Raw genomic sequence first — 72,089 nt, 5'->3', positions numbered from 1 at the left:
TGTGGTGAAACAACTAGGAACTCAGTGAGCAAACCTTTGCCTCAAGCATTGGTCTTACATATCAGTTTATATGGTGTAGATCTCACACCTATAACATTTTATTTTTTAATATATATTTCATTGACCTATATTATTATTTCACTCAAATATATGTAGGAGAATAATTTATATTTTAAAGCAACACCAAAGAGTTTTTTGTACCTTTAAATATTGTTTCCAAAATCGTTTCAGTGGTTCATCAACTCGTAACAGGGTGAACGGCACTTCTGCATTCTCTATCGGCTATAACCGCACTATGCAAGTTTGGCAGATCGGGTAGCGGATCTGTAGTTCGATGGAATGAGACATAAGAAACTACAAATTTGACTTGCTTCTGATGTCGCAATACATCATACTTTCATAAAATCATGCAACCTACTCTACCTTGTCTGTAGACCTCGTTATTTCCAAAGCCAGTGCTGGATAAACAAATAGCGTGCGTGCGACAGGAAAAGTGCTTTGGTGTTGCTTTAAATCACATATTCAAAATAATAAAGGATACTTGATACAGAAGCAAAAAAAACTAAAAGCCCTACGTATATAAAAAACAACTTAGATGAAAATTGCAGAATTGAAAGACTGCAATCTCATAAGAATTGTGTATGAATATTTCCCTCTCTTGTGATCCATTGTAGGATGTGTTCAATTTTAATTAGAGCTAAATAATAATAATAATAATAATAATAATAATAATAATAGTGTATTATAGTATCGTGATACAAACAAAAAATATCAGCACTTAGAATGTCTGTTGGTTGGACATGAATATTAATAATATGTGAGACATTAGCTTAAGTTATTGATAGATCCTTCCCTTATAATGTTCAAGTTACCTCTGAGGTTTAAAAGGGAAGAACCAATAGCACTTAGAGGATGAGTGTCATATCAAATAAGTCTCTTTCGAAAGGTGTGCTGTCACTTGGTTGTAAAACTCACATCTTGAGGAAATTCACTTCAGTCGATAAGGTCCTAAACCACTAAAGTCTGACTGTAATCCCTCTCCATCCCTCTTTGTAGTGATCCAGGAAGGCTCAGTGCACACATACGGGCAAGATCTCTTTCTAAGCCATCCACATGGTCTTTTTGGTTAAGAAGAGCAATGCCAAATCCCTACCTCCAGTAAAGTGGAGAACATACTGACCCAGCAGACAGGTCTAATACAATTACTCTTCCACATATATATCCAAGTCACTAAACTCTTTCATTACGGCTCAACACACCAAGAGGATGAATTGTACCTTCACGTCAAGAACAGTACATTAAATATAGCTAAAACAACACCAATTTTGTGGGGAAGAAAGAGGCTTGTGCCCTTTATTGCATTGACCTCTCACTGTGTATTTTTCATCTTGAAATAATTCCCATAAATATGTCTCCTTGTTGTTTTCAAACAGTTTGCTGTTCATTCATTTTAAACGAATTAATACCTACACTGAAATGTACATTAAAGAAAACTTTAGAAAGAAGAAGAAAACATTTTTGACTATTCTTTAGTATACACACCAGTAGAATTATGTCACAGCTGCCTTTGAACTTCATAGCATGTTAACTGACCTAGAGAAAAACCTGACATCTCCATGTAATTTAATAAAGTGTCTAAACCTAAACTGCCTATGATATACACACAGATGCGAATGATTTAAAATTATATTATTACACCATTTCCGTATTTGTTTGTTGCATGAGATGTGAACATATTAGGCTTAAGATACTCATGACGTCCAACATAATGTCTACTCTTTGCCACTTGTGAGTGTCCCACAGTGTGTGGTATGCTGCCTGCACAGAGTGTTGGGGTATTTTGAAGATGAGGAAGAGGTTGAGTAAGATATGAGAAATGAGTGAATAATATAGGTGCAGCAAAAGTCTTGTAGGCTAGGCCATATGTTTGATACTCCCTTTTTTGATTTAATTTAAGTCTTTAACATAGCCAATTATGTCTGTTTTAATCTATGATTATGACTATAAAATATAGCTAATCTTTTTTCAACTAAAAACTGATTCACTGCATTTAAGTGTAGTAAAGGATGGGAATGTAACATTGATAAGTGTTGAACATAGTTGTAATTTCCCTGTATGCCCTGCTCGTGACTTTAGTGGGACATTCCTGTTAAGAAGCTCGTATCAGTGTAGTATTACTTTGGAGCATCCAAAAATGTTTTCATAACATTCTTAAGATACAATATTTTTGGGAAACCCGGCCCAGATCTCATAGTGTTTATCAAGTTGTCATCAAGATTTTACTTTTTTTTTCTTTTTACCGGCATTTTTGCTAAATGTTATCCTACGTTCCACATGAAACAGACTTTTTGATATTGCTTGGCAGCCATTGTGGCAAAATGTAAGAATTGTTGATATGTTAAAGGTGACGCCAAAGTTTAGAACTCCATTACTTTGAACAGAGCAAAGCCCACTGGTGGCATCTGACGCGCGTTGATGCCAAAGTTTAGAAAATCTCAAAATCCATAGACACGAATGTCGTCGCTAGTGGGTGTTGGCCTTAAGAGATTTATCAGTCCAGCCCATCCGACTCATATGTGGTGTAGCACCACCTAATGACAGCAAAAATATAGTGATTCACTGGCCAAAGTCTTGTCATGAGAAGTTCACGAAATGTAACAACAGCAACATTCTCTGGATGCACACCATATTTGTGACATTTCATCAGTCAGCAAAATGGCCACCAATGGTCAATCAAAGCTCACTAGCCAAAACATGCCTGTGTAATCTTGTGATCTAAAAGTACAAACATCATGAAATTTGACATAATGCATCACTATCATACTGAAAATGACACACACACACAGACACACAGGCAAACACACACACACACACACACACACACACACACACACACACACACACACACACACACACACACACACATCATACATCATGCAGCAGTCATTACGTGCACTGTGGACATTATGTGTGTGTGAAAGGCATGGAAAACCTTGCCAACACCATTGTGCTGCAAAATGTTTGTGTTGGTGTAGCCACTCCCCTACAAGACGGCAATGCTATAGCCACTGAATAGCATACTACAGTTGTTCAAAACTGCATCCATTCTCTCTTTTTTAAATTTTTACCGAATGTTGGTACCTAAAAATATCTACATGTACAAACAGTGCCCATGTTATAAATTCATTCTTAAATTAATATATTTAGCTTTCAAAGAAAGGTTTTGTTTTCCTTCTAAAAAATACCTATGAAATGGAAGCTTTAGTGTATTGTGCCAGGAATACTCTAATTCTATGCCATTAATGCATTACTCCCATGCAGTATCTGGCCCCACCTGCCTTTAAAATGACTTGGCTCATGCCAAAGATATAGAACTTTGCCAGACTCTTAAGTTATCTGTATTACTGTCATCCTTCACTCATGTTCCCAGTAGAAATATATCTGTTTTGTTTATGTTGGTATTAATATGCCAGTTTGATGTGGTTGTTTTCAACTTTGAATATAAACACCATTATGATGTAGGGCAATTCCATGCAAAGGTCATCCTTAACATGGAAAAAAAAAGTTGTGCATACGCAAATAGAACTGTTGTTAAAATCTTCATTTAGGTCTATATTTTATTGTTTGTAACTGATCTGATTGAATTTGATGGAGAATTACACTCTTTTTACATCATAAATATGGTGTGCAACCACACAGAAACAACATTTTTTCACATGGTAATATTATACATATTTAAAAAGTGGATAAATGGACCCAAGGTTCAAACAAATTGTGTCATTTGACAAATTCCAGATTGACAAGGGAATGGTAGAGTAATGTCTATGCTCAGCTTGCCTTTAAGAGCACAACTCCTTACATTTGTAAGGCTTTTGTTTTTAAGTCAGCAAGTTCCATGGCCATGTCACATCCATAACGTTTTATAGGAAAAGTTTATGCTACACATACAGTGTTGATGCGACAATGTCCATAGTGTCTGTGCAAAGCTGATTTATATCAATGTAAAGTGTGATGACCAAATTGTGCCCCTTTCTTACTTTTAAAACCTTTAATGGTGCGTTATGGATGTGACGTTATGGATGTTACATAATGTGAATTTACAAGACTGGAGACTTTGTTATACCTCAAAGCCGATAAAACGTCTGTTCTAGTGGCATGTCAGTTTCAACGCATTTCACCTTAGTGTTTAGGCCTACAATTGACATTTCAAAGATTATTAGGTTGATCAAAACTACAAGGAGGCCTTGCCTAACTATTAGCAAAACAAACATAATATTAAAATACCTCCAGTGATTAGCCTAGCCATAGCCTATTTTCAAGTGGCCTAATAACGAAAATCTGAGCGATTATCTTCCTGTAACTGTCATACTGTTGTTGTACAGTAACTGGATTATCGTGTTAGCTGGTGAAGATGGCTGACTTTGCAGCTGGAGTTAACATAGCAACCTCCTTCTGTTGCAGATCTGTTCAGCCTGCCGTTCACGTCTGCTTAACACAGTTTAATTTTAAATGTGACGCGATATGCCAGCATTTGAAGTGTCAGGTCCTCTGTAGCTAATACCCACAGAGTAACATTAGTAACGGCAGCAATAAACTAGATGTACCGCATAGCGGTACAAAATAGGACCGCCTCTCAGTCCTGCATATTCTCTTCGCAAAAATAAATCACGCTTGTCAATTTGTCTCCATCTCCTTCTCCTGCAACTCATGTGCATGTAAATGAGTGTGTGCATATGTGAGTTTGCTTTTGTTTATAAGAGTGTGTGTGTGTGTGTGTCTGTGTGTGTGCATGTGCGTATGCGTGCCTGTGTTTGTGTGTTTATGTGTGTGTGTGCGTGTGTGTGTTTCCATGCACACATGCGTATGCGTGCCTGTGTGTGTGTGTTTATGTGTCTGCATTCATGTGGGTGGGTGTTTGTGCATGTGTGTGTGTGTGTGTGTGTGTGCTTGCCTGTCTGAATGTGTTTATGTGTGTGTGTGCTTGCCTGTCTGTATGTGTGCGACTGTGCGTGTGTGTGTGTGTGTGTGTGTGTGTGTGTGTGTGTGTGTGTGCGTGTGCGTGTGTGCACATGCGCGTGCATGTACTTTATGTGTGCAAATCACAAATGAGTTGGTATGGGTTAGGTTGATGTGGGCTCTTGAGACTAACATACCATAAATATTTTGTCATCTTGGGTGCAACGTTTCAGGTAGGGCTAGTTATAGGGCTAGGTACATGTTCCCTGGTGTTTTCAGTTGATGACGGTAAAAATATATATGTATATATATTTTATATTTTAAATGACTTGTTGTCCTGATTCTTCCTGTGGATCTTAGTGGGCACTGAGGAAGCAATAATTTCATCGCTAGTTTTTCATGATTACTATTTCAATTGTTTCATATCAAAATTCACTACTTAATTATGTGTTTTATGTAGTTTGTCGAGGACTGGTTCAGACACGTCACATCCATAACGTGAAACCGTCACACCCATAACGCCAGTTTTTCCTACATAATGCATTACGAAAATGACGCAGAGTGTCAAAAACACACTTTTTGTGTTCATTCAATTTCCTTCATGCTACATATATCATAGTTTCGGCAGTTACCTTCAAAATTCACAGAGTTTGTAGAAAACCTGTAATCTCTCACAAAAGTGTGTCCATTTCATGTCACATCCATAACGCTGATAAAATGCCTTGTATTCTTAGGATGAAATTGATTATATGAAATTTGAGGATTTCTCAGTATTCAGAGGACAGAGGTTACATTAAAAGTTATGCAAATTAATTCACTGATACTAATTTTGCCCCCACTCTAAGGCATTTTGTTTACCAATATGAGTCCAATTGTCACATCCATAACGCTGGAACTGCCCTGTAGTCTATTTTTTTACTTTATATATGCTTTCTAGTGACATCAGTGTATATTTATAGTGCATGTTAAAGTGCTAGCACATAATGCCAGTAGCAGTATGGTCACTTTTTAGTATAGGCCTGTTAGTTTAGTTAGTTTATTAACATCACTTAGTTCATACTTCATTGTGTGAATAGAAATATCATTAAAAAATATCTTCCATCTCTAAATGAATGATCTATTAAAAATATAAGTATGATTACAAAAATGTATTCATATGCACCATGTGCACATCAATATTAATAATAACAAATACTATATTTCAACACTAAAACACACACACGCACGCGCACACACACGCACATCATTGAATGATATGTTTCAAAAGTATGTAAATTATGAATATTTTAGAATTTGTGAGTCATCATGTGAATACCAAACCCTTAAAGAAAATACATTTCAAAGAGCTGTCATCTTGCACTGCAATGAAAATGTTGGATGTATATAATCTGATATGTATTATATTCTCATGATGTTGCCTAACTGAAATGGGGTGTCCATTGCACTGCACAAGCATCTAAGACAAAGTGCTGCCATTATGACACTAGTGCTCAGTTTCTCTGGAGGCAGTTCCTAAAATAATTTTAACAATGTAACAGGTTGAATGTCACCATTCAGTAATTATGTTTATGCTAATTGTTAATTAGAGACTTAATGGCCGTGGTCTTAATTAACAATAGCTATGAAAATGAATGTAGCCTAAGTGAGTATGACCATAAATGAAGCCAGTCATAACAGTAATTGCCAGTTTCTGGTGATTAACATAGATTTATTACATCTTGTACTGCATTTGCTTAATTCAATGACAAATGAATGTGTTGAATGTGAAAATGAATGAATGTGAAAATATTTTATTCAAATGTATTAAAATATGAAGAAGAGACAGAGGCATAAAGTAGTTTATCCTTTTTTTATTCACTTATATCACAACTAGACAGAGGTGCCACTAGAAATGGTGCCCCCCCCCCCCCCTCCCCCATAATAATGATGTTGGTAATTATGTTCTATGTGGGACCCTTGTCAGTGCAGGGACCTTGGATAACTTTTCCCTGCCTCACAGTGCCACCACTACAGCTAGATACATATTATGGATATGTGTGACGAGACATTTTTGACTATGAAGACAAAACACTTCCTTCTCAAAGAAAATCCAAAACTACATTTTAATGTGTAATGCTTAATGTAGTATGGAACCAATCTTGACTGACTATGATGTGTGCAAGAGATCTTATGCAGAGTAGTTTTTTAATTATTTTCTACGGGACTGTCTTGTCTTAATTGGCTGTGCTAAGGCACATTTCCACTGGCTTGATTGAATTTGACGTGAACAAGAGGAGCTATTTGTGAAGAGAGACACTAACTATGATGTACCAGTGCCTCCATTACATGCTCAAAATTAATTATTCATCATTACTTTATCTACTCATGGACTGAAGTGTTAGAAGCACATTGCAATTACGATTATATGATGTTTAGATGAGATAACATATCCTGACACTTACTTAGTCCCCTGCCCTTTCAGCATTTTAATAATTGAACATTGTTGCTACCCGCAAGGAGAATGACAAGTCATCACCAGTACCTGAGTATGAAGTTGGATGACCGATGCTATTTACTACGGTGCTTTCTTTTTTCATTATTTGATCTACCATGGCATTGCATAGCATCAGCTATCGCAACATTGTCTCTTTATCCATGACATGACCACGGGTTCCACCTGATGAGACCAGTGCTATATAAGTGTAGCCTTTGGTTTAACCTTTAAAGTATACTATTGCTATGACAATAATACTGCATTAAAGAAAAGCTGGTCTTAAAGTAGTCTATTGTCATCATCTCTATCGGTAATCCCTTCCATATAGATCACAACATGGCTATTTTGCATACAATTTTGCCAGCATACACAAAGGTTAAAGATCTTAAAGGAGGGCTGGAAATTTAGAACATTCACTGACTAATTAGATGACTGTAATCTAGTGTGAATGTCACAGCATCCTATGTGTGCTACCACAAAGGAGTGCAGCGTCAGTAGATTTATATCCACTCCACTGTCTGTTAATGAACCTTATAAGGGCAGTCAGTTCCACAGTGTTTAAACTACCACTGTGTCTCTGGCAAGCTCCACAATTTAAAGGCTTATCTACAAGTGACACGATGGACATAAATCTGATCATCTGACAAAAATGAAGGTGAAGCAATGATGTTTCAGTGCAGGAGGAAAATGTCTTCCTGAGACCTATATGAATATCTATTTGATATGATGCCCTAATGGTGACCAAGTGTGGCCTGAACCCAAACTTTGATTCTGCAGGCAAACCTTGTAAAGCTCTGTACATGTGATCAGTGCATGATGAGAATGTGCCACTGTGAATGCTATTGTTGGCATTAGGTTAACCTAGAGGGACAAATTCTGTACAAATGTATTGATCAAAGAGTAAATGTTACATTGAACAGCCTCTGTTCCATTGAAAAGCTCAAATTTAAAATTTAGATGAGCCATCTGTCGCAGCTCTAAAGATTTAATAGTGACAATCAACAAAACAATACCTGGAAAATATACATCAAGGAATATTATTTAATATTTAGTATATTTATATTTTATACATGACCATGTATATTTCCATGTCAGCAATGTATGTAGGCCTATGTCTTTCTTTTTAAAAAATACATATAAATGTCTTCATAATATCTGTAATGATTATTCTTCTTTTAAACAGCACATCTATACTATAGTTTCCTTCTCCTATGTCCTTGCTCTCCTCCATTAGACTAAAGTGGTGGTGTATTTGAGGCCTCATCACAAAGACAGGATTTCTCTTATCCTATTACTAGCCTTAATAGATGCCTCCAACCTCGTCACTGCTGTAGATATAATCTAATCTGTATAATTAATTAATTATAACCAAAATATTATAGATGATTAAAAATACCATAACTAATAGTGTAATATCTCAAGCTGTCAAGTTTAATAGTCAACATTGTCTTGGCCTCTCTTATCAGAAGGAGACACCCGGTCAGAATATTGATCTATGGTCATTTGAAGCATCATCTGTGTTGGCAGTGAGACACGGTCAGCTTCCACCACTCTGAGGCTCATTTAAAGGCATTCAATTGCTACTGCCAATACTGCAGATGCCCAACCCCCCAGCCCTATCCTTAACCACAGAACATGCCATCCCAACCAACACATGGACATTAGTGTGTGTGTGTGTGTGTGTGTGTGTGTGTGTGTGTGTGTGTGTGTGTGTGTGTGTCCATATTTAATGGATGCTTTAAATATAACTAGATACAATACAAATGGGGAGGTTATGATTGTCTGTGTTTCATATAAATATTTACACATATAGAATTACACTAAAGTAATCATTTTTGTTTTCTTTTTTATTAGGCTTTTTGATTGATCACAAGGATGATTCAGACACAATTTCTAAAATATTATATAATGGCAAGTGATCTGTTTTTTAACACACACATACTTTGTGTGTGTGTGTGTGTGTGTGTGTGTGTGTGTGTGTGTGTGTGTGCATATGGTTGCAAATATGACCAAAAAGTAAAATAATATACTAAAGTAAATGTTGCCACTTTAACACATTACAAAGCCTGTTGTGTTCAAAAGGACCCTTTTACAAAAAAAGGTAATCCTATTTTTACTTTTGGGAACATTTCCCATGCTTTCATACTTAACATGATTCATTTGTGAATGACTGATGCATTGCTATATCAGACTGACACGTGATAGATACCTCAAGTTCAGTGTTGGTAAATAATCCAGTAGCTATGGGCTCGTAACTCGTGAAGAGACAGTGGCTCAAGCTGTTAGAGAAAGGGAGCGTTGAAAGAGACTATTTAAATGCAAATTGTAGGGCATTATGTGAATAAATTGGGATATCAGACTCAACGGGGGAATTATAATATCACTGGGCCTACCACCTCTCAATCTGTTGACTGGCCTTTGGAACCTAAAGTATTTTATTAGTTTATTAGGTTCCAGGCAACAGAGAGCATGAGATGAGACGAATCAAGTGAAAGTGGTGATGCCTTTTTGATTCAGACACAACGGCCTCTCTTTAAATTACATAAAATGCATTGCAAATAATAAGACAAAACATCTTGTACAAAGTCGTAATGTGATGGGACCAGAACATGGGTCAATTGATTTAAGCAATCATTGAATGGCCTGAATACATCTCATCAGAAAAACATACTCTAAGTTTAAATCACCTTAGTAATGTTTCATCTATTTAAAGATTCTATACTGTTTTGTGTTTCTTATCCTTCATTGTTGTAAGATCTGCTTACTTGAATAAGAAATGGTCTGCTGCCAAATGCTATACAAAAAAGCTTTAACCTTCTGGCAAAGAACTTACCGCAAGAACAATTTGACACTTTTTACATAAGGTTTGCCATGAGAGAAATGTGGAGAATGTGTCATTTCTACATTATAATAACATGTAGAATTGCTGAATACCTTCAGGGAATATGGGAAACCCAGCATCATGGGATACTGATCAAATCTGGTTGCAATAATAGCTCTTAAATTCTAAACAGGCCAGGACAGCCTCTGTTTCATTAGCTTCATTATGCATTAAGGGAACATCGGAATATTCATCCAGGTGCAGGTTATGTGATAATCTTCTTTTATTCCAGTGATAATTACATTTTTTTGTTGTTGTTTTGGCCAGCTTTTGATATCTAGGCCTACATTTCCAGAGATCACTATGAACTATAGATGCCTCTCAGTCTGTGGGGCTGTTCTCTTTCCACAGTATCTAAGTTGTGAAGTCCTCAACCTTAGCCTACACAGCTTAGGGCAGTCACTGCACAGAATTCAGGGGGCTAAACCTGAATTAATAGCTTTCATGGGGATAATTATTGCCTTTCTAAATAAATATGCCACGATCTCAAAGTCTAATTTTAAATCTATTATGTTCTTGGCTTAATAATGATATACCAGATTAGTAATCAATATTTCACTGGAAAGGCAATTATTGTATATCGAGTTTTTGAACTGAGTTAAGTGAAACGTAGTTTCCATTTAGAGAAAACGCAGCCTATCACTAAACCACATTTAATCAAGCAAACGGTAAGATTTATGTCAGATATTGAGACACCATTTGCAAGACAACTGTGAGGACCCAAATCACCTCATTATAATTGCAATGAAAATAGTCGTTAAATATTGCAGCCAATTTTAACGCGTTTTACCTGCCTGAATATGTATATTGTAAAGGACATCTCCGTTTTATCGAGTCCCTAGACCACCGCGTTTAATTGCTCTATCTTCTCCTGAATATATCATGAAACAATCATTATCATAAGCTCTTCCGCTATGAAGAAAGGAGGGAGGCAGAAAAATATGCCTATTTAGAGACTTTCCAGTCGGCTGGACTTGGCGTCGACTGTGAACTGACAGCTTAGTATATCATGGGCCACATCATCGCTCACTCCCGGCTCGATTCTGTTGCCTCTCACGCCCGCAGATGGAGATAATAGGCTATTAAAGGCATGGGATTAATTTGTAGCCAATTACAATCCACGGTGGAATATGAATACATAAGTAAGGCGTCGCTTATGTCTAAGTTTTGGCGACGGGGTAAGGGCAGGAAAAGCAAGGGGAGGGGTGACACACAGAGAGTGCAAGTGAGGCGCATGTGTGTCATGCACGTTGGAGGTCTTGGGGTGATGGTTAAACCCCAAAAAGGATTCAAGCAAAGGAGACCAACATCCAGCAGTGAACTGTCAACTCTCAGTGTTGAAGGAAGAGGTCACTGAATGGTTTTGATATTTCAGGACATTTTTACATTTTTGTAGCCTAAGTAAACAACCGAGTATCGTTGCTGTGCAAAACGCAGGGCAGCGGGGAAAGGGGGAGTGTTTTCCCCTGTAGAAATTATGAACAAGACTCAGGTTGGAGACACAGCAATCGCTCCACCTGCGTCCGAAGTGGTCGCACAGACAGCGGTTATTGTGGCGGTATCTCCGGAGAGCATGGACAACCTCAGCCCGAAGCGAGTGTCTGCCAACGATTTAGAAAGAGAAGTGCTACAAGGTGGGAGAGGAGACGGTTCACTGCGACAAGATCCCGCGCCAGCCGTCGCACCAACGGTCCATCGGACGACTTCATTTTCAGTTTTGGACATTTTGGATCCGAATAAGTTTACAAGTAAAAAACCAAGAACAGTCATCGATTTCACCTTAGGGGCAGAGAACAGAGGGGACGAGGAATCGTCACATGGATCCGACCAGAAAACATACACAGACTACGATACTTGTAAAAAATCTTCATCATTATCAAGTGAGTAGCCTACTTCGAATACTTTCACAGATTAGCAACATTGAAGAATAGCCTAGGCCTATCGCATGACCAGAAAACCAAACTAGTGTAGGAATCCCTCAATTTAAACAAATAGCCTAATCTCAGCATTTTATCATTATAACTAACGTTATGGACAGTAGGCTATAGCCTACTCAATATATCTGATAGTAGGCTACAGCCTAAATTGTCATGCCAAGTTTAATTTTCAAGAATTAGGTAAGATGCAAACTCTCCGCAGTGTTGCACTGAGGACTAGCCTATTTAAGTGACTAATAAGACACTGTCAAGGTGAAATTGTTAACCAACATTTACCGAAATTGACACTGCATTGCTGATTAATAGATGTCAACATGGCATTAGTTTCCCTAACAAATATAGGCGTACAGTCTGAGCAACTTAAACAAGTTTCAATTGACTTCAGATGATCACAACCTGTATAGCATCGGCGTTGTTGCAGAAGAGTTTAAATAAAGCTTGAGCTGTGCCTTGTTTTCAGTCCATTGGTTTTTCTGATGCGGCTGTCAAGGTAAGGTTAAACAGCCGAAGGACACACACAAAGAGCCAAGAAGTTAGTTTCGATCTTCATATTCTTTGGAAATACAAATCAGGGGCTCTACAGACAAAAAGTGTGCAAAAGGTTCAAAAGAAAGTGCAAGGTACTGTGCAAAAGTTTCAGTCCATGACTTTCCTCAGTGCAAAACTTTTACTGAAGGACCTACTCTGATATGGAATTTCTGAAAGGAAAACAGCGTTTAGCCGAGTTCATTAACCGGATCAATCAAACTCAAAAACTTCAGTAGCCTACCAACCAAGACTTTAACACTAATTGTCCAAAATGTAGACTAACTCTATATTCTTAATTGTTATATTGTGGGAACTGCAAGCTGCTTAAGAAATGTATGGTCTTACAATAATGATATATACTCGCTGATCATGCGTCTGTCGTTGACAGTAGGGTAGGCTACTTTCTGACAAGTCGGCCTAGACTTAGCGGTTTGCCATGCCAAACACCGAGTTAAACAATCGCATATGCCTACTGGTACAAGGGATTCAGAGCATTTTCTCAAGTTAACGAAGTTGAACAACATCTGTCTAAAAAAATGTAAAAAGTGGTTCACACGGTTTCCACGTTTGACACAGTTAGTCGAATCTGTCACACACGACTCTTATTCTAAAACAGTGCGCGCGTCTGTGCGATTGCAGATCTGCCAAAATTGTACAAAATACAACGTGTAATACGTTTCTTACACATTTGCAATGTAGTTTGTATATTTTTCCTGTGTTATCTTGTTAATATTATAGGGAATGTAATCTAATTATTTTAACCATCTTTGTGCGTAAAATATTCAATTTCGTTATTCAATATATTTGGGTAGATTTCAACAAGGGAATTCCCATATTGTTTGCTTTATTGGTATTCATGCGTGCTTTTTGGCCTGGTATCATAACTTATTGGCCTATGGCAAACCGCTAGAAATCTCTGGAGGGACCACGTTTTCTTCGAGTTCATTTACAGGTGTCTTGTGTTCACCTTCAGTTAATTTACATAGGCTAATTAAAATTCATCTTATAAGGTAAATGTAGGCTACTTGGATAGGTTACTTTTTAAGTAATTTTGTTTACATTTTTCTACAGAAGATAGCTATGTATACAGGTCTGACGACTGTGAACACGACTTCATCCAGGGGAACCACACAGACAGTGAGATGCAGGACGAGCTCTGTAGCGAGGAGAGTAGCAGCGCGCTTATGAGCAACGCGGACGGAGGATTAGATCCCCATGAAGAGGACAACGCGACAGAGAAAAGTCCGAGTCCTGCTTGCACACCAAATCAGCAGTCGTCATCAAACGGTCAAAGCAACCAGGTAAAACCTAAGAGAAAGCGCTCTGGTTCAGACTCCAAGTCGGGAAAGCCTCGGAGGGCTCGTACAGCATTTACCTACGAACAACTTGTTGCACTCGAGAACAAATTCAAGTCTACCAGGTACCTCTCCGTCTGTGAACGACTCAATTTGGCGTTGTCACTCAGCTTGACAGAGACACAAGTGAAAATCTGGTTTCAGAACCGGCGTACGAAGTGGAAAAAACAGAATCCTGGGGCAGATACGAGTGCCCCAACTGGCAGTGGCACGAACGGTCAGAGCAACGGATTGGGGGGCCTCAGCCCTCTGAGTCCGTCCCCTCCAATGGGCGGTCATCTGTCTATGCACACCAGCTACCCGGGCCATGCACCAGGGGGACTTGTCTGTACGACTCAATTACCGTTTCTGCCAAGTCATGCAGTTCTCTCACCTTTCATGTTAGGTTCACAGACATATGGAGCGCCCACATTTTACACTCCGCACTTATGAAAACTAATCAAAACAAAACATCTGAAGAAGAAAAACTGTAAATATGGAAATACGCTTTTCTACATATTCCATTGAAGTCATGTGTCGAATCACTTTGTAAAAGGTATAATATTTTAATAATATTTTAAACATTTCTAATGATCTTGAGAGAATGTCAATTGCAAATTTAGCTTGCGTTCAGGGATATTAAGAAACCCTTTTAATGCACTTAGAAACTTTCTTTATTGTCTTGACGGAGAATATTTATCCTGACTTTGCTCAGAGTTGTAAGATCTGCCTGGATTTTTGTTGAAGTTGTATTTAATAGAATTTTCTTGTTTTATAAACTTACTCTAGTTTTAATTGTAAATATTAAAGATGTCAACAGTCCTATTTGGAATGCAACGGAAGAAATAGCACATCAGACAATAAAAGTATATCGACAAAAAAAATGACATCGTCTATGCCACTTACATACATCTATTAGGGTTACCATAAAATTCTGAAGCATTAAGGTTTCTATCTAAACTTTCAATGGCAAAAGGTTTAGTCAGTGCTACAGTATGATATACTATCATAATATAGGCATACTAACATATAGCCTATGGCCCATGATGTCATTGTTCGTATGCATATGTATGTATGTTTGTATGTTTGTATGTATGTATGTATGTATGTATGTATGTATGTATGTATGTATGTATGTATGTATGTACATTATACAGTTTACATTCAATGTAAAATAATGTATATTAATTTTGTTTTGAAACCCCAAAATGATGAGAGATTAAATTAAATGGATGTCCAATGCCTCAAACTAATTAACATCATGGTATTCATAACACTAGACCCAACAGTAATATTAATATTATTATTAGAATTGATATAACAATAATTAGAAGAATAAGATTAAGCTCAAGACAAGCAATTTAATAGGCAGCTAATAGGTAGTCGGTGTGATGTGCTATGCTAAACATAGGTTAACAAAGAAGACAGCTATTGTTTTATAAACTATATGTTTTAAGGCCAAGGCTTAAATTGTAGACGTTCTATGGCGACACAATTACATGGCAAAACGATTCGTGGTGCCTGACATAAAAGGAAATATGTAATTCTCACGATACTATCCATGAAAGTCATGGAATAGAGGTGAGGCATTATGTCTGTCAAGTGCACATAATATAAAAACATAACGTTTTAAAAGGTCAAAATCTTAATGATCTCTACTACCTGCTTGCACAGCATGCTACTTTTTTGCAAAGTTTATTTTGGGGAGAAACCCCATCATGAAGGCCTATGAGCACAGAAATAACCCGACATTGAAAGCTAAAGGAAAGGATAAACCAGCGTCGTTCTAACCAGCCCTAAACATTTTATAATAATAATAATAATAATAATAATAATAATAATAATAATAGGCTAATAATAATGGGGGGTTGGGGCTGTAGGATAGTTACAATTTATTAATACAATCAACATTCTTTCACACACAGGTCAACCTTGTATATTATGATCTTTCGGAGACAGCTCGGTGTTCTAATATCTGAGATTTGAGTTTCAATTGCTGAATTGAAAGTGACAGAATCGAATCAGATATAACAGTTTGCTAAACTTTCAACCTCATTCAATCAATGTAGGCATCACTTTACTAAATAGACACCATTTAGCATGTTACCAATATTGTCTAACAACTTGGTTACAACGGGGCTGTTGGTATTTGTAAGTTTTTTCATGCCTTGTTGGTTTATTTCATGCCTAGTTAGGCTATTTGTAGAACAGAATTCCTTCTGCTTCTATTGATTTTGATTTAATTGGAAAAAGTTATGCGTAGTGCTGTAAGCTATTATGCACACTGATATCATTTTATTTTTAGAAATCGATTTATTAGCGCATGTAGAGCCACGCACATTCGAGGTTTTAGCCAATAACCTTGCCGCCTGCAGACATGCTAAAAAATTAAGAGGGAAAGTAAGTGAAGCCTTTTTCTATTGCAATTTTGAATTATGTTTAAATTGTTGCGTAAAATGTTGATGTGCCATTGATCCATCTCCTAGGCCTAATCATCGTGTGATCGGATCATATTAGATTGACATGTTTTTGTTCCCTGAAAACTTAAATCAACTATCTGTCTGTGCTGTACAAAAGCAAAGCAGTTGACTCGAAGGGACGCCTACATGTTTGGAGGTGTCATATACAACTGGACCATGTCAACATTTAAATCGAGCCTAGCAGAGTCGTCCCAGGAGGGAAAGTCGTTGAGGACACCTGCAGGACATGCCCCTCCGACGACAGGCTATTCAACTTTTAACGTGATTTCAGACCTGTTTGTAAAAAATGTAATGGCAGATGTGGAAGACATTGTGCATAATTGGTTGCCAATTTAAATAGTGCTAAGAAAGAAAGAAAGAAACGACAGTGACTGGAATCAAGAGGTTGTTAGCCGAGATGTAGGCCTATTTACTTTAACACCTACAAATTGCGCAAAATATATAGGAACGTAGTCAGAAGACCACACAAGCACACTGTGCGCAAGGATTGCGCCTCGTCAATCTCTATCCGTCTCTCTCCCATACATAGCCTAGGTCTACAATTTATGCATATGGCCTATTAGAAATAGCCTAGGTTATGTTCCAGTCTTACAGAACAAGCTTAGAAAAACCAAAAACTCCTTCAACATTTGGCTTAATAATCATGAAAGTCAAGGCTGGCAACACGAGGGGAATTGTACGAATGGTATAGTTTAGGACTGCTACTTTTAGAGAAGTTGGTTCTCAAGGACAACGCAGTCGGTTGTGATTTTTCGGTATTAGTCGTCAAATATTAACTGAACCAATTTGACTGGACAATTGCCTAATAATATTCTACACCAAAACATATTATAGCAAAGCGCCGCCGTCTTATAAATAGCTAATTTTGCATGCGCTTATTTCAAATAATGATTATAAAATAAAAACAGGAGCACCAGCGCATGGTCAAGGTTCTCATGCAATGATCAACTCTTGTTTTAGCCTACTTTTAATTGAAATAAAACGCAAAGTTTGGAAACAACAGCTTTTCTTGTGGGTTGGGTCGCACAATTGCTCTGCTTAAACATTTTATTCAATTGAAATAGCCTAGATTTGGAACGCTTTAGGATATGAATTGACTAAGTTGCGGTAGTTATTTGAAATGGTGTAGAGGAGCTGAATTATCTGAAGAAAGAAACTGGCCTGTTTTATTGCAAATTTAGTAAGCCAATAAACAACAACAACAATAATAATAATAATAATAATAATAATTATAACACCATAATCAACCATAATGCTGGCCCCACGAGTCAACTGCCTACATCTCCATCTTTTGAAGACAGCCCGGCGATACTCCTATGCATAGCCTAAATCATGTTTAGAAGAATATAGCCTAACCCAACTTGCCAGAAAACAAAGGGACACTTTAAATTGAATTATTAATTGATTAATAGATTGATACATCGATTATAGGGAACTGAAAGACAATATTTAGTGACTCATCGTTCCTCTGTTAAATAACATTTATTGACCTGGACAGAAAAAAGTTTAGGCTAGGCCTATGAGTGAGTTTGATTATACAACTAATTCTGTGTCATGATCGCCTAGTTTGAGAATCAATTTTACTTTTGTTCCCTCATTTGGTCGAAAAGTAACACGTGAATCGAAAGTTAGCTACATTTAAAATGATGTGAAACTAACATTTGGAGTAGACCTATGTTTGAAGAAACAAAAGTTAAAATGCCCAATTTGTTGACCAATGTAGTCTAAGGTTATCGTTGTAGCTTATAGGCTAGACAAATTCAGAGTAGGCCTAGGCCTAAACGTGTAGCCTACTTAAGTTTTTTTTAGAGTAGCCTAGGCTACATGGCCGAGGCTTTAGAGGAGCATTGGCCTAGGCAACACTTTGACCAGATGGCAGACAAAACTAACTTTGCACTCAACTCACTCATTTCAAAAGCTTTGCTTTGGTGAAGTTGTGGGCATATTCAACTGCATTTGAACTGTTGCTCTAAACGAAAACTTCGTTACATAGGCTACACAGCCGGTTTCAGGTCAATATTTCAGTTATCTGTCTGAATGGTGATGTTTTTTTCATGGGTTATTATTTCTTCTGATACATTTGTGAGTTTATTTTAAAGCAAGAGGAGGCCTACCGCCCAACTCCGTCTGACCCGATATCCTGCATCTCATTAGGCATAGCTATAGGGTCCAAGGTGAGGGCGATATTTCTGTAGCCTATGAGCATATGCATTTTTATTTGTATTTATTTCTTTATTTACAATTGTATTACAATATTATAATGGAAATATAAGATAACTCAGGTTATCATGAGAAGTTTCAGCATATGAGCTTATAGCCATTGCAAACAAAAGCATTTCATCGGCTAAATATTTTATACACGAAATAGACACAAAATAAGCATATCAGAAATATACAGGGAAGTTGTGTCAAATGTTTTAGATTAAGATGTCAGGACAGTTGTTTAAACACAAATTGAGTTTCCTAAAACCTTTAGTAGATGAATGCAGCACCTGTCAAAATTGCAATGGATATAGAATCAACCAACACAACAATACCATCAATCCATTTAATTTCAAACAAGAGATAAAGCAACTCACTTTTGTCGGGGTATAGATGATCTTTTATGAGGCTTATCTACACAACATTCTCAACAAAAAAAGATAACACAGATACAGTCACGTTACAAAGTTAGCACACCCATCTTAAAGTTGACTAAAAAGAGGAATACAATATCATCTTTTGGAAATGTATCTTAATGCCTTAAATACAAAACTGAGGGAGAATCCAACCTTTAAGGACACCAATTTTCTTTGTGAATGAATAATGTATCGTAAATAAATACATGTGCTTCCTTAAAATACAGGGGGCATATAGGCTAAGTAAACACACCCCTATGTTAAATTCCCATAGAGGGAAGGCAGATTTTTATTTTTAAAGGCCAGTTATTTCATGGATCCAGGCTACTATGCATCCTGATAAAGTTCCTTGGTGTTTGGAATTAAAATAGCCCCACATCATCACATACCCTTCACCATACCTAGAGATTGGCATGGGGTACTTTCCATAAGATAATCTCTCAATGCAAATCAAACCAGCTATTAGGCTAACTGAAATAAAAACATGCCAATCTCTAGGTATAGTGAAGGGTATGTGATGTGGGGCTATTTTAATTCCAGTAGGCCTAAAAAAAATAAAACAAGCTTACCGATTCCTTTACTCAGAATTGGAAGGATTCTGAATAATCTAAAGCAGAATTTTTCTCTTTTCAAAGTATGGCAGTAGCTAAAAACTGTTTTGAGTTGCAAAAAAACAACAACCTGCATATTATTGTATAACAAAATGATAAGGGTAAGAACAGTGTGCTCCAATGTATCAGAGGTAAAAGGTCAAAAGATAAGACAACAGCATAGCTGCTGATGACATCTTAGGAAAATAATTAATGAATGATCAATAAATTAGCATAGTAATGTACATGTATTAATTAGTACATTTATTCAATTTTGGCAGTGTATAAAATACTTGGCAATATCTAAAAAAAAACATCCCAGAAACAAACAGGAACGCTCAAATATGTTTCATTGACAGCTCCATACATCTATAACATTATGACAGTACTATGCATATGAACAATGAGTTCAAGACAATCTCATTTCCATTACCTGTGTCATATTATGTTATGTGACCAACCACAACCCCCAAATATTTCTCACTAAATTAAATAGCTCCTCATCTCATATACAAAGACTTTTTAATGTTACACAAAGGAGAAATTTGAATATGAAACTGAAAAAAGCCAAATTGTGTCCACAGGTCATGCACATTTGGAGTGTTATTGACAGTGTAAAAGCTGTTGTGTTTGTCCATGTTTTAATTGAGCGCATAGTTGAATTGGTTGGAAAACTTTTCATGCTTCCTTTTGTCCATTTTATTCATAACATCAGTGACCCGCCTCATGGAGCTCCTGAAAAACAGAAAAACAGGTGACTCCAATAATCTGTGATGATTTAATCCTCCCTTTTGTTGGTGTCCGTCAAAACTTCACAACAGTTCTATATAGAATACAGACCTAATTTTGGTTCAGAATGTAAAGGGGCATAAGCCACACTGTAATGTAACACTCAAACCCAGTGGTAAACATTAGTTAGTTAGTTCATTGTGCTCAGGGGGGAATTCTGGTCAAAATCACTGTACATCAACGTCATGACACATGATGTAAAATACAGAACATCACACAGACAGACAGTTCACATCAGCAGGCAGCAGTCTCATGTGAGACTAACATATACTACTTTAATAAAATATAAAGTAGTGCATAAAATAAGGACATCACACAATAATGTGACAGGACTCAAATAATAGTAGGAGAATTTTGAGGAGGATTCCATTTACAGACTTACTTGTTAAAAACTTTCTTCTCAAGCCTGGAGCGTGCGGTATTGGCACTCTGTTTCAGGTCTGTCAGGCTAGGGTATTTCCTCTTTTTCCCTTTCCCTTTAGAGCCCTTCTTCCCCTTGCCAAATGTTTTAGAGGAGCCAAGATCTTCTCCAGTGGCTGCCTCGATCTCTCTCATCAACTCGGGATCTCGCCAATCTAAAAAGGACAAGATTAACATATTTTGATTGGATAGAATAGAAATGTTTGCAACTGTTTAGTCTTTCCTAAAGGTCACAAGACTGAAGTGTCACTACATTTTTATTTCTCATTAAACAAAGCCAGGGGAAATCATACCAGAAGTTATTAGTCTCCAACCATGAATTCCTCTTAATCGCTAATCATTCTGGATTGTGACCAGATAGTTTAAGCTTTAAATAAAAAGGAACTAATTTTAGTTACGCATTAATTTGGTGCAAGTGCTTAAACCCTTGTATAGTGATAGTAATGTGAAAGGCTTAAATAATGTGTCCGGGAACCTTATCACACTTAAGCTCCACTATTTGAAGGTTTCATTTGAAGTGTGTGGAATGAAAGTGAGGTTCCTCAGGGTTTTAGCACAACTCTTATTGGCATGGGCTGTCTGAAAAGCCCCTGCAGCCCTGTCTCTTTATCTGTCAACAGCTCCGGGTGTCTCCTCCAGCTGTGGAGGAAAGCCTTCTATGCACACACACACACACACACACACACACACACACACACAGCATAACATTTTTGTGGAGGAGCAAACACACCCAGACACACAACAAAAGCCACTGAAATCCTGTCCCTTAGATCAGTGCTTCTGTTAAGGGTCATCGACTGGAGTGACTTTCCAGGTGAAGGAGGTCAAGTAATTTACTCACACTGAGGAGGGACCACTAATACTTGAATTGGAGTGCCCCCTTTTTTCTTCATCATAATATTCTCAGGTGACTTTGGTAGGTTATGGTATTGGTATCAGGCATAATGATTGGTATTGTGCCATCCCTAACCAATACCACAAACTTGATACGAAACTGATTTTTTCCCCTCTTTTAAAACAACTGAGATGTTAAGAAAACATTTGTCTGAATACATTTTGGAAAGGACTCCAATATTGCTGACAAATTATGCTTCAGATATAATAGCATGTTTCTGGTTTATTATTCAGTCTTTTCAGTGCCACTGTCAAGATGCAAAAAAATCCCCAAATAAGCAGGTAACAAAAGAATAACATAAAAAGAAAATAACTATATACATAAAAAGAGTGGCATCGTAATCAACATGCAATAGAAAAGCTCCACTACTGTACTGTGCAGTTTCAAGGCACTTTGGGGGCCCCAGGCAAAAGGGACCTGGTAGGCCCTTCAGCACACAGTTAAGAACAAAATTATTCATACCCCTGGCAAATATTGATTTAATGTTGACTTTCTCTTGATCAATGTTTGTTCTGACTGAAAAAGGCACTGCCACATGGCCACATTGTAATGTAAGACAATGTGGTAGGAACATGGAATTAAAAAAAAGAAAAGGGAAAAAAAAGCATTTTCATTTTTTTACATTTTTTTATGAAAAATGGCTTGTCCAAAATTTTTCATATCCTTTTTAAATAATTTCATTAACAATGCTCAAAATATAATTACACTTCTGTGGTAGTGTGGTGAATGTCCCTACAGACAAACCAAAGTATTGTAAACTTTGAAAGTGTACAGAGAGGTTATAACTAGACGTGTTTCTGGAGGAAAGGAATCTTCTGACTTTGTGCAGTGTAGTGTCAAATCTGTGGGTGCGTTCATTGCTAATGCAAACAACGGTCTTGCTCAAAACTCCACCAATTAACATAATTTTGCTCTCAACCGAAAGTTTGAACTTGGTATCTATCGTAAATAGAACATAAGTTGTTTTTACTCCGTAGTGTTCCTTTAAAGCGTCCTGTGTAAGAATTTCTCCCATCTAGTGGTTAGGAGTTATATTGCAACCAACCTCTCAAGCGCTGCCTCGTTTAGAACTATGGTAGCCGTCGCACATCAAAAACTGGCACTAGTTCCGGACTCCTAGGCGCGTCAAAACATAAACTTTTCTCTGAATAAGCAATACTATTTTATTGCCATTGCTTGTCTGTGATGCCAATGAAACACTCTTTCGGATACAAAATAAATAGTTTCATTTTGCCTGTTAACTGAGCTAGCTAGCTATCTAGCTAACGTTAGCACAGTAAACGGAAAGTGAATGGGAACGGCTATGTTCGCTAGCTAGGAGTGCCCACGGGGACCCAGGTTAGAATCCGACTTGCGGTCATTTCCCGATCCCACCCCATCTCTCTCTCCCACTTGCTTCCTGTCACTCTCCACTGTCCTGTCCAAATAAAAGCAAAAAAGCCCAAAAAATATACTTAAAAAAAAAAAACTAAAAAAAAACTTGTATATTGACAGTGACAGATCACGAACAAAGTTATTTTTCTCTTTATTTATTTAGTTGGAAAATACAATTTCAATGTCGTTGGAAAATACAATTTCAATGTCGAAATGTACAAATGGGTTTGTAACTTACATTGCTAAAAGTAGGGAAATGCAGATGAATCCAAGCTAATGTTTTTCTATGCATGCAGATGCCAAAGACTGAGCTGTATTTCACATATGTCCCTTGCTGGCATGGAGACTTGCCCCTGCGCTATGTAGATGTAAATGAGGATTTCTAAGCCAATAGGTATGCTTCGAATTGGTGGTGGTGGTAATTAAACATGAATGGGGCCACATTTATGAATGGGAAATGCTGATTTTGTTGACAAACAACTGAAAACGTTACACAGGGGACCTTTAATAATGTAAATAAGTAAATATTTAAATATCCTAACTTATTACGTTAAGTAGGCGACACTGACTTTGCACTTTGAAAGCATTCAGCATTTGCTTGCTTTGCCTGCCCCGTTGCTACAGCTCTGGTACTGTGGAGACAACTAACCTGTACGCCTACCCAGCCTCTCTGCCCCTCTTGTTCCAACCAATAAACAGAAATATGAAGTGATCCATAGTCATTTAATATATTTTAATACACATCATTTGCAATTACATGTAGATAACTTCATCTAATAAAAACATGATATATTTTGTTATTTACATTGGTCCATTGGTACATGAGCTCAACCTTGAGCCTATATATATTCATGGGTCACTATACTTCAGCTGGACCCCAAATGACAGCTGTAACGAGGAGGTGTGAGTGAGGCACAGAAGATAAGGTGTAGCATGTTTGCCAGACTCCAGACTCAAGACTCAACTGGAAAGTTCAGACCCTTTCAAGTTTTCCACATTTTGTTATGTTTCAGACTCATCTTAAAATGGATTCAATTCATTTTTTTTCTCCTCAATCTACACACAATACAATGAATGAGATCCAGAGTTCCTTTGAGAAGATGAGAGAAGCATAAAGAAGGACAACCATCATTGCAGCACTCCACCAATCAGGCCTTTATGGTGGCCAGTTATGCAAGCCAATTCCAGGAGTTTCCCAAAAAGCACCTGAAAGACTCTCAGACCATGAGAAGTAAAATCATCTGGTCTGATGAAATAAAGACTGAACTATTTGGTCACAATTCCCAATGGCGTGTGTGGAAGAAACCAGGATGGTTGATGGTAGATGGTTGTCCTTCTTTCCGCTTCTCTCATCTTCTCAAAAGAACTCTGGATCTCATTCATAGTGACCATTGGGTCCTCTGACCAAGGCCCTTCGTCCCGGATTACTCAGTTGATCTGCTGAGCAACCAGATCTAGCAAGACTTGTTGGTTGTTCCAAAATGTTCCATTTGAGAACGATGGAGGCTACCGTGCTCTTGGGCACTTTCAGTGCTGCAGAAATGTTCTTGCATCCTTCCCCAGATCTGTGTCTTCACACAACCCTGTCTCGCAGGTCTACGGAAAATTATCTCGACCCTCGTGGCTTGGTTTTCACTCTGACATATACCATCAACTGTGAGACCTTATAAAGAAATGTGTGCCTCTCCTACTAATGTCCAGTGAATTCATTTAGGCACAGGTGGACACCGATCAAGTTGTAGAAGCATCTCAAGGACCATTGATAGAATTAGGAAGCACCAGAGCTCAATTGCAAGCATCATAACAAAGGACAGGGCTCTACAGTGCACCCATTTCACTCGCACATGCGAGTAAAAATAATTGCGTGCGAGTGCAAAAAAATATTTAGGCGCACTGGTGCGAATGACTTCTAGCCAAGTCAATGTTTGTCTACAAAATACACCGCAACATCGCGAAACATTACTGGTGCGAACCATAGAATCACGTCGCCAATATAGCATAAAAACTACACTTCCTATCAACGTTAGCAGTTTTCGCGTTGTGACTCGCTAGTTGCTTCTATCAAATTCAAGGATGCGCATAAAAAGCGGAAAGTTAGACTAGCCAGCCAAGATGCAAAGTAGACTAGAACTAATTTCTTCAATCCACCGGATATATGAGGAACAGGATGAGATTCTGAGAATGCAGTGAGAGAAGGAAAAGGTAACATGCCTTTTAGACCAGTTGATGTATTGGCCGCAATATGCAAAATATAGCTGTAGCAAACAGGCACAAAAGTAGCCTCCCATAATCAGTCTCCTGTTTTCTTCAAAGGGAGAACGCTACAGACAACTCTAGGCTTCCATGCCCGCTTGTTTGTTTTACACTGAATACAAGCTGAAGTGCAAAACGAAAGTATGCATAGGCCTACCATTTGCCAACTGCCCCCATCAATGCAGATATTTCAAATAAATATAAATATCATTGATTGCACTATGTTGGGTTTTGTGGAAGAGAAAATTCACGGTTTTAGTATTAGTATTGGGCAGTATGCAGTCAGATAGGTCACCATGGGCATATTTGGATTAGCTACAGGTGGATTCACAAATAAATACATTTGCTTAGGGACCTACATTTGGCAGGATAGCCTACTTCATATACAGGCTATATGCAAATATGGCAATCCATTACCGTATTTTCCGGACTATAAGTTGCACCTGAGTATAAGTCGCACCAGTGAAAAAATGTGTCATGAAGAGGAAAAAAACATATATATAAATATATATATATGTTGCACCTGAGTCGCAGGACCAGCCAAACTATGAAACAAAAGTGCGACTTATAGTCCGGAAAATACAGTATATTATTTTACATTAACAAAATGTAGAAAAATAGAACGGACTAAAAATAAAGCAGGCAATGAAAATCTTGTTTCCTGTAAATGTTGTCAGTCATTCTTATCTTCGCAATTGGTTTACCGGCTTGTTTAACTGTTGGCTGCAGTGTAAAGTTACATTATGTGTAAGTTAAGTACAGAACTGACTGTGGCCCCAGATTTTTGTCTGTGCTCCTAAATTTTTTAACTTAGGCGCACAAGTGCTCCTGGAAAAATGTTAGTGTAGAGCCCTGAAGGATCTGAATACTTATGTAAATGGAATATTTCAGTCTTTTATTTTTTATAAATGTACGAAACACTCCAAACACCTGCCTTTTTGTGGAGTTCTGGTGCATTGTGTGTAGATTGATGAGAAAAAAAATGAACTGAATGAACTGAGTCTGAAACATAACAAATGGTGTTATTTCAGTTAGCCTATTAGCTGGAGCTCAATGAGCATCAAACCAGCTAATAGGCTAACTGAAATAACACCATGCCAATCTCTATGTGATGATGTGGGGCTATATTAATTCCAAAGGCCAAGGGAACTTTATCAGGATGCATAGTATCCTGGATCCATGAAATAAAAAACTGGCCTTTAAAAATGAAAATCTGCCTGCCTCTATGGGAATTTAACATAGGGGTTCATATACTTATGCCTATGTCGAAAGTGTGCCGTGGCACAAAAAAGGTTGAAAAACACTGCATTAGAATATGTGGATGCAATTCGGGATGTCATTAGTTAAAATAAATGATTTTGGTAAGCACTACACGAACTACAAGCAAACATGACATGAGCTAACAAGGACATCTCCAGATGTAAAGGTTTGCCAATGGGTTGCATAGCTAACTCAAATGTCAGTAAACCTAAAGTATGGGGTTGATTAAGAGGGTCTTGGTAGTGTATAGGTCTAATTGAGTGCTCTCACTCTATTGTCACTTTAAGACATTCGTGAGGGAACCCTTGCAATTTTAACACAGTTAAAAGACTGCTGATTTTCTCCTTGGGACAAGCACTTTTGAGTCTTGAAAAACACTTTTTCCATTTGCATCGGGTGTCAGAGTTCAGTGTCAGAGTCAATAAAATGAGCCCTGCATGAGTAACCTAGTCGAAATTGACAAGCAGCTGTAACTAAGCATGCTAAACTCGATATCCAGTATTCTAATGTTAGCTTTGAGATACGGCTTGATTGCATAACTTAACTTAGTTTAGTCTTCTCAATGCACTATGTTGTGATAAGACCTTAGCAGAGTTAACTTGAATGCAGCAGTTTTAACATATTAGCACAGCATTGTCACAATGCTAAGCGGATTTAAAGGGCAAAGAAATTAAACAAATCAAACTAACAGTCCTCAGGACTGACAACTCGAAGCATAGCGACTAGTGAGATGGAGAAGATAATTTTGAAGAGGCACCGCCATCTCATATCCCCTATGAGGAAACATTTTGGATTTTAGTACGATGACAAGTGTAAAACGATTGTAACTAAACATAGTATATAGTCTAGTGTTGTCACAATAGCAAAATTATTGTTTCGATACCAAGTCAAGAATTTCAATACTTTTTCAATACTTTTTGGGGGGCCCCACCACCTTGACGTCATCAGTAATATTGAATTGAATTACTGCAAAAGAACACGGTCATTCTAAAATGTATCGATACTAATACAATTAGTATTGTGACATTTTTAATTTCAGGGTATTGCGATACTTTTGTAGTATCGGTGCACCATGCAACACTAATGTAAGCATTACTGCACTACCAATTGATTGGAAGCTTCTAATGTCTCATATGTTGCTATCACAAAGTCGTATTCATTGCAAGTGCAGCAGATAGAATCCACTTAAAAACCATACTTAAGAAAACATACCAATTTCTCGCTACTGCTTTCCAACAACAATTTCTGACAAAAAATAAATCAAAGAAACGATTCTGCCAAGGCCAAATGTCTCACAGAGTTAGCGAAAGTGAAACCACATATGTCAGATTCTCCTTTCAAAGGAGTGTCAAGAGTAAAAACAACCTAGGGTCTATTTATGGATGATAAGTTCAAACTTTCGTTTGAGAGCAAAATATATCAATTAGTGGCTTTTTTTACATTAACAACGAAATATCTTATAGTACAAGCGCAAGGGCTTGGAGCCATGTCAAAACAAATGCTATTTTTAAAACAATGGAAATCAAAGTATTATAAACTTTATAAAGTGTATAGAGAGGTTATAATAAGGACTGTTTATGGCATCAGTGCATTACCTTAAAGGGACAGTGTGGAACATTTTCAGTTGTTTGTTAGCTATATTAACATTTCCCATTCATAAATGTGGCCTCATTCATGTTTAATTACCACCACCACCAATTCGAAGCATACCTATGGGCTTAGAAATCAGCATTTACATATACATAGCGTTTATAAACGCTCCATCTACGGGCGCCATGTTAAAATAACGGTGGCCAGCTAGGGACATTTGTCAAATACAGCGCCGTCTTTGGCATGCAAAGAAAAACTTGAATTCATCTGCTGAACTTCCCTACATTCAGCGATTATGAACCCATTTTCTACAACCTACATGTCTTCCTAACATTCCGACATTGGCATTGCATTTTCCAACGAAACAAATAAAGAGAAAAAATAACTTTGTTCGTGATCTGTCACTGTCTCAGCAAAGCTCTTGTGTACAGCCACCTGTTCAAAGGCTCTACCCAGAGACAGTTGATAAACTAACATACCATAGTTGTGCTAGAACTAGCAGACTACCACAACGTTGCTGAATGTATGTTATTTCAGGTTAGTTTGGAACAATGTACAAGTTTTAACCAAAGTCCTTAGCTGCTACCTAGCCAGCGAACATCACTAACCATTCCCATTCACTTTCCGTTTATTGTGCTAACGTTAGCTAACTAGCTCGGTTAACAGTCAAAATTAAATGATTTATTCCATGTCCGAAAGTGTGTTTCATTGGCATCACACACAAGCAATGAAAAAAGAGAAAAGTTTATGTTTTGACACACCTATTTAGGAGTCCGGACCTAGGGCCATCATCTAGGTAGATTCGCAACAAGATGAGTTGCAACTAGATATGGTAATGTTAAATGCTTTGCGATGGCTTGCAACAGCTGGCAATGACGTGCACCATTTAATTTACACCACTGCAACTCCTTCTGCGACAGTTTAGTATCGACGCGGACGCGGATCTTTGGTGTGAATTGGGTGTTACTGTAATGTTTTTTGATGTTGATGATGACGGTTACCGTAGTTCTATTAGGTTGCAATATAATCCCTAAACACTAGATGGGAGAAGATCTTACACATGGGTCTTTAACTTGTCCTCCAGTCGCCGCCATCTTGACTTGTTGCCACTGACTTGTGCAGACTTTACCTTAAGATGGCGGTGACCGGTTTAAGGTAACGCACCCTTTGTAGTATGTACAGTGACCTCATATTTCATTGTTCATGCAACAGATTATGTTGGGTCAGGTGTTTTATTTGGTGGATGTGTGCAATCATTTTGAATTATACTTTTCCATCTGAAATGATTTGCATGTACAGTGGTGGCCAGAAGTATTGTAACAAAAGTAGTGAAATTCAATATTTTAATGGCATTCTTAATTTTCTAAAATACTCATAGGTAATAAGAATATGTTATTTTATGCAATGGAATTGCTATACAACAATTAATATTACTACTATCGCGGATTACGGATGGGTTGGGTCAAAATCGCTAGATAGCAGCGTTGTAAATATCCATGTGCAGGACTGCATGTGATAGGCTATGTATTAGGCTAAAATGTCCACATTATTTTCACCTCTCTGTCTCAAACGAACATGGACAGGGTACAGGATCTGTCCCGTCAAACTACGGTCAATTATTTGTATTATCTACCTACCAAACTTTAATACTTTGCATCTCTTCAAATTCAACAAGGTTTTACAATACTCTGTAGATTCATTAAATTTTGTTTAGCGTGTAAATATAGACTTACATAATATTGTGCTAATAAATTACTATTTATGAGTAAATGACAATAAACTTGAAACTTGAAACATGACAACCAAGTTTGAAACATAAGGACATATGTACTGCTGATACATTTGAAAATCGGGATTCCTAAAATGTGTTCTCTTACCAGGTTGCTCTTCTTGAAGCTTTCTCCTCTCCTTTTCAAGACGTTCTGAATCCTCTGGGTTAGTTGGCCTTCCTAAATCATCTCGTGGAATAATTCTTCCATGGAAAGGACACTGGGAAATACAATAAATACATTTTAGAGACGTTTCCAGACAAAATTAAAAGATTACTTTAAAAAGTCCCAGGCAGAGGAGTTCTGCAGACCTTTCTCTATGACTATGACAAATAATACTAATAATACTTGTAGAAAGATTACTTTAACACGATCCTGACGTTCACAAAGACCACCATTAGGCATAAGAGCTTTGCACTTATGCAGCACTGGTTGGAAGCGACCAGCAAATGTGATGTAACGCGACTTCATCTGGGCAGAAAGCTCTTCATTCACCACTTCTTCCTCTCTTTCATTGGGTACCCAGAACTGATGTTGTGAGGAGTACCTGAGAAATGAATTTAAGTGAAACATGGAGAGGTTAGGAGGAGGTGAACTAGTACTTGAAAGCTACTCAATGTCTTACAAACACAAAACATTAGGCTACCAACCCTTACAGCTCGGTCACACGCTTCAAAGCTTGCCGGTGGGTTTTCTCGGCAGTTCAGAGGTGTGTATGCATTGAAGCAAGATTAACAGGTCAACAACCAGTCACCATTGTTAGCCGGCTTGCTAACTTGCTAATGTTAGATAGTTCGCTCACACATCATTTTAGATGTGTTTTGGGGTTAAAATAAGAGCTTTTTCAGAGTGTACAGTGTCTATTTCTTGCTAACTTTTACAAAATCCAAGCATACAAAAGCCAAAGAAATTACATTTATCTGCTAATACGGATGAGAGCCGTCTTTGCTCATTACCAAAACATTGTCTGGCGCTTGTGTTGCTGCTTGAATAGGTTTGAACTTTGAAAATTTGTCAACTTTTGACGGCAATGCAAGGCTTCATTCTCACAATTTAGTTCGGCAACACATGACGTTGGCCCATGTAAAGTGAATGAGAAGCGTCTCCATCAACGCTTTCAACTGAGGCGTGTGATCGAGCCGTTATGGTGGCTGTTTTGTTGTGTTATATGTATGAAGTTTAATTTAAGTGTAGTCAATATATCCTTTTTCATGCATGGTTTCTGTTTACATAAAATCATACTTGATAATCTTCCCAGCAGTAGGTTGCTCCTTCCCCCAATAGTAGAGGTCTATACCAAACGGTACAACAGGGACTTTCTTTTCTTCTCCGACTTCAGTAGTCTCTTCGGGTGACACACTGCTGCCTGATGCGCCACAACTATCAGAGAGAGGATAACTCAGATGACATATCAAGTAAAAAATATTTAAGAAAAAAAAGAGGATCTGGCATTTGGCAGACAAATTTGAGTTTTTTGAGCCACTGACGCACCCTTGGGAAATTACTAACTTTAACAGACTTATACTCATTGTCCGGAGGTGCTGCTGGTGTCTATCGAAAGGGGAGGTTTTTTTTAGATGGGTTTATAGATCCATGAAGTAGAACTAACGTTATTGCCATATTAAAAACATGTACATTTTTACCACGACCGGAATGTGTCAATACTGTGTGTGTGAATGTGTCACGAAAATATAATAGCAGGGAAAAACTCAAATCATCATTTTATCATTAGGAGAGGGATATCTCTCCGACTATGATAGCAAAAATGTCAATGGTATTTATTTCAGAAAAAGCGTGTGTATGATTTCAATTAGTAAATAAAGTTTAATCTATGTATTTGTGTTTTTGCCAATCATTTATTTACAAATAAATAAATAAATAAATAAATACATGCTTGATATGTTGATGTTTTTTGCTCATAATTGTGTATATAGTTGATTAAAATTAAATGACAATACTTGAATAATATTGCTTAGGTTGTGCTGAAAAAAAGGATACAAGATAGTCAGTATTGCACTTTCCTGAGACCTCTATAAAGTCATTAAAATATAGTAATGCAAAAACCTGCAAAAAATGGCTTAAGTTCTAAGGGCAAATATAAGGGCCAATCTCAATTCTCTATTTTACCCCTTCCCCTTCCCCCTTCCCCTTAGTTTTGCGCGTGCACGTGAGACGAAGGGCTATCTCAATTCTCATATCGATCGAGGGGTAGGGATAAGGGCAAGGGGTAGATACCCCTTAAAACCAAGTAAGATCGGGAGCTTACTTGAAACGGAGGGGTAAGAGAAATACCCAACATACAACGCTCACACCGGAAAAATAAGCACACCGAGAGATTCATTGACATGAAATGTTGCCATTAATAAGGATTATAAAATTAAAATGGTAATTGTTTTATGTTGCATTCAATCTTGTGAACATATATTGAAGGTCCTGTTCTTCACGAGGAAGTTTTCAAAAATCGCCTGTTTTGTGAATGTTAACAGCACATCAATATTTGCGCGAATGTCTCGTATTTTACATATTTCCATGTCTTCCCCCCGAATTGGCAGCATACCATGTCAGAAATGTAAAGTCCAACAGCAGCTAAATTCGCTGAACTTTTTTACCGCTCGTCTGATATGAATGCTGCATAGGCCTACTGCTGCCGACTCCTCACATAGGCTATTACAGGTAGCGATTGCTTCTGATGTCAAGTAACGACCATTTGGATATTATTGTAAAATATCGAAGGAGTTGTGGGATGTTTACATAGCAAACTGCATGTTTATTTTGTCCCCCATCCCTGTTTCATTCACCCGGACCAGAAGGTAGGCTGCGAACGAACATAGGCACGTTCTGCTGTTGTTGAAATAATTCCTGAACGGTTTTATTCCGAGCTGAAAATGCAATGATAGCCTATTTGACAGAAGACAGAACAAAAATAAGTGACAAAATATTAGCTTTCAGTGTGGTACGATCTCTGTAAATGACGTTAATTCAAGTGTTTCAATCATCCCACTCTCCCTTATGGTTGGCTAGTGGTATCTCATTTCCAAGGGGAATATTCTTCACCCCTATGTCTTGCCACTCGGTTTCGAGGGACAAAGGCTAGGGGTAAGATGAAGGGATAGGGGAAGGGGAAGGGGTAAAACAGAGAATTGAGATTGGCCCTAAGATTAATAACACTTGGTTAGCAGTCTTTGCAGTGAAGTTACTTACTTTTCAGTCACAGTGGATGGGAGACGTTGCCTGAGGATACGCAAGGTTGCAGCAGCACTGGTAGGGTCCTGTTCTTCCTCCCAGGTCTTCATTTTAGAACGTAAGGTACTTGGGGAAGTCAAGGGAACAGGCTTGGTAGCCAGCTGTTTTGGAGGCTTTTTTCCCCCCACCGACCCTGGGGAAGAGATGAGTGGTTCCATACCTATAAATAATGAGAATAAAAAAATTAGCTCCAGAGAAGAATAACTCTTTCTAATCAGTGATTATGGGAAATGAACATAACATAAGAAAAAATTGTGAACCAAACAATGGCATGCAATGAGTGTAGATACTACACACACCGATCTTTGGCCAGACATGATTCACCATGGCATTGTCATGGTAAACAATATGAGCTGGTTTCCCATACATGGATTAAGGCATGAGGCAGAGTTGGAGGACCCCAAGGAGAGCTGATTGCAGTCCTCAACAATAACAATTCAATTAGAGCCTCCTTGTAATCTAGGATTTTGCAGCAGATTACAGTGACATGTCCAAGAGCCCCCTACACCATTAGTTTGGTAGGAGTATCATTAGGCTACAACACAGCAGCACAATGAAACACAACTATCATACTACTCAATCCCAAAAGACACTGATAGAAGGTGAAGAAAAACAAAACAGTGGTTAGTGGCAATCTGTAACCGAAGTAGGTATGGCTACCGTACCGACACAAAAAGCAAAATGTACTATTGTGGTGCCAAAAAAATGTGGACAAAATGTTTGGGTGCACATTTTATGCTGGCGCACAAATCCGTTCCACATCCACAACGACCGTTTCAGTTTCAAAGTAGACCCATTGTGCATCCACATTATTATCATTGACAGGCAAATCTCACGACCATTCACCCTTTATCCTGCATCCCTATGTTTACTTCCGGAAAAGGAACACATGGCCATTGTCACATGATGTGAGCACAACAAATCAGGGAAGGGAACATGAACTTGTATGTCATCTGTGCCAGATGCTTATGTGATTCAGTTGTCCACAATCACACACAACAGCTCCCTTAAAACAAATACAGGGTGGCAAGCGGATCCAGCTCTTTCTGTTTTGGGAGCTTGGCTACAATGGTGTAACGTGGACGCAAGGTCGAAATGTGACAAAAGCCTTTCGGATTCAAACAAATACGTGCTCTATTCACACATGGGCTCACTCGGACATGACCCAGATTTTGCACTGGCTAGTGTAGTGTCCTGGTGATGTCTGGGGCAACAAAATAACAACCTTCCCCAATGTATGAAAGCAGCTTCACACACACACACACACACACACATCATGCTGTAGAGAAAGATAGGGAGAAAGCAATTCCTGTTGAACGTGCTGCGTTTCACATCTTTTCCTGCACTCTTTTTGAGTTTGTTATTAGACAGAATTTTTATTTCTACTAATTTCTTGCAGTTATGTCCAGTATGTCCCAAATCATTTGATGAATTTGAAGATTCCACAAATCCTACATCATGCATTATATGAGGCAGTTTGACAATTACTGTGGTCTGTACATGTTTGAATTTGTTTTCCTAGTAAATGATAAAATAGCAAGCACTGGAGAATGCAGAAAAAGAGGGAGGGAAACAATAAAATGTCTGGCTGTAAATAGCTGATACTGGTCTGACTACTGCCGGGAGTGGGGGGGGGGGGGGGTCTGGGGCTTTCGGTTGCTCCACTCTATCTCAGAGACGTACTGCATCATAGCCAGGACTTTGTCGGGAACCATGGTAAAATATTACCAAATCCCTTCTTTTTCTGTTCAAATTGACCAAAATGGTAGCTATTTGTCTGAAGCAATAAAGTTGCAGGTGTTAAAGAGATAAATCAATAGCAGGAAATGGAGAGGGCCTTTCCAGTAGATACACAGTTGAGTCTGCCAATGGCAGGGGTATTGATTTCAGTGGGTTCACCAGGCCTTGTAATTAAAATGTAAATTTTGGAAAGAGATAACGTCCTGACAAGAATGCTTTGATAAAGGGATAGATAACACATCAGTCGTAAAAAGACAGAAACTGAGGAAGAAGGGACTTAAAAAATGAATTAAAGAATGACTGAAATGGAAAGAGATGGAACTATTTTCTCTAGGTTCCAAGCACCAATAGGAAATTAAAAAAAAAACATTTAGGACATAAACCATCAAAATTACAAATCTGATACCCAATCAATTTTAGGCTCCACATAGAGATCAACATATTTTTAAGGACCTTGACAATTCAGCATCTTCATAGAAATAAAAAGGAATAGGCGGGTCAATATATGAAAAAAAAAAAAAACACCTTACCTCAAAAAAATTGATACAAAAGGTTTTTCAACTGATTATGATACCTTTAGATGTACTTAATAACATATTAAAAATCTAGTAAAATCTGACCCCAGTAAAGGGGTCATTTTCAAGATGGCGTCCAAGATGGCCACCAGAAGCTAATTTGGGATATCTGAAGCATTAATCAGCCTAGGAAAGTGTTTTTCGTGTTTAATCAGATTTAGAGGTCACTGATTCATATATGTCACACTAAAGTATCAGTTCATAATTTTAAAAGACTTATCATTTTTAAGATGGCGTCCAAGATGGCCACCAGAAGCTAATTTTGGCTATATCTGACGCATTATTCAGCCTACAGTAGGAAAGTGTTTTTCGTGTTTAATCAGATTTAGAGGTCACTGATTCATATACGTCAGACTAAAGTATCAGTTCATCATTTTCAAAGACTTGTCATTTTCAAGATGGCACCCAAGATGGCCACCAGAAGCTAATTTTGGCTATGAAGCATTATTCAGCCTAGGAAAGTGCTTTTCATGTTTAATCAGATTTAGCGGTCACTGAGTCATGTCACACTAAAGTATCAGATCATCATTTTCAAAGACTTAGAATTTTCAAGATGGCATCCAAGATGGCCACCGGAAGCTAATTTTGGCTATATCTGATGCATTTTTCAGCCTAGGAAAGTGTTTTTCGTGTTTAATCAGATTTAGCGGTCACTGAATTATATATGTCACACTAAAGTATCAGATCATCATTTTCAAAGACTTAGAATTTTCAAGATGGCGTCCAAGATGGCCACCAGAGGCTAATTTTAGCTATATCTGAAGCATTATTCAGCCTAGGAAAGTGTTTTTCATGTTTTATCAGATTAAGAGGTCACTGATGACTATTCATCTCCACCTTTTTTAGTGTTCTTATAGTAGGACCTGAGGATGCATGATGTTTTCTCTCTCAGTGTCACCATGCCTTCAAAAAACCTTTCCCTTCTGTGAAACATGTCATTCCCGTACCGCTCCCTCAGTTTAGCTTTCAGATACTGATTACCGAATGGAATGGAATCAACCTCAATCAAATACTCTTTCATGTTAGATCCAAGTACAAAGACAGTCAACTGTTCTTAATTGTGTGCATTTCTGCAAGACACTCCTCTGTTCGTGTAGAAGATATGGATTACCTTGCACTGCTGCCTGTGGAACGTGTCAAAATGAACAATGTGACAATCCACACAAGTTCCTTTCAGAGGAGTCAGAGGATGATGAATAATGATATAATAATTATTTCTGATCTACTTATGCATATAGTTTAAGATTCAGTTTAATTAGCTCCCCCCTAATGATAGATGCCAACAATTATTGATCTACACAAATATACAATGCATGCCTATACAGTACATGGGGTCATGGTTCATTAAAGTCATAAAACAGCCACTTACTCGCAAACTCTACTCTACATATTGTAAAAGCATATACCCTGTACATGAAATATAACATTAATCAACAAGATAACATTTCCATCTTCCTCCACACCAAGCATAATACATACTCTATTCTGTATAGGCAAATATAGTGTAAAGCCGATACATTTTGGCATATATAGTCCAGGAAAAACAAATTAAACACTCTAAAATATATATTTTCTGAAAGCACATAATCTGTAGATAAGATATAGCACCATTTAAAACATGTCCCATCTTCCTCCATGAATGCACAATACAATGCCCTCTATTCTGTATAGGCGAATCTACATGTAGTGTAAAGGGGATATATGTTGGCATGTTAAGTCCAGGGAAAACAAATTAAACACCCTAAAATATATATTTTCTGAAAGCATATAATCTGTAGATAAGATATAACACCATTTAAAACATGTCCCATCTTCCTCCATGAATGCACAATACATTGCCCTCTATTCTGTAAGGCGAATCTAGTGTAAAGCGGATACATGTTGGCCTCTTTTGTCCAGGGAAAACAGATTAAACATCCTAAACTATATATTTTCTAAAAGCATATAACCTCTAGATGAGATATAACACCAGTTAAGGTCTTATCTTCCTCCATGCCATGGAGATGGTTAATAATCCTGTATTGCATTTGCTCTGTATTAAAACGCATTGATTTTAATTTATGGCTGAAAAGCATTGAAACATTTTCAATTTTAACATTTAAAATCCTATTCTTGTTTAATTTGACCATCATTTGATATCAATTTCACCCCTGTAGGCTGAATAGTAATTGAGATATAGCCATTCTAACCTGTTGACAGCCATTTTGGCCTCCATTTTGAAAATGACCCCTTTCCCAAGGTCAGATTTTACTAGATTTTTAGTATGTTATTTAGCATGTCCAACAGTACCAGAATCCATAAAAAAACCTTTTGTATCAATTTTTTTGACGTTGAACCCTATATTGACCCGCCTAGAACCCAACAAGAAAAAAAGATCAAAAGACAGAAACTGCATGAAAGAGAAAGGGAAATAAAAGGGGGACATTACACAGCTATAGGTGAGAGCCCAGAAGGTTCCAGTTAAAAGCTATCCATCTGTATGAGACAGATGAGAGATTTCTAGTTTTGCCATAGAAGGCAGATTAGATTTAGTAAACTATATTTGTGACAGCATCTTTTCCAGCTCAATATCAGACATGTACTGACTGTAGAACCCCACAGCTCACATACATGTCATAGACTTTCACACTTGATGTTATTTGAGATCACCTCTAGCAACATATCAAAGTGAACACATGTATGGTCATGTGAATTACAATCAAAATTCACAGAGATTCTTGGGTTAGGTTGGGTTTACAGCTCCCACAAACTTCATTTGGTTTAAAACTGCTCTATTCATTTTTCCATAGTCTGGTTCAATTCCACTCCACTCAATTTCATTTGTAAACCTTATATTAGCAAAGATTCACACATAGAATTGGCTGCTTGTCAGGTTGCAAGCTATCTCAGCATCATCACTTTCTAAAGTCTTTTTTTAAACTCCAAGCCAGTGCTTGGGCCTATGCAGTGTTTCCCATACATTGACTTATTTGTGGCGGCCCACCACAATATAAACATTGACCACCACACAATGATTTTCCAGGTTGTACTAAATTGTGCTTAAATCTGGTTAGCATCATAACCACGCTGCGCTAATTTGCTAACAACTGTTGCATTCAAGTTAATTCTGCAAACCTACCACCACAAATAGAATTCAATTCTGTGGGAAACACTGCTGTGGAAATAAATACCTTCTACAAGCCTTCTACAAATCTGTTCAAACCCAGAAAGGGTCAACATAAAAACTAAGATAACACAAAATCTAAGGTAAAATAGTTGTTGTAAGTTGTTGTTGATGTAGTTAAAGCAGAGACATTCTAATGGAGGAGACAGATAACTTGCGCGAAAATTAATAGGAATCTACAGGGGAAATCCACAATGATAAACATGGCTGATTTGAAACAGGACATCATGCCCTGTGATATACAGAGCCAATAGCTTTGTTGGAAACGGCATTACTGATGTCTGGCCTTCTGTTTATTTTCACTGTCAGCATACATGTAGCAACAGTTTTGCAGCAAACATGGGCCAACACAAAGAATGAAGTCATTTCTGTGATTATCTTCTGCAGAAGATGTTCACATCATTGAGGTTGCAGATTCACTTTATCTACTTTTAATATTTGTCTGACCATACTATGTGGAATTACGGACATCGTCCCAGCAGCCAGTGACCTTGTTATCCCTAAATAACTTCCTAGAAGCATTGCCAAGATGGCTGCTGAGTGGTGAGACATGAAACAAATGTATGGTTAACATATATACAAATATATAGCGCTTGTTGTTGTAATTATTCACCAACTGATGGCTAATTTAGTAATTTCATCGAAAGTAGTTTGTGGGCTTACCATCATGGCAGCACGTGCCTTCATTGCTTTGTTACAGCTGTCTGTTTACTTTATTTTAGAGGTCTTTGCTTCTTGCCACCTGAATAAACTTACCATACTTGACACGCAGATCATCAAGAACTTGTGGCTCAAAGCCTTCCTTCTCTGGCACCTCCTCAAAGTCTTCATCACTTTCATCAGCTCTCATCTGTTTGGTTTTGTATGGTTGAAAGGGGATTTATAGGTGCATGGGGTTTGGAAACAGGAATGTAAAAGATTAGTGCAAAAAAAAAAAAACTTGAGCACAACTGAATGATTAATTATACAGTTCTTACAGTTTCATCTGTAACTTAAAACTAAGCAATATCAGATTTTAATATCAACCAGCAATAAATTATATGTTTATAACTGCTTCCAATATATTCACTAGTTCAAAGGATTAGGGAAATAAATCTGAATAAATTCATATAAAAGACTGTTTGAGAAGAAATATGCAGGGTTCCTTTTTTATTATACAGGTTTTAATAACACTACTAATACTAATAACACTACTACTGCCACTACTACTACTTTTACTCTTACTACTACTACTACTATTATTATTATTATTAGAAGCAGTAGCAGTAGCAGTAGTAATAGTAGTGGTAGCAGCAGTAGTAACCAATTTAATGCATCTTAAGTAGTGTTAAACACTACCACCATGTTTATCTACACTATGTGTGCAATCAATAGACTATTACTGTCAAATGGGGTGTCCACTTTGCTATGTGAATCAAAATGGAACATTTTGGCTAATTAAACTGACATAGTGAATTAGTGACAGTCAAAATGATGGAAATAAATGCCTATTGAAATTGCATCTTGACATGCTGGTGTAAATTCCCAAAATTTGGAAGGACATGTAAGCAGTTGAGACTCATCTGCACATAGGCCTACTTAGTTTGGGTAATTTCATACAGTAAAGTTATTTATGCCTCGTTTCACAGTGATGCCTCCTCTTTCTCCTCCTCAAATGCTTGTGAATGTTCTCCTATGCTAGGTAAAGTAAAGTATGCTTGTGGATGTTCTCGCATGCGGTAAAGTTAAGTCTGCTTCATTGTTCTGATGTTCTCCTATGCAGTACAGTAAAGTCTGCTTCATTGTTCTGATGTTTTCCTATGTGGTAAAGTAAAATAGGCTTCATTGCAGTGCTAGTATCGCCTTGTCAATTTTAGATACTCTCCCTCTCATAACAGCAAAGTGACGTAGTCTTGCTTAGATAGACCACAAACCTAGAAACAACCTTTATGTTAATGTGTGCAGCAGCATGCTTAATGAGAAACCAACTAAATGATTACATTAGTTTGCACCTATTTCCACAATCATTTGTAGTCAATTAAGGTGATTAGATGTCCGCGCCACAATATATTTCTGTATTGATTGATTTTTGCATGAAAGTAACAAATTCAGTCGCATGAACCAAATCATGATTTAATTGAACTTATTATTACAAAGTACTTGTCCCTTATGAAATCTTGAAAATTATATTGAAGCTCCAATAAATGCATGTTTAACATTGTATTAGCAATAAAAGTGAGTATTTGACTGAAGATTTCAAAAAGGCTGTTCCCAAGAGGTTTGACCTACCTTAATATGGCCACCCTTCACTCAATATTTGTTTGCCGCTGGTTTACAGAGGAATTAGGGTCTCAACAGCAGTGCTTTCTCAGCTTATTAACAATCAAATGAGACCTACAATGGCCTGGGGAATCTCCTGAGATTTATGGCGCCCAGAACAGCACACTCTGCAGTAACGTGGGTCCATCTTACCATTATAATTCAGACTCCTAATAGAATTTCCAGTTGACCACATCCAATCTTTTCACTGCTTCCTCCAAATGTCATCTACTTAACCAATAGTTCACCTAATTGCGACCACATACAGCATAGCTGTAATGTAGACTACAGTTCCTTTTTCAAATAGAACTACATATTCAGTGAAAGTTGAAAGAAACTGAAGACAGAACATTTACAAAAGGAAGGATATGCAATAATATGCTTCAGACTGTGAGGACATATTTGTCTGCAGCAATTATTAGTAAAGTGAAATGGGCAGCACACAGATACAAGAGACAAACAATGCTATTCCTAATAGATCTCAGGTTTCAATAGTAAATTACATGCTGTAATGTAAAAATGGCCTTGCAAATGATGTTGACATATAACACGTCATATTGACATACTACAACTACAGAAACATTACCCCCCCCCTTTTTTCTTTTTCTTTACCCCACTCTCCACCAAATATTGTTACATTCTAGTACATTTAAACATTAACTTCACATCCAAAATAAGAAAAACAAGCATAAGGGTGATTATTTAAGGACAAAGCAAGCATATATTTCACAGCTTATGGTTGCCTTGTACAATATTCATTTTTTGTAACAGCTGTAGACTAGAAATAGACTGGTTGAGCAGTAAGACTAAAAATAGAGTTGTGAATTTAGTACACTACACCCCATATTTGTTGCTGCACTACATACTTTACAAAATACATGTTACACATTAAAATACTACACATTACATCATATTATTTGCTATTTTCTGTGTAAACTGAATTTGAATAAGCTTCTTGCCTTATATATATATATATAATTACCTTGCAAGGTAATCTTAGATGGAATCAACTAGTTCTATTTCAGCAGTAAAAATGGAGGACATTTTTAATTCTCAAAGAGGGGAGCTTTGTAGGTGTTCAATGGGTTTTTCTCCATCAACTTTTGACAGATGACTATGACCGCTAAACCCTGTGATACTATGCAAAACAAAAACTTGTAGTCTTGTAGCATAGACTATTTTAAAATTCATTCATATTAATGAATGTTAGTGAAAAAAATCTGAATTTGCAAACCAGTTGTATACGAAATATTCACCGTTAAAGCTCTTTATTCCCTAATGCTGCTTTTTCAGCCTACCTTCAGTTCACATTCACATCAATCATCCTCTCTATGTAAGTTTAGTTATCACTCTGGCACTAATCAAAAGAGAAAACTGTCACTGACATTGACCTGTGGCACCTCTTAATTATGCTCCACAGAAATGACAGGCACTTAGCTTCTGAAGGGTAAATGGCCACCATCAATCTATATGTAATATCAATGAGTTCCTAGAAAGGCAAATTATTATTATTTTTCTCCTCCCATCTGTGACAGCATAGAAATCTAGGGGCAAGAATTTATGGAAGACAAAATGCAACCCAAGGCTTCCTCTCTTTCTCTCCCCCTTCCTCTTTGTTCCATCTGGTGCAAGGGATAGCACTCAACTCCAGGGAGAGCACCGCGGATCCCATCAGCGCTAAACAGAATTTATGCCTTTTAATTTTCTCAGAGAGTGCTTAACTGTTCCCGGGTGCTACAATGCATAACCGAATGCCATTTTTTAAATATGGGGGTCATTTTCATAAAGCATTATACACAAGGCGGGTGCCCTTTGTTTTTCTAGGGCATATAGTGAATGGAGCTGTTTTTGCATTATTTTAAAACATAATTATTTATGTATTAATTCACCTTAATTGCTAATGTAATTAAGCTTCTATCAGGTACTAAAGAGGCAATCAAAGCTGGCATTGGTCCTAAGTATTTATTTTCTGGACTTAAATCCTTCCCCATACTGCATCCAATAATTGGAGATTAAAGTGCTGTCAATTGAAGCATGTGACATTTTTTCCAAAAGACTGTAATCTATGTATCTTACAGTGAATAATTTCCTCATGAAATTTGAGGACAAATGCTATTTCTTTGTGGAATTGAAGATTGTTCCTTAAATGTTATGATAATTCAGGTATCATGATTTGATTTACCTGATCTCCTAATGTTGTTCCACAACAGGCTTATTGAAATGCCATTTAGACACTATTTGACAAACATTACAGGAACAGTGTGCAAGCTTTTATAAGAAAATGCACATCAATTATGTTGTTTGCTACAACAGTACTTATATTTATTGACTAGTTCCTGTTGTTCCCATTCACTATCACAAACTAATGCTTACTCTGCAGGAAGGTGCTAAAACCAAATATCTTAGCACCGACCACAACTTTAACTATCATTTCCATCTTTTCCATTCCAACAGTTTTTCTTGCAGTCAAGAAAAAAAAGTAATTGTGGGAGAGAAGATTGCTATTTTGTTTGTGCAAGTTGTTGTCCTTAGTCGTGTGCAGTTTTTCGTCTCTTGATAGATGAAAATGAAAATAAAGCGTAAAAAAACTATTACCACCCAAGCTCACAATTCTTTGGGAAGCAAACATTATTTTACTTTTAATTCACTTTAATTCTGTTGTGATAAAATCAGATCTGCCACCAGACCCTGGCAGGACTGTAACTCTTGTGGTTGAGTGTATGCAGTAGTCTGAGAATTAGTTGCTATATGGAGGCATTTTGCTGGCACTGGGTTTTTCTAAAATATGGGATGTGCACTATATTCAATTCTTTGCATTTAAACTGCCCCAACTCACCTGATACAGAAAAAGTTTTTTTTTTATTTTCTTCAAGTTTAGTGAGATAAAATAATTTTGTCCACTACACAGATGCATTGGATTTCACACTGAAGATGCTTTCTTGGTGTAAGTCCATTACGATAGATGAGTGTATTTCCTGTGTGCGACTGGTATAACTGAAGTAAAAGTTGTTGTAAAAAATGACTGATGACATTTAGAATGTTTAAACAAGATAATTATTACAAAATAATGATAACTGACCAGAGTGTTTCTACAAGTGAACCACTCCATAGACAAACAGTGAGGTACATAGAAAGACATGAGGAATCAGCAATCTCTTGACAAATGCTACGATTTCCAATTGATCTGCAAGCCGTTAATGTCAACAATCGGTTTGTTTTCCTTTCATGAAAGCTGTGGAGAATGACAACCAAGTCAAACAGCCACAATGTAATGTTAGCATCCCACCTTCCAAACATCGAAATGTAATCAACTGTCTACACACCTACATTATAACAGGCCAGTGTTAGTGTTGACCATTGCTACCAGCCTGAGAAAAATGTCTAGTTTTCTCTGTGAGAAGTCAAGAGGCCACCTATAACAACTGAATTAATGACTACATTTGTCTTTCTTCCAAAGTCCAATGGTTATGAATTTAACAACCCATTCAATCTTAACGCACAAATAAAATGTACAAAAATGGGATGACCAGGGGGTGGCGGTGTGGTATAGCACATGTGCTATTTATATGCTAATATCCTCCTGTCTTGCTGAATGCTCTTAGAAATGATTGGAGAAAGCCAATAAATCAGGTGTGTGAACCAAAGGCAACAGCTACCCAGGAGGTGTAGAATATTGTCTTGGCATGAAATAGTTGCAGAGGTCTTCCAACAGTTTGGAAAAACTGACTGAAGGGATACAAAGATGACACTAAGTTTACCAGAAATTTCAATTAAATTTAAACGTGCTTGAATGGATTGACAAAAAACTATACTTTGACATTGAAGCATCACATTAAAAAGTAGATTTACCATTTATTTGAGTAAATAAATATTGGAAGGGGTGTGACAATGACGACAACCTAAATGATTTGCTGATTTGTAAACTTTTAGGTGGTAAATGGGAATAAAACATACCATAAAGCCGTATAAATTGGTCTCAACATTTTGTCAATTTTGATCAGATTTGTATGGTTATTGTGCACTGTACATAGTCATTCTCTGTTCAGTGCAATTTCAGCTACTTCCATCTGCTCAGACCTAATCCTATTGCTTTTACAAAAAATGGTGGAGTGGCTTTCCTCCAAATAACTTAAAATCTAAATGGAGGAAATCCAAGGAGTAACACATAGTACAGCACTATTGATCAAATTTACTGCACTCTATTTTATACCAGTAGAAGTTGGCCCTACTGTCAAAATATATGTGTTGAGAGGTTTGAAGAGGGAAAATATCATGTCTGTTTTTGGATAGTCTTTTTTACTTTTTTCCAAACTGAGGGAAATTACCTAGAGGTGGCCCAAATTGGCAGCCAAGATCGGAGCTGTTCAAAGTCTCTAAATATTAAAGAATGCTACTACAATGCTTCCTTTCTTATCTCCTTTAGCAGAGAGTACATTGTGCCATTGTTTACTAAAGGAAAAGAGATCATGCCATCACACAACAGAGACCATAGTATCCCACAATTCCTTGCAGCAGCAAAAATTTAAGAGCCACGTCAATAATATCCACTGTCACCTATGTAACCTAGTGAAAGTGCAGGCAGAATCTCTTTGCACTGTCTGTGACTGTCTTTTCCTACGTCCTTATACATTCTCCTTCCCATTTTTCCTAGACCTCATGACATTGTTCACAGAGGTCCAGGAAAAGTGGTTAATAGAGCACATAGGACATAATTGTCTTTGTCTATAGAAGTACAGCCCACAGCATACCTAAAAGTCTGGAGTACAAAAGTCTGGAGTACATTTTAACAACGCAGTAAGTGGTGCATAACTAATTCATAAATACATTAATTTGCCACACCAAGCCTACAGTAAACAAAAGATAAAGTAGTCAGAAAGGTTTAAGAATAACCAAAATAAACGTTTTTTAAAAATGAAAATTTGTTGGTCTCCAGTGAGCCTTTTTCAGTCACCGAGATTATCAAAATACTGTGTGTGTGTGTGTGTGTGTGTGTGTGTGTGTGTGTGTGTGTGTGTGTGTGTGTGTGTGTAGTCGTGGGGAGCCTATATTTGGCTTAGTGCCCTGGAACTGGACATTCTGCCATGACCCTCCCTGTTTCTACCTGTCCATGGAGGGTACAACAAGTACATGGCCATCCATCTGTTGTCATGGTACTAACAACAGAGAATAGATGCCCGGGATGTTTGTGTCTTCAGCCTCTGAAAGAGACCTTGGACTGCTGTTGCATACACTGCAGCATGATGCCTCTGGGCTAAGAACATTTGACTAGGCTGTTTCCTGGAATTAACGGCCCTCAACACTAATGTAACAGGACGTAGAATAAAATTAATCTGCAACTACCACTGCCTCTGCTCTCTAGTCTCAACATTCAAACATTCATATCAAACAAGCCTAAATGTCAAGCCAACTATTTTAATGTATTGTGCATCACATGCATCGTGTGCGTGCTTGTGTGCATGTGTGTTTTAATCCTGCTTTTCCAAATGGTTGCTACAAGACACACATGAGGGTTACTGTTAAAGAAAGTTTTTCTGCTTCTTCAAAACCAACATATAAAGATACAGCACAACTAGAGAAACATTCCAGCATTTTGTATAATAAATATCTCAACATGTAAGTGATTCAAAAGCTTAATCACTATGTTTGCACTAAACCTTCCTTGTTGATTCAGTGTTCTAGTTATCCCTTCCCAAGGTACTGATGAAATAATCAATGGACAATCACACTTCACCAGCCACCAAAGCTGAACACCATGTAAGTATTGAATAAAAATCCTCCAACAGGTTTTAAACATTTGCTTTTTTTGACTTAAAACAAACTACATGGGCAGACTCTGTCTCTGACAAAACAAGACAGTCTAAAAAATGTGGTGATCAAGATTAAGACAAGTGATTAAATCTGTTATTAGGAAAACTAGATACAAATATGATGAAATATTTATCAAGACAAGTTATACAATTCTACATGGCATGCTAAAGTGCTTTACAACAGCCCCTTTTTATTGCTTTTTATAGCATACTTTATCTTTCAATATCTTATTGTTCCAGTTCAAACACGCATCATCACAATAACGTGTGTGTTAAATAAAAGGCCCACTTCAGGTGGAGAATCTAATAATATCTAAGCCAAGTTGTCCATGAACAGCAGTTTTATATTGCTTTATCCATATTATGAGATCTTCATTAAATAATTGCATGTTAAAATAAAACATCAGCTTCTATTTTAACTTTGAGGTAAATACTGTATATTGTGCCCTGCCAGTATCCTCAATACACTGGCATTTAATAATGGAGGAAATAAAATATCCATAACAGTAAACCACTGCCACCCTGTGGCTTAAGTTGGATAGCACACCATTTCTGCTAAATCACAATCATATGAAAAAAAAAAAAAAAACATGACATGACATGCTATCTTTAAGACAAAAAACAACATTATTTCGAAAAAAAGAAATGACTTACCACTCTGTGATGCCTGTTCTTGTGGCTGATGTTAAGGGTTTTGTACTTCTGTAAAGCAGTTTCCAGAAAGTGCTTCAGCTCCACGGTCTGTCTAAGAAGCTGCTCCTCACCTCCAACTTTGGTGAAAACCTGCCATAGATCACAAGTCATGGATTTGATACAACACTCAGTCTCAATCACAGCCACTGGTTGAGTGCGCTTCAAAAGCAGTGGCACAATAGCTAGATTTCAGTACCATCTATTACATACAACAGAGAATACTTTTTTCACAAAATTCTTTTCCATAACATACAGAAATGTAACCTTGCCACGCCCACCTAGATCTCCTTTCAGGGAGATACTTGTCTGGAACACCATAGTTCACTAAAGTTTCCATTGGTCGGCATTCCATTGGGCATTACCTGCCCAATCAGCGACGAGAGGGGATGACACTATAGTTTCGAAATCGAAAGTGGCTGTGGTAAACGGTAGTAGCAACGCCTGCAAACATCAAAAATTGCAGTTGGAAGAATGTGTAAATTTATACACAGCAAAGGTAGGCCAACATACATTGTTTCCTGACTGCCAATGCTGTTTGTACATTTTTGTAATGTTATACATCACTGATCAATGTGAGTAGTTAGGCTGGACCAGTGATTTCAAAGTCAGAGCAATGTCTATGCCTGTCACAATGCGAGTGTTGGGAAGGTTTTCCTATTCACTTTGTGAATGAGTTTGGTTTACCAGGCTAACAGAAATGGCAAAATTCCACTAAATTCACTAAAGAGAGACAGGAACCGTGCTACTCAACTCTAAACTAACCGGATTCGTCCAGATTAGTTTAGGCCCTGAATTCAAACCACCCTATTTAAAATACTCTCCTGGGGTTACATGTACAAAGTCTTGTGTACAGTGGGCATCGCTTTCAAATGGCCACTTCAGTAGCGCATTACGAGGCGTGAAGCTGCGTGAAGCTTTAGTACCACTTTCAGCCACTGTGCGTCACTCTGCCACTGTACATCGCTCTGTCACGCATAATGTTTGAAAACCACTGGCTCGTAATCACAATAATTTAACACACGACAGTTGGATAGCCTACTTCAGGGCCGTAGTCACCATAGACTTTGGCGTGTCCCCCCCAATATTCAGACGTGACCAAAATGTCCCCCCCAATATTCGGACATAGAAAAATAAATAAGTTAGTGACCTGTTGATGGTTTCAGAGAGAGTAGCCTACACTGTGAGTGGTTTGTCCTGGAGGTTTTGCGTTTATCGTTTGAGGCGTGCGCTATCAAAAGCTTCCTGCACCCTGCTGCGGTGCGGGCTGTCAACAATATCGCAAAAGATACCGGTACAATTCTCACAAAACTTGTTGGAAAGGTGTAGCACTGTCTAAGGAAACCCCATTCATTTTTGAAGCTGATCAGACTCAAAGGGAACTTTGAAGCAATTCCATATTGTAGCCTATTTTCTCGCAATGATAGCGAAAGTGAAAAAGCGAAAGTGTCCTTTTATTTGAATTTGTGCGTGCCTGTGTCCTTCATTTCTTTCACATGTCTTACAACATAAATAATGCATTCATATGCTAGTAGTAATGTCAGAAATGAACCGGTTTATAAGCCTCTTAGAAATGGTTGTTGCATCTTGCATGTTACATTTAGATGCGCGCTCAATCGCGCATCCATGCAGGCAAAACGTAGCACTCAAATGTGGCGACGGCACAAAAGTTGAAAAAACTTTTACAATAGCGGTGATAGCCTACAGTTAATGTGAATCGCGGACAATAACCAAAGAAAGGAATTTCCACCTCCATTCACCAAATAAAGGCTGTGTTTCTACATTTTGTTAACACAAAACGTAATTCCTGTCAGAAACCAGCCTATGATGCAGGGTAACTTGAGGTGAGTCAGACAGAGGAGGGACCTGACTTAGGCTAGCCTATCTTGAATCCCATCCCTTTCAAACTACCTTAAAATTGTGTGATTAGCTGCCAGAATAATACAATCAAAATACAAAATATGATTGGGCTATAGGTCCAAACCTATGAGTAAGCATTCAGTGTAATATAGAGGTTATCAAAGATACTCTAGTTTGTATTTTCTTGACAAATGGAGTCATACCACAGGTCTATATCCAGGGATGGATTATTGAATGGACCTACTGGGGCCAAGAGCTCAGGGGGCCCTGAAGCCTAAGACTGTGTGAAGTTGCTTCTCCGCCCTTCTCTTCTATTTCCACAAAACTCACAAGTCGTCATAATATAAAGGGTCATTTTTTTAAGTCTTCCGGGGAAGTATGCCCCCGGGCGCCCCTATCTTAACAGGGGAGGGTTTTTTTTGCATCTATGCCCAGAGGTTCATAATCCATCCGTGCCTATGTCCGTCAAAAGTTTGGTATATCCTAATTGACTGACTTAACTAATGACTTGGTTGTGATTGTAATAATATTTTTGCATGGCAGGAAATGTGAATTGAAATTCTGTTATTGAAATTCACACCGCACCACAGATTTGGTCCCCCCCAATGTTGACATCATGGCTACGGCCTTGGCCTACTTCATCATGTCCCCATGCCTACATTTTTGTGAGTAGCATAGAGATCGTTAAAAACAATAAAGTATGGCTCTCCGTTTGGGACATCGAAAACTTATATTTTTAATAGGGTAGACTAGGCTACCATCAGAATTGCTGACTTGCAAAGGCCTAGGGATAACACGTTATGTCCACTATCATCAGTCATGCCCCTTGATCAAAGTGGGGAATGCAATAAAAGTTTGAGAACCACTGGCTGAACAAGTTACCTGCAGTCCAGAACACACAGAATCTGTTGCAATATTCTGATGATATTGGCGATGATATCGGCAAATGTTTGTTTTCCAAAGTAAGAATTTCACTTCACCATGCACCTTCGACAATGAATAGCTCATTACACTTGTTACTGTTAAACGTAGGCCTAACTGGTATCATTACAAACATTATTCTGTGTCCTAAAACTGGCATATTTTATGGCATTGTGTCATGTAAGTTTGTTGCAAAATCTAGAGAAATGTGTGAGGTGGTCAGCGGGGGACAATTGAGACACACATTGGATTGTGTTATTACTTGAACATTCCACACTATCCACAGCTGTGGTATCAGGGGCAGGAGGATTACTGTTAGCGCAGGCTTTATATAAAATTCTTCAACAGAAGGCTTCAAATGCAGGCTTGCCCAAAATAAAGGCCTGTGGTTTGCGCAGCCTACAGTAAATAACAGACCCGCCACAATGTGTGGTATGATGCTATTTTACGAGCAAGATGTTTTTGGTGCCCTACGCACACTGCATGTTCTTAAATAACAATGATCATCAGTAATATTCGACCATTAATTTGTGTAAATGGGCAAGTGTGACCACCTTGATTGGCTGATTGGCTGATGATTGTAGCGGGCATGATTCCAAACACCTCCCTTATGATGATGAGTGACAGGTGACAGGTCTCAGAATGCGTGCGCTACACAAGGACGGAAGATGATGAATAACTGGGGCCGTAGGCTATTCACAAAGGCTTTTATCTTACCACTAGGAGTAGGCTACTCCTAAATCGCACTAAAAGATTTTAGCTTGGAGTATTCTCTTAAAAGTTATTCACAAAGCCTTTCAGACAACTCCTAAACTAGGAGTGAGTCTTCGTTGCTATGGATGACGTCATTACTCATGCACGAGCTTGACTGAAGTGACCACCTTGATTGGCTGACAAACGCGGGAATGATTCCAAACACCTCCCTTCCGATGATGAGTGACAGGTCGGAGAATGCGTGCGCTACACAAGTAGTGCGAAGGACGGAAGATGATTAATAACTGAATAAAAAGGCCTAGCCTAAATGAATAAAGAGTAAGGCAAAACAAATAGCCTAGTAGCCTAATGAAACATAGGCCTATGGATTGATGCAGTACCTTTGGAACATTATTAAATTAATCTGTCACCATATGCCTAGGCTATGTTTGCAAAGAGGAGAACATTTTAATTTGATTCACAATGAAACGTTACATTTAATTTACATGTTAACAATGAGTAGTTTTGGTTGTTGTTGGTGGCGTTATTGCATCCCTTTTATGAATGCAAAATTGTTCCCTCGCGATTGGAAGCTCCTGTTGCCGCATAGGCTACGCATTTCAAAACATCACAACGTAAAATGCCACAAAAAGCCGTTTATGAATAGGTCTTAGTGAGTTAGGAGTCCTCTCGACTTCTTTTAAGCTGTCCCAGACTTAGGTGCTACTTTTAGGTCTAAAATGCTTTGTGAATTACTTTTTGTGAAAAAGAGTCCTAAAGTTAGGAGTGATATGCCCGTTATTTTTAGGAGTTGCTCCTAAATTCGCCAGTTAGGAGCTACTTTTAGCCTTAAAATTCTTTGTGAATACGGCCCCTGAAAAAAAAGGCCTAGCCTAAATGAATCAAGAGTAAGGCAAAACAAATAGCCTAGTAGCCTAATGAAACATACGGATTGATGTAGTATCTTTGTAACATTATTAAATTATTCTGTTACTATGCCTACGTTGGCAAAAGAGAACATTTTCATTTGATTCACAATAATGTTACATTTAATTTACATGTTGACAATGATTAGCCTAGTTTTGGCTGTTGTTGGTGGCGTTATTGCATGTTAGTTATGCCTACAATGCAAAATTGCTTCCTCACGATTGGAAGCTCTGTAGCTGCATAGGATTTCAAAACACGTAAAATGCCGCAGGTTTGTGAATAGGTCTGTGAGTTAGGAGTCCTCTCGACTTCTTTTAAGCTGTCACAGAGGTGGGAAAGTGTGATTTGTTGGGGGCAGGGCCGGATTAACTGGGCACAAATGTCTGATGGCCCCCCTTCCCCCCAGCGAACGTGAATCGGGTGGTCAGTTAATAGGCCTATATTGTGAAGATTTTTCCTGCCATCTAAGGCACGAGCGCATCTGTGAGGCCAAGCCTCACCAAGTAGCTCGTTTGTTTTACAACTAACATTCCATTTAATTTAACTGCTTTATAGGCTATGCCGAAATAGTTTTCAACATTTTGAATATTAGTGTCGGGTGAATTGAAATGTTCTCAAAGTAGCCTTATGGCTGAAAGCTGCTTGGGATCCCCCCGTCAAGCAATATAACCATACAAACGCGCTTCCTGCACTCATTGTTTCGAAAGGAGTAATTTCGGCTTTGTCAGAACTGAAGAGCTGTGGACAGCACAGCACGGCATGCCCAATGAAAATAAATTAACGCAACGCAACACAACACAACACAGACCCCGCTTCTCTCGCGTCAGTCACTGACATGAACGAAACACAGAACCCGCTTCTCTCACGGCAGCACTGACAGTAGCCTAGAATATATGCATGGGGGAAAACACTTCCCCATGACAAAGACATCGCAAAACACTGAAAGTTAATATTTTGTCACTAGCAACATACATCTGTCCTTTGTCAAATGTGTTATGTTCCAAGTAAATATGGGATATTCTACGGGAAAACATTAAAACGGCAAGACAGCGGGGGAAAGTTAAAATACGTTATAAACACGGAAAAAGTTGGCATGCATTGTTTCGGTCCCCGTGCAGAGGGATTATTTGTCATATTATTAATCACATATGATTATTTGTGAAATTGTGCAAACAGGTGCAACAAATTTGAAAAGGAAGGACAGGTAGCATGCAAGCTCACGGGAACTGGTAGCATGCACTGGTAGCATGCAAGCTCACGGGAAAGATTGATTTAAGAATGTTATCACAGTGTGTGGCTGTGGCGCAAAGCAGCGCGGGCGGAAGACAATGACAATTGGCAGGGGAGGGTCATGTCTTTTTTAACAATTCTGTCGGACGGTCATTGAACAATTTCTAGCAGGCAAGGGAGCAGGGATTAAAGTGAAAAAAAATCGTTTGACTGAACTTTTTTCAGGCCATAAGTCATACGTTGTTCATATCTACCTATAAAGATAGCACCCCTTTTGCTGTCGGGACCTATTGGTTTTTAATGTACAAAAAGATGCAAACAGTAAAGTAAATGGAGTATTCGCCTTATTCACACGGCGGCCATTGTTTAAACCAAAACGAGGCTGCAGGGTACACTTACTATATAATTAATGCCACCTACAGGTGAATGCATAGAACATAACAATCCCATGGTTTGTGTACCCTGTAGCATCGTTTTAGCCGCCAATGGCCGCCATGTGAATAAGGCGAATTGAGAGTGTTCTTGATTGAGATTGAGTTTTTCTGATGAACAAAACAATAATTCAGTACCATCCCTGACCATTGCTGACTAGCCATTGCTGTTCTTTTCTACTGCAGCAATATTGAAGAAAGGCTTTAACTTACACTCTTATTTAATTACTTCAGGCCAAAAGTGTTTGCAAATCAAGTTTGCAAGACTTCCCATTTCCTCATCAAAGTAACGAATCAGAACATTCGAGATATTGTTCATATTTCCATTTGTTGCCTCATCCGCATAAATATAAAAAGTGTATTATAAAAATTCTTATATTTCGACATGTATCTCACCACAGCAAGCTCACAGCTCTACATGCATTTCATGTGTGTGTAGGGCAGACTGTCCTGAATCGGGCAATATAATTGCCATGTTGGAGGGATACTCTGGGGCTGAGCAATTTACAGAAATATTTGCTGTGTGATTTACGGAAATAAATGCCATTTTTTATTTAGTGATGAAAAATGACCTTTCTGCGATCCATATCTGTGACACGAACTGATCTGACCTGACCCGAGGTTGCGTGTTAGCCTGCGTGCCTGTGTGTATGCAGTCATAATAATTCTCAACTTTTTACTGCATTGCCATGAACAAAGTAAAGGCAAAAAAGGTGTTTATTTGTTGAACAAATTGGGATGCAATGTAAGCCTTGAATTGGATGCCATGCAGGAATTTGCTAGGATCTCAAAACCGGAATATGAACATGCTTTGCCATAGAGAAACACATGATAGCATTGGATTATAAACATGCTTTGCCACAAGAACAGACAAAAACGTGGGGTAAGTCCAGCTATATGAAGTTATTATTTTGCTGTCACTTCGTCTGTTTTATAACCCAGAAGGATGTACTTGGTATCAAATGATAGCTCCGAGTCTCCTCTTTCATCTGACATGCGTGGCATATCTATGCGATCACGGGTCCGCGAGTAATTCAAACGAGAGTAATGAGTGTGCAGCGTTGGTTTGTGTACATGACGTTTTTTATTTTGCAGTCACTTCGTCTGGTTTTATAAGCCAGAAGGGTCGATAAACATGGTACCAATGGATAGCCCTGTGCCTCCTCTTTCATCTGATATGCTTGCCATATCGATGCGATCACGGGTTCGCGAGTAATTCAAACTAGAGTAATGTGTGTGCAGGTGAACGCAGAGAAGTATAGACTGTAAATATGATGCAATTTGATTTAATTTCATGATTTTTTTTAATTTTCATACTTGATCGTACATTTCGGATTTTACGATCTTTCACAATGTTGTAATTCAATAGTTACGAAACAAACTGCAAATGTCTTTACATGAAAAATTGTCTTTAACATTGACAAACATCATATGGGTAATTCAAGGCACAAGTCAACCGGGACCAGAAAATAATTTCTTTTTCGCCATAGACTGCCGTTCAATTTTTTTTGAAAGATAGGTCCCATGGAGGCAAACGGAAGGGGCGGGACTTCACCACTCTATTGGCACCATGCGTGCGTGTGAAGAAAGTCCTGTCTGAAACACTGTCGCGCGGCGTAGCGTTCCAAACGTTGTGTAATCAAATACACCGGTATGGCGGTATATTAAAAATGTACAGTATATCATAACGAAAATATACACCGGTATACGGTGTGAACCGGTATACCGCCCAGCACTATTATTGATGCTTTATGATTAAGGTTGATGTCTAAATATTGTGCAAATAATTCTGAAAAGTAGTAGTTTGTGGGCCCGGCCTACATAAACAAACTCGGAGTTTAAAATGTTGGTAGTTGCTCTGTATAGCCTCTAAGTCTCAGCAATTGTGTGTGTGTATCTGTCAGGAAGTTGGCGAGAAGAAACACAGTCATGTTAATGTCACTCGATGCATCACACCAGGAGTGTTCTTACATGTTTGTGCATGAGGCCCATGGAGTTATACAAGGACTCTGGGACTAAATGTGGACAGTATGTGAAGTATGTATGTATCTACCCTAAAGTGAGAGTGTAGACCATACCCTATCAGAACATGGAGCGCATGACACCATTACCACTTCAATTGAATGAATTCAATTTGCAGAAAAGAAGCAAGTATTTGGGATGACTCACAGATAATGACATGTATACATTAAAACAATATATTTTAATACAATTAGAAACAGTAGGTTTAAAGATGGCATTCTAACCAAACTAAATAAAGTGTCATGGGCCAAGACAGACTGCAGAGGGTTACCTGAATCCAGGACTGTACAGCTGGCAGATGTTTGGTGGTGATGAGTCGGTGCAGGTCCTTTACAGTGTCCAGAACGGCCTCATTGTCTTCAGTCTCCTGAAGATCCACATCTGTGCACAGAAAGAGAAGAGCACCAAAGGGACCAAGTTACACCTTGCTCATCATCAATTTTACCTTAAGCCATCCTGGGCCCTCTTTCAATTGGTATTGGATATTAATACCAATTAAGTACTCTTAATTGCTATTTTAAGTCAATTCAAAGCATGTCAATGCCTCTGACTGGTAGTTGCACTACTGTGATTTCTTACTTCATTATTTAATAACAGTAAGGAGTGTCATGGACAAAAAGAGTAGACTGGTGCATGATCAGGTGCATTTGACTTCTGTGGGGGTTTGTTTTAGATGCCATGAGTGAAATGCCAGAACACTGTCAGAGTCAACAGGGATTGCAAATGTATGCCAATAGGAGCTATCCTCTGGAAGAGTTTGATGACAAATATCAGAACTTATATATACAGAAATTCCTATATCAGATATACACATCATTGGCCAACCATGTTAGGCTACGTTTACACCATCAATTAAATGTGAACCAATTCTGATTTTTTTTATTTTTTGGTCATATATGGCACAATTCCGATCTGCAAAATGGACTGTAAAAAGGAAAAAAGTGCATGGCTTCCGATATTTTCAGATCGGATTCAGGCCTCATTCATACGTGGAAATAAATTTGATATGAATTGGATATGTGCCAATGTGTCTAAACTGGCAGATCAGATATTCCCTATCATTTTCAACTTTCACAATCGTTGAAAATGCCCAGTCTTTTGCGTTTTCGTATAACATTACATACAATATTGCTTTCAGTTTCACATAAATGCACAACTAGCAAAACAGTATAATTAAAATGAAAACACAGATGGAAAAGTTGCATTAAAGGCGGTAGGCTCTCCACTTTCTTTTTTGCCTTAAAAGAAAAACAGTCACCTATTTCACAGACTTAAATACTTTGGAAGCGAAAATAAACAGACTAGACACTGAAATACCGTAATGCTTATTTTGTGCATATGCAGTGCCGTCTGTATGCTTTCATTTCGGTGACCAAAAAAACACAGATATCTGATATGGGCCACTCTTAAAGGAGAATTCTGGTGTGATTTTGACCTAAAGTGTTTTGAAACATGATACCGAGTGTGAACGTATGTCTCACAGCCCATCTCGGCTTGTCCCCTGCACTCCGAAATCTGGCGCTAGTTAGCCGATGCTACCAACAAGGCGGTCAATGGTGGTGCCTCGGCATCGGCATAGCCATGCAAATAAATCACTGTTTTACACCATTTACGAGGCTCAATGTATCTCCACACTTCATTGGTAGACTTCCGAGGGCCCTGACATTTAAAACGAGACATTGAGAACTTTGAAAAAGCACTGGTAGTTTACTTACAAGACGATTTATACAGACTTCCAAAAATGCATGGATTCCAGTTGCTGCTACTGGAAGAAACTGTAATCCATGCATTTCCACAGAATTATTTTTGGAATCTGATCCCTTATCATACCTGTTCATTCTTACTCGTTGCTCGACTTATCGTGACTAAATTCAAGATGGCTGCAAACGCTAAACTTCGTGAAGATACTGTCTGTATAAATCATCTTGTAAGTAAACTACCAGTGCTTTTTCAAAGTTCTCAATGTCTAGTTTTAAATGTCAGGGCCCTCGGAAGTCTACCAATGAAGTGTGGAGATACATTGAGCCTCGTAAATGGTGTAAAACAGTGATTTATTTGCATGGCTATGCCGATGCCGAGGCACCACCATTGACCGCCTTGTTGGTAGCATCGGCTAACTAGCGCCAGATTTCGGAGTGCAGGGGACAAGCCGAGATGGGCTATGAGACATACGTTCACACTCGGTATCATGTTTCAAAACACTTTAGGTCAAAATCACACTGGAATTCTCCTTTAAACATAGATGTAAACAGGCAGTCCAAAAAAATCCGATATAGGCAGAACTGTGCATCAAGGCCTGCTGGTGTAAACGCAGCCTTAGACATGGTCAGCTCAACAGAAGCTGATGGTTGTACATAAAGTCCATTCTGCAGAGCTTAGTCGATAATAACCAACCTGTATATAAAATAAAACGATCACTGAAAGGTTGTCTACAAAGACTAAAGTAATTATGAAACAGTTGTTTATCTTTAGCAGAGCCAGATCAAGCAAAAATGGGTACTGATGATTGTAACTGCCTTATTCTCTACAATCCAATACAACCCATATAAGCAAAATAGGCCAGGTGAGTCTATATATCACCCATTCACACAGCAGTGTTTCCCATACATTGACTTATTTGTGGCGGCCCACCACAATATCAACATTGACCACCACACAATGATTTTCCAGGTTGTGCTAAATTGTGCTTAAATCTGGTTAGCATCATAACCACGCTGCGCTAATTTGTTAAAAACTGTTGCATTCAAGTTAATTCTGCAAACCTACCACCACAAATAGAATTCAATTCTGTGGGAAACACTGCACAGTAATATCCATCTTTAAGCTGATAACCTGAGATAACTTTCTGTAAAAGTGGGAAACCCCTGCTGATCACATAAATCAACATACCAGATATACTGAGTTCCAAACTATATTTGTGAGACATCACACCAGAGTTGCGCAGGAAGGAGCTATCATTTGTACTCTCTTCGGTTTCACTCTCAGAATCATTTGGATCTTTTTTCTGCGTCATCACATCAGATTCTTCCTTAAGGTCACGACTGCAGCATGGCTGGACATCTTCATTGCTGTTTGAGTCTCGAAACTCTAGGGATGTTGAAGCTCCACTTGAGCTGGCTATAGGCTCCAGGTTGCACATATTAAAGTTTTCTGGGTCAGGTAGTAAGAGTTTCATACAGCTGTGGATCTCAGTCAAGCTCACCTCAATGTCTTCACGGGTTTCTGTATTGAAAATACACAAAAACAGTTTTCATGTACTCCACACACACCTCTTTCATGACACCCATACATCTCATGACAACCTGTAGGGACTGAAATCCTGTCAGCGGTGCATATCTACAGGACAATAACATAGACTAGTAAGCATGTAAATACTAACATGACTAGTAGCAAAGCCTAGTACTAGTAAATCCAAAGTAAACAAGTAACTCAGAGGAGTTCACACCTTGTGTTGAGAAGAAGCAGCAAAGGGAAAAAACATTGTCTAAAACATGAAAAAAAAGTACCCTCCATCTCTGACTTGGCTTTCTCAAGCTTGTCTTTGTACACCATCTGCAGTCTTCTCTGTCTCTCCTCTTGTCTCCTTCTTTCTGTAAGAGTTCGAGCCTCTACATCCTGAAAATCTACCTTAAATAAAAAGATGATTTTAAACATAAATAGAACATCAAAATTATTATTTATGGTATGCTTACATGAATTTGCAAATGTAGCTTTTTGAAACTGCAGTTAGACTTCAGGGATTAAAGTGAAAAAAAATCGTTTGACTGAACTTTTTTCAGGCCATAAGTCATACGTTGTTCTTATCTACCTATAGAGAAAACCTATTGTTTTTTAATGTACAAAAAGATGCAAACAGCAAAGTAAAGGGAGTATTCGCCTTATTCACACGGCGGCCATTTTTTAAACCAAAACGGGGCTACAGGGTACACTTACTATATAATTAATGCCACCTACAGGTGAATGCATAGAACAGTGTTTCCCAAAGACTGGGTCGCAACCCACAGGTGGGTCGCAGGAGATTTTATTTGGGTCGCCAGCACAATTTATGTTGTCTAATAAATTAAATATTGGTGGTTGCATGCAGGTTGCATGTTAGATCTGAAGTGAAATGGGTCGCGATGGTCTGTCATTTTTAAAAAGTGGGTCCCCAGAAAAAAAGTTTGGGAAACACTGGCATAGAACATAACAATCCTATGGTTTGTGTACCCTGTAGCCTTGTTTTAGCCGCCAATGGCCGCCATGTTAATAAGGCGAATTGAAAGTGTTCTTTATTGAGATTGAGTTTTCCTGATGAACAAAAATATATTTTAGTACCATCCCTGACCATTGCTGATTAGCCATTGCTGTTCTTTTCTACTGCAGCAATATTGTAGAAAGGCTTTAACACACTCTTATTTAATTACTTCAGGCCAAAAGTGTTTAAAGGGGAGATTTTTTTCTGGTTAATATGCAATTCAACACCAAGTAAAATCTATAAAATCAAGTTTGCAAGACTTCCCATTTCCTCATCAAAGTAACGAATCAGAACATTCTAGATATTGTTCATTTTTCCATTTGTTGCCTCATCCGCATTTAGTGAAAACATGGTAATTTTGAGTTTTACAGACAACTCAGTTTTTCAATGAGCAGCAATACTGTGTGTGCTCATGCAGGAGGTCTGCGCATTTGATAACGACAATCTGGAGACGGTGCTTTGTCTTCAGCAACAGATTGTATAAGGTTGACAAGAGGTTGCGATATGGTGAGGGACAGGTCGTGTTGCGCTATGAAAGAACATGCGTAGCCTACTTTCTAAACGTAAAAACGGTCAGCCATAGATAAACGTAGCCTACCTCTGTCGTGGTGGCTAGTTGCACCAGGTAGGGAAGATGTCCTGAAGTGCACGAACGTTAACCTTATAGCGGTCTTCTGATTGGTGGCGTGCTAAAACGTTTTCCTATTGCATCCATAAACAATTTTCTTGCAGCGAACCGCGCAAAAGCAAACCCCTGGCACTTTAATTTCTTTACACCATGGCTTGTTAGTTCTCCCCCGTTTCCAACAGCTGCCCATCTCCATTTATTTTTTAACTTTTGACACCTGCCTTCCTTTAGCAACAATGCATCCATGACAGCTAGTGGCCTTGCCAAATAGACGCACACAAATCATGACGCTAATATGCAAGGTTCTGGTAGGCCTACTGGTTATGGTTTTGTGCTATAAATTAATAATATTTTATAGCAAAGTTTTAAGTTGACTATTTTAATTGTATGGTTATTTTTTTTCAACATACACTCACAATCTACTGTCGTTAAAAGTGAGGCCTAAGCAAAATAGGCTACAAGGCTGTCTGTGCGTCACAAACAGACTGACCCCCTTACTCAACAGTTCGCGATGATGACAGTGATATTATTATTATTTTTTATGCTAACACGCTCAGTCAAAACCTTCCGTCGCAAATTGTGAAAAACATTGTTGTACATGACAACAGACGGGATAATAAATTGCATAGGCTACGGTTTATATTGCGTCGCTTTACACATAATGTTATAATGTTGCATTGATTAAAAACTAACAATAATAGTAGCCTACATCGGGTGGCATAGAAGGCTATCTGTTCAAGTCATAGGTGACACCCAAAATGAATGACCTCCTCTGACAAGAGTTCGCGATAGTAAGAAATTGTCTACATTGATGCACGGAAAGAACACAGCCTACGCTTCTTCTCCGAATTCGCACATAGAGCTCACAATATCATATCCAAAAAAGTTAAACGGATTGGCCAACCTCGTCAGCTGTATCTAATGTGTCACTATAATCCAACTTTTAGACCGTTATAGTCCTCCATAGCCTACGTGTTCTTTGGAAAAGCAAAGGTGATAGTCCCCCACCCCCTCCTATTTTTTTTTCTCATCGGATCTGCATCAATCTCAAATATGACATTTCTAAAATCAAATTGACGGAAATCCGTCCTATGACGGAGAACTTTAATCCTTGAGACTTTAGTCATGTTGGCTGTACCTGTATTGGAACATAAATGACGTAGGGCTTATTCAACTGGCATTTATTTAGTAAGAAGGCAGTAGATCCGTTCGTAGTACACAACATAAAATACAATTCATCAACAGGAAAAACCAACACTCTTTCACCCGTCAACATAATCAGTCAGAGAGCAAAAAGGCTGCATGGCAACCTCACAACAATGACATAAATAAGGTTGTTATTTACAGTAACCCCACAAATACAACGAATGTATTATCACATTTAATATTATTATTCGCATTATTGTGGTGAAGGAATTTCCACCTAAGTGATTTAGGCTCAGCAGCATGTTAAGCAATATTTGCACCATTTTTTGAATTTTGTAAATAAGGCCACATTTCAAGTTAAAGTTAATCACAAACATGAATCATTAACAAGACATACTTGACACAATAACTCTTGTAACTATTTATTAAATTAACAAAATAATTTGACAATGCAATACTGACCTTCTTCACCTGTTTAAGAAAGTGGAAGCCAAGAGCAAGCTTCTTGTAAGCCTCTCCATAGGTGGCATGCCATGTCTGTACAGTCTGGATAGCTAGTCTCTTCAACTTCTGGGCAACTTCCTTTGGTGGTGGCAGTGGCTGATCTATGTCTGTCTCAACAGTGAGGTCAAGAAACTCTTGCAGATTGGCGACTAGAAGCACACGGAAGTAATGTGAGCGGCTGAACAACTCAGCAACCATGTTGAAAGCTGACAGCCTGATTTCTGCATGCTCCTGGTTCAACTGGGTCATGATCAAATGGTACAAGTGCTCAATGTAGTCGTTGGAAATCCTGTAGGGGAATAATGGTTTAAAAGTAATTTTTTTGATAGCGTGTACAAAGTCTATGAATGCATGACTTTTAATCAATGTAGAGCACATAGAATTGGTATGTTCACAGAACATAAGGTGATGTATATTGCTCAGTTGCACCCTCCACTTCTCCTACAAAACAATGAGAGGATGAGTGAAAGACATCGTCATTTTTTTAATCTTAAATCAAAGGACAGCTTGTCAATATGGCTGACCAAAGTCCGACCAAAATGAGAGCAGAGTTTTATACACAAATGTGTAGGCTTCAGCAAGACCAGGAACACAATAAGCCTATTTCATCCAAAGCAATTTAGACAAACTTCAATTGAACATTTTTCCACTTCAGATTAAATAATATGAGACCTACCTGTAAAAGCAACTGAAGAAATGGTTATTCTTTAGTAAACTATTTCAGTAATGAATATTTTATGATAGACTCCAAAAACATGTTTCGTCATTGGTTTCCTGTTGGCCTCTGTTGAGTCTGAGTCTGTGGAACGGCTGCAACTGCTGTCGCACAGTTCTGTTTGTGTTTTATCTTTCTACAGAGTTTGCCTATAATAATGGCAATAAATCCACAATGAGCTACATTAATGAGCTAAAATAAAGACTAAAAAGCACTAGCAGATTAGTTGTTACCAGAAAGCAGTCAACAACATATTGCATTTAAATAGTGCTTTTTTGAGGCGCCCAGAGGGCTTCCCAGTGGAGGGGGAACCTCACTAGCCACCACCAACGTGTAGCACCCACCTGAGTGATGCACTGCAGCCATTTATGCGCCAGAACACACCACACCAGCTTGAGGTGTAGAGAGAGGGAATTAATGAATGAGGCAATTACACTGGGGGATGATTAGGGGGCCAGATTGAATGAGCCAGTTGGAAATTAGCCAGGACACTAGGGTACCCCCTACTCTCTGCGATAAGTGCCATGGGATCTTTAATGACCAGAGTGAGTCAGGACCTCGATTTAACGTCTCATCCGAACGGCAGCATCTCCTACAGCAGTGTCCCTGGCACTGGGGCATTGGGATTAATTTTTTTGGGCCAGAGTGCCACCTACTAGCTCCCCACCAAGACCATTTCCAGCAGCAACTTAGTGGAGGTCTCCCATCCAAGAACTAATGAAGCCCACACCCACACCATTGGTCCAACTGCTGGCCGCAAACTGTCATTCACCCACTGTTAACTCAACAGAATGTAATAACAGGCTTCATTTGGTTTCTGCTACTTTATAGAACACATGTAGCCTCCACTTTTCCCTTTTTAAACACAAATTATGACTTTCAACTGGTCTTCTTACTGTACTCCTGCACTGAATCACTTGTGTCCAGTGGAAAATATGGGTGCCCCTTCTCTAGGTCACGGTTGCAGTGTGGTTCAAGCAGTGCCTGAGATGTGCTTACATAGGCAGAATATGGCAGTATGGCTTCTCTAACCTGATAACATGAGCACCAAAAGGACCATCAACACACAATAGAGCCGTTCTGCAGACGCAATGCATTCGAGCCATCAGAGTCAAAGGAGAGAAGATAAAATAAGGACAAATCTTACTTGGATATCTTCTTCACCTCCTTCATCTTGTTTGCATTCAGAGTAGGTTCACCAGAAGTGGTCAGCTCTTCTACAAGTTCTGATAGTTTATCCCTCTTTTCAGAATCCATCTGTTGGAGACAGGAAACGTGGTTTTTTAAAGGGGCTCCTGCATTACATCACATCAGGCAATATTTCTGTCATATTTTTGCTCATAAACTCTTTCACCAACACCGAGACAGTTGAAATGGTAAGAAATGAACCAACAGTAGATCTATCTACTTTGTAAGGTGGCCTGACAATAAAGACAACACTTGCACATACAGAAAACACTTGCATCAACAACAGAACAGGAGGAGTGAATGGCAAACAGGGCGATAAGGAAGGCGGCCAATGGCCCAACGGTAATTGTAAAGGAATTTACAAAAGATTCACTGAACAAAAATGCTGATGTGGTACATGAAGATGTAGCTAAAAATGTGGAGAATACAATGCAATCAAGCAGTGTTTTCCATACGTTGACTAATCTGTGGCGGGGCGCCACGAAATCAAAACCGGCCGCCACACATTAATGTTCTATGTTGTACTATTTAAATTAAAGATAAGATGAAATCCTTTCATTGAGCTGCACTTTTTACGCACGCAGCCTTTCCTTGCCACGCCCCGCTCTCTCTCGCAACGAGCCCGCTGCCCTCCTCTGCATGTGCATATAACAAAACATTAACGATTGTTGAAGAGTTGTTGTTTGCACATAGAAGCATTGCATAGAAGACGGCGGGCTAAATTGCTATTAAATCCGTTTAGCATCGTGACAATGCTGCGCAAATTTGTTCAAAACTGCTGCATTAAAGTTAACTCTGCTAAGGTCTTATCACAACATAGTACATTGAGGCGACTAAACTAAGTTAAGTTATGCAATCAAGCAGTATCTCAAAGCTAACGTTAGAATACTGTTTGGATGTCCAGTTTAGCATGCTTACTTACAGCTACTTGTCAATTTCGTTACTCATGCAGGGCTCATTTTATTTACTTATACTGCGCAAAGCACAGGCCTTTATTTGGGGCAGGCTTGTATTTGATTTCTTATGTGCGTTTTTTTGCCTTCTCTTTTATTGTGAGACATGCGTTTTGTTTGGAGCATCATACCAGTAGGCTATTAAAAGCAAAAGATGTTCGTTTTGGTTTGGGATTTAATTTACGTTTGGGCTGTTTGATTATATTGCTATATGTTGGGACTGATAGGCACTGACATCTGGGGGGTATTTGATGGTTCACTGTGAAGTTTCATGTAGTTGAAAGTGTTGGGATTTCCATCCGCTGTTTATTGCGAGACAAGGCATCCGCTTTCATTCATTCATTGAACGTGCGCTGTGCTGTAATGGAAACCGTATTGCGTAGGCCTACGGTAGCCTAAATTGAGTTCTTTTTTTGCATGATTTTTTTGCATGAATTATGCATGATTTACTTTTTTATTAAATTTGTAGGCTGGAATGCCTCGCGACAACAATTGTGTAAATGTAGGCTATGCTTCAGCCTCTGTCAAGCTCAGAAGGGGGCGCCAAGCAACTGGTAGCTTGAGAGCGACGTGTTGGAGACCCAGTGTAGGACAACAACTTTTCATTGGCAACAGTATTAAACCAACCAACAATATAAAATATTAAGAAGAGCTCTTTTATTTAATTTAGTTAAATCAAAACAATGTAGGCAATTATTACCCAGGCTTGTAGGCTAATTGGGGGCCGGCCTTTATTTATCCGAATCTAAGGCCCGGCTATAGGCCTAAACGGAATCCTGGCCATTATTTGAGGATTTATGGTATGCACACGTGTTTTAGGCATAGTGCAAGCCCTAATCTCTGACTGCACAGAACTTGTGCATTTACATAACAATATTTAATACATTTCCCTGGTGGTGACACCCCCGAACCCCCTTTAACTTTTGGGCTGAAGTACGAAAAAATGTCTGACCTGTTGCAAATTCACCAAGCTCACAATCTCATTCCACAAGCATAGCGCGCCCTCTCGTAGCTGTAGACGGTAATGTTTCATGTAGGGTTCATGTCAATTCATACCGACTAACATTTAAAAACATGTTCAATTATATATATTTTGATATATAAGTCACACCTGTCTATAAGTTGCAGGACCAGCCAAACTATGAAAAAAAAGTGTGACTACGGCAACAATATTTATCTTAACATTCATTCTCATCATGTTTTTTAGGCATAAGAATCATATTTTGCATGCAAATAACAAAGCCAATTCAAATCAACTACAAATCATCTAAGTCTAATCATTTAGAGATACATTTTCCAGATCTGCAATCAGGTTAGTTTGTGTCTTGCTGACTACAATTTAGCCGTCTGGATGTCTCATCAATTCTTATTGCTTCCCTGTCTTTGCTACGACAGGCGCACACTAGATGTACCGCGAAACGGTACAAAATATGACCGCCGCTCAGTCCTGCATAGTACTCCACAAAAATAAATCACGCTTGTCAATTTAAGTCTCCATCTCCTACTCCAGCCCCTACTCTTGAAACTTTTATGTATGTAAATGAGCGTGTGCATAGCGTGTGTTTGTTTTGTGTATGTGTGCTTCTCTGTGTGTGTGTGAGTTCACTTGTGAGTGTGGGGGGTAGGGTGGGTGTGCCTGAGTGTGTGTGTGAGAGAGTTTATGTGTGTTTATCTGTATGTGTGTGTGTGTGTGCCTGCTTGCCTGCACACGTGTGTGTGTGTTTTTATGTGTGTGCGTGCGTGCGTGCGTGAATGGGTCTGGATATTTCCAGTCTACTTCGCTAGTGCGGCGGTCATAATCATTTTGCTGTCTATTTAGGGATGTGTTGCTGTCCAGAAAAAGACACTTATTATGACAGTTCAGTTCGGTTAATGCACATTCCACACTGGACAATGGATATTTAGCCTACATAATGCATTTATGTTCCCCAACACTAGTAGGCTAAGTGAAGTGCATTATAGCAGCCTCTACGTTACAACCTCAGTCAGAAAAAAATACATTAAGTGATTAAGGATACCGACAATAAGATATAGAGTTACAGAAAGTTGTCAGCGACAGAAAACGTTAAAAACCATAAACATTGCATAATATAATACATACCCTGCTACCTGTAAACGTTGAATGTTAGCAGCTGAACGTTTTGTTCAGTTCAGGAGGCAAAACAAAACAAGCAGCCTATTTTCCAAAGCCCGTCCCTTCTCGCTACCTTTGTTTCCTGTCCCCAAAGCTTGATGTAGGTTCCAAATGAGGTATAAACGGTTGTTCTTTATTCCCTCGACCTGGGGAGAATGAAGAAATGTGCTCAACCGAAGCAAAATATTAAAGGTTAAACCCATAGACAGTTCTGATTATATCTTATGCACAGCGCTCCACCTCCACAGCAGTTCGTCAACGCTCCTTCAACTTCCGGGCAATTTGATGTACCGAAATAAAAGTCATCAGCAACCGTTACGATTTTTGTTATTTTTTGTTTGTTGAACCACTGTAGGAAGAATCGAGTTGTCTTGAACGCATCATCACCTTCACGCGGTCTTGCACGTTAACTTTAGTGGATATATTTTATAGTCTATGATAGGCTATGATATATTAGTACAGACATCTCAACCTGCAAAAAGTAATTTCAGGGAGGTATCACGAAAAAAAAAAAAAGAAAAAAAAAAAAAATATATATATATATAATAAATAAAATAAATAAACACTAAAAATTCAGTACACCAAATAAGTAATTGTGAAAATAAAATATGTAGATCTTGCAGTTTGGTCTTTTCGTATGCACATGAATTGACACTTGCAATCATTTAACCCACCATGGGCAATGCTAACACTGTTACAAACAGTGCAGCATGCAAGACTAGGCCTATCATTATTTTTTACTCTTATAAACAAGGGTACACTTTGAAATGGGTCTTACATTTTCCTTTTTTGGGGGCACTGACTCTGCCGTGACTCTCCTGTTCCTAGATAGGCCTACACTGAACTGATTTAGTTCGGGAGAAAAGAGATAAAAAGCCCGCCTACACTGAAAACTGATTGGTTGATTTAGCGAAACAGGCCAATCAGGATGCTCTCTGTCTTGGATGCGCTCAGACACACACCACCCCTCTCTCTCTCACCTGTCGTGTGCGCGCTACACTCAGATGCACACGCGATTTTAGGTCTCCATACCCCACGTGTGCGCTCTTGATCGCTCGCTCCAGATTCCGGGAGATTTGATCTAATTTGCGGGCGTCAGGGAGCCGCTATCAATATGCGGAACTTCCGGGAGACTTGGGATGTCTGTTAGTAAATGCTGGGACTGATAGGCACTGAAATCATATATGAGTGGATATCAGGCATTTTTTGAAGAAACAGGGCAGGGTGATGGAAATAGCTTTTTCACATTCATTGCTTTTGTTTTGTTGCAGGATCTCAAAACATTCAAGTAGCTTGTCAATTCATTTTGATACTATAGGTTTTAAAGGGTAGCCTGGCAAGCCAGACCCACATTAAAATGTAGGGTCTGGGCACTCACCGTTCGCAGTGCTCAGTCCGAGGGGCGGGATAATCGGTTTCAAATTCCCTTTGCACGCAATTGAGTGTCCCAGTGACGCTACTTCCGTTTGCCTCCATGGGACCTATCTTTCAAAAAAATTTGAACGCCAGTCTATGGCGAAAAAGAAATTATTTTCTGGTCCCGGTTGACTTGTGCTTTGAATTACCCATATGATGTTTGTCAATTTTAAAGACAATTTTTCATGTAAAGACATTTGCATTTTGTTTCGTAACTATTGAATTACAACATTGTGAAAGATCGTAATTCCAACGACTACAAACCCATCAGTCGTGCTAGTGACGTTAGTTCATTCACAGCCACACTAGATTGTACAAGCATACCAGCAACAGGTCTTAATTGGGCTTTCCTTGCTGATGAAAATACCATGAGTCAGAGGATTAAACACATCAGGTAAGTTGTATTCGTCCATAGACTGTACATTAGATACTGTTAAGTGACATAGCAGGCAGCAAGATGCATCCCGTTCATATTTTTTTGAAAGATAGGTCCCTTGTAGCGGAAGTAAAACGGAAGTCACTGGGACACTCTATAGAGCTGCACAGTCCCGCCCACAGTCGATGCCGGATGTAAAAATTCAATGCAATTTCTCCATTGACAATTGTGGCTATAAGCCATAAAAACTTAACTGCACTTGGTAGACTTAAAACCAGCTACGGCTGTACTAAGCGATTGTATATGCTCATAGACACCAAGAGTTCATAACCTTGTTTTGAGATAAATGCCTTTTATTCGCGATCTACCAATATTCGTCAAGAAAGTTTTTAATCACATTAAGATTTTTGCCATAGGCAGTAAAAAACTCCTCCATCTTTGTCAATATTTTTCCGCTGAGAAAGTTTCAAACTATGACCATAACGGCCTTTCCACCAATCAGAGGCATTACTGTGGGATTGTGGGATTGTTCAGGATTGTGGGTAATGAAGTACTTATCCAAGAGATCGCGAATAAAAGGCATTTATCTCAAAACAAGGTTAGTGCCCCACGAACTCTTGGTGTCTATAGGAGCATATACAATCGCTTAGTACAACCGTAGCTGGTTTTAAGTCTACCACGTGCAGTTAAGTTTTTATGGCTTACACCGCAATTGTCAATGGAGAAATTGCATTGACTTTTTACATCCGGCATCGGCTGTGGGCGGGACTGTGCAGCTCTATACACTATCAAATAGACCACTGTAAATGTTAGTTTAAACACTCAAACTTTCCAGGTAGCCGACAGGCTAACCTTTAGCATTTCCGACATTGTATGTCATTACATAATGCAGCTAACATTAGCCTACATGCTGCAACACAGGTATGAAATATATTATGTTTTAGTGAGTGTCCAAAGGGGTCAAAGCCACTTTAAATCGGGTCACATTATTGACTGTTGTGTGTCCGAGAGTCAGTTTGTGGGTTTTGTAAGGGCCAGCATGAGGGACAAGACCTACAAAGTTGTGGTGAGTTAAGCAGGGAGGTTGGTAACGTTATGCTGCTAGCAGTGCTAGTTAACATTAGCTAGGCTACTGTAGCCTTCTGTATGATTCATATCAAACCTAGGAATACTTTGTGCATTTAATGAACATTTTGTGTAATAATTCACGGCAAATTAATAAACTGAATATGGTGGTCCAAGAGCAGACCATGCACCAGTCCATGCATCAGCCCGACTGAGTAGTGATGACAGCTAGTGTTGCACGGTGTATCGATACTAAAAAGGTATCGCGATGCCTTCACGCAAAAAACGATACGATTTCAGACGTTTTTAGAATCGATACTTTATTAAAATAATAACGTTCTGTGTCTGTGTGAACTGCTGCTCTCACTGCTCCTTGCACGCATCTGCGTGTCAAGCAGGCAGCTCTGAGTGAGTGAGTGCGCAGCCAACGTCAACATAGTTCTTTGACGACAGTTCTAGGCCTTGTGGATAAAACAAAAGGTGCAGTGAAATCTGCAACTATTTCGGATACATCGCGAATTAAGGCAAGCCATCAGGTACACAAAGTCATTTAAAAGCAGTAGGCTACGCATGGAACTTGGCTAAACACCTCGCAGACATATCCCAACATTTTTAAAGAGTTCAAAGAACGACATGTTAACGAATATGCTATAGAAAACACGACTACATGGTTAGTGCCAAGTTCTTCTCTTATGTTTTAGTCTAGCTTAAGTGAAACGAGTATGGTTCTCTGGGATAAAGCGAACCTTCCTTCATCAATGAATTTTGACGAGACATAACGAGCTGTAATCATTTTGAGGAGACATAACGAGCTGTAATCATAGGGTGCTAACGTGATGAAAGCGCAATGTTCACGCCAGAATAACATTACCATAACTTGTAAACGATCTATTTCATGTTCGGTCAGTAGCCTACTACTGGTAATATTTGTCATGGCATGTAGACTGCAATTTGTTCAATAATTATTGCCCAGATGTAGGATAGGCTACCCGAAATGCGCTAATTAAAGCCCACAGCATAATACCACCAAAGCGTGTTGAGTCCTAATAATAATAGCGGCGTATTGTTACAGTACGTGCTAGCAAATCATGTTATCAAAGAAATAGACGTAATGTAGGAATGCACACAGATATATTGCAACAGGTAATGGTGTAGGCCTATCTGACGAAGACCTGAGTGGTTGGAACGTCTTACTTGTACAATGGGCGCAAAGAAGACTATCCTCACATTTTCCCCTTTGCAACTGTCAAAGAAATCCCATGAACACGGGAAGGCCTAGGGTAGCCTATACTGTACATCAGATGGCCTAAAGATTAGGCCCCTCTGCATAGCATTCAGTGATTTGCATGCAGTAATTTTAACACTGACCTTGATCTAGCCTAGTTTGACTATTTAAAGCTACTTTATTGCCAAAACACAACACAATGTAAATTAATTATAACAAACAATAAAGGACTTAATCACAGAAAGTAGGCCTACTATTTTACTGACCATAAAAAAATAATAATTATGTAGGAAGTTTAGAAGTTTAGAACCCAGAATTGACCTACACACTACAAAAGTGCACCAAATTCAACACAAATGACTCAATGCACTTGGAGGAGGTATGAGTCCTTTCTTCTCCAGATATCTTAGGATTTCGCCGTAGTATCATTTTAGTATCGAGCATCGTGATATTTATGGCAGGTATCGTATCGAAGTCATAATTTTAGTATCGTGACAACACTAATGACAGCATAGGATGAGTCAGGTAGCTAACGTTACGAAGCACTGCCATTAACGTTAACCGCGTTCACACACACACGATATAAAATACACGATGATAAATATAAAATTCAATATCAAAACACTATTATTTACACGATTACTCATGAAATAACTGCTATTAACTGCACTTTCACTATATAAAAATCACTGTTTGGAGGAAAGGGGTTCGCGTGTTGTCGCCGGTTGGAAATGGCAAAATAAATCGCACCGATTTTG

At 38.4% G+C, this 72,089-nt stretch overlaps 2 protein-coding genes across 6 annotated transcripts; one reads left to right on the top strand and one right to left on the bottom strand.

The window, feature by feature from the left end:
* Window positions 1-11,787: 11,787 nt before the first annotated feature.
* Window positions 11,788-14,562, top strand: nkx1.2lb (NK1 transcription factor related 2-like,b). The gene is made up of 2 exons (XM_076293047.1): window positions 11,788-12,190; window positions 13,850-14,562. The coding sequence occupies exons 1-2, from the start codon at window positions 11,788-11,790 to the stop codon at window positions 14,560-14,562; spliced, it is 1,116 nt and encodes a 371-aa protein (XP_076149162.1).
* Window positions 14,563-19,123: 4,561 nt separating this feature from the next.
* Window positions 19,124-67,494, bottom strand: uvssa (UV-stimulated scaffold protein A). 5 transcript variants are annotated; one of them, XM_076292613.1, is made up of 14 exons: window positions 67,217-67,494; window positions 64,122-64,231; window positions 62,218-62,548; window positions 59,254-59,374; window positions 58,637-58,969; window positions 56,019-56,128; window positions 47,628-47,756; window positions 39,625-39,718; window positions 33,349-33,550; window positions 31,390-31,527; window positions 30,511-30,694; window positions 30,256-30,367; window positions 20,969-21,161; window positions 19,124-20,532 (listed from the first exon to the last, which is right to left on the bottom strand). In XM_076292613.1, the coding sequence occupies exons 2-14, from the start codon at window positions 64,229-64,231 to the stop codon at window positions 20,439-20,441; spliced, it is 2,151 nt and encodes a 716-aa protein (XP_076148728.1). In that variant the 5' UTR covers window positions 67,217-67,494; the 3' UTR covers window positions 19,124-20,438. The 5 variants fall into 5 exon arrangements, with proteins under 5 accessions (XP_076148728.1, XP_076148729.1, XP_076148730.1 ...); XM_076292614.1 differs by having other exon boundaries at window positions 67,225-67,494; XM_076292615.1 differs by having other exon boundaries at window positions 67,323-67,494.
* Between the last annotated feature and the right edge of the window lie 4,595 nt (window positions 67,495-72,089).

The sequence above is a fragment of the Alosa pseudoharengus genome, unplaced genomic scaffold (assembly GCF_046254945.1).
Source record: "Alosa pseudoharengus isolate Yale_2024_CS ecotype anadromous, Long Island Sound unplaced genomic scaffold, YU_APseudo_1.1 YU_APseudo_1.1_scf_19, whole genome shotgun sequence".
Lineage (NCBI taxonomy): Eukaryota > Metazoa > Chordata > Actinopteri > Clupeiformes > Clupeidae > Alosa > Alosa pseudoharengus.
The sequence above is the reverse complement of the archived record's forward strand: the minus strand, read 5'-3'. Positions and strand labels throughout refer to the sequence as shown.

Coding starts and splice junctions, on each gene's coding strand:
- nkx1.2lb (XM_076293047.1), top strand. CDS start 11,788: ATGAACAAGACTCAGGTTGGAGACACAGCAATCGCTCCACCTGCGTCC. Junction 12,191..13,849: donor AAAATCTTCATCATTATCAA/GTGAGTAGCCTA, acceptor TTTCTACAGAAG/ATAGCTATGTATACAGGTCT.
- uvssa (XM_076292611.1), bottom strand. CDS start 66,148: ATGAAACATTACCGTCTACAGCTACGAGAGGGCGCGCTATGCTTGTGG. Junction 47,757..56,018: donor CTGTACAGTCCTGGATTCAG/GTAACCCTCTGC, acceptor GATCTATGGCAG/GTTTTCACCAAAGTTGGAGG. Junction 30,368..30,510: donor AACGTCAGGATCGTGTTAAA/GTAATCTTTCTA, acceptor TGTATTTCCCAG/TGTCCTTTCCATGGAAGAAT.